This window comes from Pinus tabuliformis, chromosome 1_1, assembly GCF_031772625.1.
Source record: "Pinus tabuliformis cultivar Carrire ecotype Pingquan chromosome 1_1, CPIR1, whole genome shotgun sequence".
Taxonomy (NCBI): domain Eukaryota; kingdom Viridiplantae; phylum Streptophyta; class Pinopsida; order Pinales; family Pinaceae; genus Pinus; species Pinus tabuliformis.
In genome coordinates, this window is record NC_142297.1 from 935554139 (window position 1) to 935626227 (window position 72089).

Genomic DNA, 72089 nt, shown 5'->3' on the forward strand with positions numbered 1-72089 from the left:
CCCTGAACTGGGAATCTAGAGCTGTAGTATACCTAGAAGGGATAGTATGGGATAGAAGGGATAGTATGGGGTACAAAGGGAGGTACCCAAGGGAATAATGTAATAATGGGATGGGCCATAGTAATAAATAAAGCGGTTAACCCGTATCATGTAAGGGACCACAAGTAGTTAGCAATAATGTAATAAGCCCATGGTATTAGATAGATGGTATTGAGGGAACCATGGTAATGACCCATGGTATTGTATGTATGAGGCCTATATAGACGCTAGAGACTCCCCATTGAGGGATGTGAAGGATTATTGTATTGAAAAGCATATGGTTTGTGGAGTGTTCTCCTTCCTTAATGAGTGAATGTATGGTGTTGCCCTACTGTAAGGGTTTTGATCAATAAAGAAGCATTTCTATCTATATTCAGATCTTGTTATTTTTACTGATTATTTACAGTTATTGGGTATATTGGTATCATTTCATATATTTTCCGATCAGATATATAACAAGTGGTATCAGAGCACTTTCTTGGGCAAAGCGGAGATTTTTTTTTTTTTTTTTTTTGCAAGAATTTTTTGGGCGGCGAGTTTGCAGATCAAATATGTATGTTCTAGTGCAAAATTTGTAGAATCTAATTGCAGATATGGGTTTTTTTCAAAAAAATACCCAATTTGAAAAAAAAAACGGCCGAATCGGAGTCCGGATGAGGGAGATATCGCTGATTTAAAAATCAGCTATGTTGCTGACATTTTTCGGGGTGGCGAGTTTGCATATCAGATCTGCACGTTCTGGTGAAAAATTTGTAGAATCTAACTACAGATCTGGTTCTTTGCAAAAAAATATGCAAGTTTAAAAAAACCTGGTCGAATCGGAGTCCGGATGAGGGAGATATCGCTAATTTAAGATCAACTCTTTTTTCAGAAATTTTTGTGACAGCGGGACAGTTGCAATGCGAATATGAAATTCCAGTGCCTAGATCAGGATTTCTATCACATGGGAAGCTGCAGAATGTTCTTTCCATTTCCGAAAACAGGTCATAATAAAGATTCTAAGCAATATTGACCAAACTGTGGCCACTTTAAATTTTCACCAAGTAAGTGATTTTTTTCAAAACCCTCTTCATGGCTTCTAGCAAGCAATTTTTTACAGGGAAAGATAATGGTCCTACTATTAAAAAATTCATAATTTTTTTTATAAAAACCATCCGAAATATTGGAGAAGTTTCTTATGGCTTAATGCGAAAGAAGAGGTTGCCATATGGTGGAACTCACTTGACATCAAGTAGTTGTCCAAACTTTCAGATGAAGAATTTGAAAAACTCCTTGTGGACAAATGGTCTCATGCTAGAAAATAGGGGAATGAGACATGTAAGGGGTTATTTTCTACTGGTATCTCTTTATTACAGGTTCATGGATGTATTCAGAAGGAGAAGATCATTGTGTTTATAAATCTTAGTTGCAAGCAAAATTTTATAAATGTTAATTTGGCAAAAAGATTGCAAATTCCAGCTAAACAAATGGAGCACACACAGGTTAATAATGAGCAGGTGCAAGTTTTTAAAGATTTGAAGATTTCTATGGATAAGTATGTATTTCATTCTGAGTTTTATGCTTCAGATATGGCTAATGTGGACGTTGTTTTGGGATACCTTTGGATGGAATTGTTTGGTACTATCAATATTAATGTACAGAAGAAATTCTTGAAGCTATAGTATAAAAAGAATAAAATTACATTATAGGATATTTCCATCAATAAACATGTCGAGTCCAAGGAGGATGAAGTAGAAAATGTTACAGGTACTGATATATCAGATGATGAATCCGTGGTTGAAGTAATATTGGAAGATAAGAAACAACAGCAGGCACCACAACATGTACCAGATACCAATCAGGCTCAATTAGGTGGTGAATTAAAGCAAGATACACCATTGGTTACAACTCCAGCATATCACCACCCACATCACACAACAAGAAAACAACCTACAAGATGAAAATGAATCAGCAACAAGGACAACAACCCCCACATGACAAATAGAGGGGCGAAGATCCACCCACAACACACCAACACAGTAGAGGTGCCACGGTCAAATTCCATCTCAAGCGAGTGAGGCACCAGCTAGATCGAGGGCTCACCTTTCTCTTGGATGGCTAGATGCACGTGCATGGTACCAGTGGACTACTCTTTTGAGTAGATCTTATTATTTGTGTTCTTCTTATGTTTCGGGGATGAAACATGTTTAAGGGGGGTGGAATGTAGTATATCTAGGGGGGATAGTATGGGGTACAAAGGGAGGTACCCAAGGGAATAATGTAATAATGGGATGGGCCATAATAATAAATAAAGTGGTTAACCCGTATCATGTAAGGGACCACAAGTAGTTAGCAATAATGTAATAAGCCCATGGTATTAGATAGATGGTATTGAGGGAATCATGGTAATGACCCATGGTATTGTATGTTTGAGGCCTATATAGAGGCTAGAGACTCCCCATTGAGGGATGTGAAGGAATATTGTATGGACAATCATATGGCTTGTGGAGTGTTCTCCTTCCTTAAGGAGTGAATGTATGGTGTTGCCCTACCTCAAGGGTTTGATTAATAGAGAGAAGCATTTCTATATTCAGATCTTGTTATTTCTAAGTGTTATTTCTTGTGATTATTTACAGTTATTGGGTATAATTCTATTCTCATATATTTCTAGGTTAGATCTATAACAAGAGCTCACTAAGAAGAACCATGAACAATACCTTTAGTGGTTCCACCCTACAACAAGAATCTAGAGTTCACTAAATTATTCACTTAGCCCACAACCAATTAAAGAAGGTGTCATGACACTCCTTATCTAGGAATACAAAGAAACAAGGCCCCCACCTAAACCAGGGAATTCAAAGAACCTTTTTCCTTTACCTAAGAGATTCCCATGATGCTCTTCTCTGCTCAAAACTGAAAAGGAGTTCTCCTTTCATCCTGTCTACATCTTAATCTTATATTATGATGCGCTACCAACAATTCATGGCATTTCTCCAACTCTTGAAAATATTAGTGCTTAAGCTCCATGGATTCCTTCTTGCTCTATTATAAAGAAATCCCATATACTCATGTATTGTTACCCCCAGTTCCTCCCTTTTGATGGTTTCTTCCGTTTCTCTCATTTTATATGCATTCTTCCTTCTCTATGTGAGCTCTCCCCAAACTCTTCGTGTCCTTTTCCTTTTTTTTTCTTATATTTTGGCCATCTGAATCTTCGAATCCCTTGGTCCACTTCCTAACTACCATGTTATGGTCAATCTCCTCGTCTCCTCCTCCCGGTGATCCAAGACCATCCCTAAAGGATCAAATTTGAAAGTCCTCAAATCTCAGCAACATTGGAACTGAGTTGAAGTGTTCGTTGTTACGATTCTAGTGGTGTAAAAGATACTCAAATCTAAGTCTGTATGACCAACTTATCACAATTTTAAACTGATAGGAAGAGCAATAAATAGGGGCCTACGACATGCCACTTGGGACCCACGACTTACATGGAAACCAACTATTGTCCTACCAATCATTGACATATGGAAACCAGTCATTGGCTTCTTTGGTCCTATAAAAAACATATATATATATATATATATATATATATATATATATATATATATATATATATATATATATATATATATATATATATATATATATATATATATATATATATATATATATATATATAGATAGATAGATAGATATATATAGATATATATCTTAAAACCCCCAAAATATAATCCAAAAACCATATAAAGTTTAAAACAAAAATATTGTTCTAATATACCCGTATGAGGCATTAAATGACATAGAGTTGTACAAAACAAAATCTTATTAAAACATATATATAAATAGTTATTAATTCAACCATATTCACATGGTTGAAACAACCTTTAAAAATAATTTGTTTTGCGGAATGGTTAATGTTAATTGTTTTTTACCAACAGCGAACAATGTGATATATATGTTTGGTTGATATAATTCGTATGCTAAAATTGATAACAGAGGGGATTAAACCTGTGACCCCTATGGGGTCCAACTAACTTTGTATAGCCAATTACTAGTGTGTTAGCTAGCTAGGCTTTAGTTAGTGCACCAACCATATATTATTTAAAATCATACTTTTCATTCAAGGGCAAAGGGCTGAGAGGAATCGAGAGCGATGGAAGAGTGTGTAGTACCAAAACCAGGCATGTAGAACCTAGCATAGGTATATATTTCAAGGAGATATATTCCCAACATATTCTAGGAAATATTCCCAAAATATTCCATGCAAAAGATGTGAGGAATCTAAAAGATTCCTTGGGGGGCCAGATTTGCAGCTGGCAGAATGTGGTCAGCTTTATACTCATTTTAACCAGAATTTCACAAAGATCACAGTAGTGTAGTCATTTTGTTCATCTGGGTAATGGAATCCACAGTTCATGGTAGAAACCCACCTTCATCATTAACTTTTGGGCACAAAGTTCAAGACAAGAATGCACCTTTTAGAAGTAAGTCAACTTTATAGTTAAAAGTCTCAGGAGGATGAGACAAATGTGCTAGTTATGTGATTATTGTGATTTGAGTAGTCAAATTTCAAGTCACTCTCAGAATTGGAGTTATATTTATGTATTTCTCTACGTACTTACATTTCTTTTGGCAAGATGAATGAGGCGGCCCCCTCACTATTGAAGTAGGGCCCAGACACATAGTCCACACTAGACGAACTTTGTTATCAAACATTGTGTGCATTTTCTTTATGGTCTCGTTTATGTTGGTCTTCTTTAAGTTTATGAATACATGGTTTTTACATGATCTTTCATGCAATTCCGCTAACATCAGCTGAAGAAAAGATCTTGGATAATGCCTGTAAATCAGAGATTACAGATCAAGTTTGGTATCAGAGTAGTCTTTTTACTAATGTGAATTCCAAGTGTGCATGATAACCAGGGATAAACTCAAAATGGGTGCAGGGAAACTTAATTCCTTTGATAAAGAGATTGGATGTGCAACATGAAGAAGGAAAACGACAGATGATGATGTTCATACTAAGAATGAGAAAGCTTTTCATAAAGCTTTCTACACCATTGAAAATAAGGTAGACAAATTGTTTGCATATTATGAGAAGAAATTGGCAAAGAAGGAAGAGAAGAAGAAAGAGAAATCAGAGGACAATGCTTTAGTGAATCAAGAAAATAGAGGAAAACCTCCTGAACCTCCATCTACATCTTCTAGTGAAATTTATTCTTCTTCATCATCTCATTCTCATCATTCTAACAAAAAACATATAAATGCTTCCAAAATTCACTTTTTTAAATTGGATGTAAAGTTTGATTTGCCTATGTTTAATGAAAAATCTAATGTAGAAAATCTAAATAATTGGATTAGATAGATTGAAGTGTGTCGATGGATTCAACAAATTGAAGAAGATGAGGCCAAGATCCAATAAGCATCTCTTTGACTAGGAAGCACCACTCTCATATGGTGCGAGAAAAAACTTTAGAAAGGTAGCAACTATGTGGGTAAACTCCTTTCTTCTTGGTATGAATTTATTTCTACTTTCAAAGGACAATTTTATCCATTGTCATATAAGTAGAAAGCCATGATAGAATGGAAACATTTGGAACAAGTAAAAGGTAAAGATGTTCAAAGTTTCATAGAGGAATTTATGAAGCAAGCTTTGTCATTGGGAATTCCTTTAGATTCACTTGATACTTTAATGAAATAAATTAGTTATTTACATAATTATCTCCCACATTATCTATTATTGATTATACCCACTACTTTTGATTCGACTAGTGTGAAATCCATTCATCTTGAAAGAAGAGAAAGTATCAACAATACAACCATGTGAATAAGAAAGTGACAACACAGAAAAAGGAATAAAATCCCTCTTGCACTCATTGTGAGAAAGAAGGGCACGACGAGGAGCACTGCTGAAAACTGCATGTAGAATTGAGGCCAAAGAGGAATAGTGGAAAATGGAAGCAAAAGACAATTTCTATAATGCAACAAAAATTTGTATCTGACTCAGATGATGAGGTGAACATCATAGTTTCTTGGTTTGTAGGTGTTGGATCAATTGACCTCAATAGTGATTCAAGCGATGAGATGAAGATCACAACAATTGGAATTGTAGAAGATGGACCAATTGACTTGGTTTCCAATTCAAGAAATGTGATGAATATTGCAACAGGTGGTGTACCAAAGATGAGGAGAGCACCAAAGACCACATGGCTCCAAGAACTTGAAGATATTAACAAATAATTCAAGAAGATAATGCTTAGATGAGGAGACTTAATGAGAAATAGAAGAGGAGAAGAAGGGATTGCAGCCTCAGTTATGATCTATAAAAGAGGCCTTCAAAAATTTGAAGGACAGTGAAGTCTTAGCAAATCCATCATCAACCACTTAAGAATCGATAAATGAAGTAAAAAATGTTTGTGATTCTTCAGTTACAAGTTGTCATTATGATGATGATTTTGGTGCCTTTGAAAAGCACACTACAGGTATTGGTTCAAAGCTCATGAAAATTATGGGATATGAAGGAAAAGGATTAAGAGTTAATGGCCAAGGCATTGTGAATCCAATCTAAATTTTGGAATTACCTCGATATTAAGGATAAGGCTATGTCAGAAATGAAGAGAAAGGAGAGTCTTCAAGTGACAAGTGCAAGGGAGTGAAATATGCTAAGAGAATATCACCAACTATGATAGTGAGCATTCTAAAGGAAGAGCTAAGGAAATCTCTCCTAATCAGAGTCATACTAGAGACAACTATTCAAAGAAGTTCAATAAATTTTGGAGGAAGAAGAACCATTGTAGCCACTGCAACAAGTGTGGAGATCAAAGAGACACATGTTGGAAGCTCCATTCAGAAAAAAAAAAAAACCAAAGAAGGAAAAGGAGCATATGAAAGCACCTATAAAGGAACCAATCGGTGAAGTAATTCAACAAGGAAGGAAGCTATCAAAATAAATCCCATTAATCCGGTTAGGTATGAAAGGGTTATATTTTCTAAGTAGTTTTACATGGCCATCTATTGAGAGTGCTGGACCCGCCAACATTAAGGGGATCTTCTCGATATGAAGTCCCAATCAGACCTCACACCGTTTGGTGTAGGAGTCCCATCCGATATAAAGGCCTGGTTTTCGAATCCTTAAAGATTTGTCTTGGCTCTATCTGTCAGCATAAGAGAGTGATGCAATGGTATCTTCAAAAAGAAAGGGTAGTGTGCCTGGTGAGTGTGCAATGTAATTGTGTCTGGGTTCTTCTACTACAAAGAGAAGAGAAAAGTGAGCCTCTAAGTGAGACGTAATAGTACCACCTAGGAAGAGACACACACAAACCAGAAGGACATGTCTAACATCCAGTGGAATAGTCCATGGAAGATGCGACAGGTGTTACAACCAACAGACAAAGGAAGATCCATCTAACATCGAGCGAAATAGTCCACAAAAGATGTGACAATCATTATAACCGATAAACAAGGGAAGATATGTCTAGTGTCATTCGAAATAGTCCACAGGGGTGGGACAACAATAACAACCGTTACAACGCATTCTCAATAAGATAAGCACTAAAATAATCAAAATAGTTCAACTATCTTAGTACATGAGAAACAAATCATGAAATACAAACATCGACAGAATAGTCTTACAAAAATTCATAGTCCATGCATGAAGAATGTGTTGGCCTTAAAAGGATTCTGTTATTAAGAAAAATTTCCAAGGCACATATTTACACTATACATCACTAACCCCAATAGTGGGACATTGGAGCCACTCCTTGCTCCTCAAAGAACTAGTTGATCTCTCTAATGCCTTGCGGGAGGAGCCAAGGTGAAAAGTCAGTTGCTCATACAATGAGGCAGTATATATAACCAAGGGTGATGCTTTCCCCTTGTGACTCTTTGACTACCCTCTTGACTTTTCAACTTCGTATGACTTTCCAACTTACATGACTCTTCATATTCTTGTGTTTCCATTGGACTTTCACTTTACAATACATTTGATTTATAGTATACATGGCCCACAATAGTGATGTAGCATATGACAACTCATGACACGACTTGACACGACACTAAAGACATAGACTGACTTCATGATGTGTAAAAGTCAAGTCACTATTGCTGCTATGTGGTAGATGTGTTCTTGGAAATTCTTTCTCTTCTCCTCCGCATTACTTGATGATGTGGGATCTTCAATGATCTTTGGTCTAGGAAGGTAGTTTCAAACTTGTGTCCCTTTGCTTGGTCTTGGTAGGTTCACTTGCCTTTTTAGCTAGAGGTGAGTCTTTAGGCAAGATTCCCTCCTTATTCTCCTTCTTCATCACCTCGCCATGACTTGATAGTGTAACTATTCCTGCAATTCATTCATGATGGGATGACATCAATATGAGAATTCCCTAATTTAAGATGGTGCATTATTATCCATGAACTGAGCTCAAGAAAAGTCACATGCTCGGAGAAAGGGCTCAGTGACTATTCATTGCATAGTTCCAGTTGATAGGGAGAGATCTTGGTCAATGAGACTGTGCAGAGCGCAAGTCAGGCTTAACTGAGGAACGTTTCAGCATAGTCTTCACTAGGAAGAAAAATTGTGCAGTGACTATTTGGAGTCAAGATTACACAATTCAAGAAAGTAATGGCTAATGTGAGACAAGAACCTGAGAAGACAAATTTACGCAGTTTCTAGAAGCAAGGGGGATTGGGTAGTAGAGAGGCCTAGAGGACAAATATGCGAAGTTCTTGAGGGCAGTGAGCTCCGACTGAGGGAAGGTCTCTAGAGGACAAATATGCACAGTTCTGGAGGCCAAGGGAGGTAGGGCTCTCTATGCATTGCAGGGTTCTAATAGGCAAGGGAAAATCTTGAGGATTGAAAGTGATAAGTGCACAGTTCAAGGCAAGCTGGCAGGCACAACTGCGCAATTATGGGGGTCAAGGAAGGTTGTTGGACTCAATAATTGCACAGAGAAATAGTGTTGGAGGATAGTGACTACACACTGTGCAGCTCCAAGAAGCAAGGTCACATCAATGAGGATTGAGATTGTGCAATGTGCAGCTTAGATAGGGCCCAGTGAAGTTGAGTTGCCCGGTCGGGAATATTTTCCTAAAATGGATAAGTGCAAGAGGGAGATGGAATTATGATGAGCTTTGAGCTATGATCACACACTTAGCATACTTTGACACATGACAACATAGACCATCGGAATGAAAAACAAAATATTACCCTCTGTGTGACCGTCTTATGACAAGTAGTGACAAGTGTGACACTTAAGATAGACTTTAGGAAGATTGTGACGACACTTGTGAGATGGTGTTCAAGACTTTGTTTATGAGTGTGAATAATTTTTACATGGTTAGGACAACTCATATACATAGAGACCAACCTTCAAAACCACCAAAAAAGGCTTGCAAACATGACATAACAATAAAGCATGCCAAAAGACTAGAGTTAATCCAACAAGTGAAAGGTGCCAAAGAATTTGGCTAAAGCTCATGGAATGAGCTTAAGTGTTTGCAAAAATCAAGGGAAAGGCCAAGGAAGGCTCCAAATTTTGAGTGCAAGACAAAATTTTGGAGTGTGTTGCAAAAACTACAACACTTGGTGACACACTGGTTGAATTCCAGATTCTCTGTCTTGGTTAATTTCTTCTATGCAAGGCCTTGGTCCTTCAGAGAGTATTGACTCATCGTGCAGATTACTTTGGGTTCCCCACTTACTCCATGGGAAAGAATGGTCCCCTCTATACTCTCTCATTTGAATACAACATAAGAATCAACATAATCACAAATTTTCGAGTTAGGAAGGGTAGTTTAGCTTCGAGCTTAAGAATTTTATAGTATATTTTTTTTCCATCTCTGGTGTTGGTCCACTGCCAGCAGTCCTAGATAGTACGACGAAGGAGTCACATAGGAACACAAACATTTCTCCACTACCAACGAGCCTAGGTAGTACCCCAATGGAGTTTCTTACTTCACCTCTCTGCACAGGAAGCCTTTCTCTTATTTCGCCTTTATCTGTTTATTTAAAGAGAACCGTGCATTGGCACTTATTTATTTTTGGGTGAAAGAGGGATCCCGACGTATTGAGAGTATAAGAGGTTTTTCCTTTAGAGAAGCATATAAATACCTTTGATTTAGGATTCCTCATTTAGATTTCCCCCTTCCACTTATACTAGTTGGATGTAACAACCTGGTGAAAATTCCATGTAATAAAAGTTAAAAACAATAACCACGGTTGATGGGACACTTATTCCAAGTTGAATGTTGGGCAAGATATCCTAGGGGTTGTTCATTTGGTTGTTTATGGCAAGGAAATTGGCAAAGGAAATGGCTAAGGCTTTGGAAAGAAACGGTTGATGGGACACTTATTCCAAGTTGAATGTTGGGCAAGATATCCTAGGGGTTGTTCATTTGGTTGTTTATGGCAAGGAAATTGGCAAAGGAAATGGCTAAGGCTTTGGAAAGAAAAAATGGCATTTTTGGCATAGTTATTTATGAAAATAATGGAAATTAGGAGAAAAAGGAGGTGAAAGGTCACATGTTGAATGTGAGGAGGAAAATGAAGGAAAATAACGGAAAATGAAGAAAATAGAGACCTCATTCATAAGAAGGATTTTTAGCATCATTTGGTAACTTTTTGTCAGTTGAGTTTTGGAGCTCTCTCATTATTCTCTCTCTCTCTCATACTCCTTGACGCTTAGATTTTCTTGGAGTACTTTGGCATTGGAGCAAGAAAGAAAAGGAAAGCAAGAGGAAGCAAAGATCAAGCAGGGAAAGACAGGATCAAGTAGCTACAATAGGCTTCATTGCAGGTATCAACTTGCATGTGTATCCTAGATTTAGCATGCATGGGATTGCATGTGCTTCTTTTCTACCATGGCATGGGTTTTTCCAGGTGTGACAGTATTTTCAACTTAGCCTTGCCATTTCTTGATAGCTTTGATGAGATGGGTTCTCTCATTCGGTTTATGAGGGATGGATGGATTGGATTCAAAGTTGTGTGAGGTGGATCTCCAAATTGACAAACACATGGTGTAGTGGTCCTTGAACCAGACTGAGGATCATGAATCCACTGGCCTAGTAACCCCTGAACTAGACTCCGGGTTGTGGTAATGCCATATTATTTGCCTCAGTGGGTCTAGGAATCCTTGCCGGTGAATGGAAGGATATAGGGTAAAGCCAAGAGGTGGATTTTCTATCCGTTGGCCCTAGTGATTCCAGGATGGGATGCACGGTAAATCCTACAAGAGTATGTTTTGGTGTAGGGCCTAGTGATCCTTGGATCAGACTATGGATGCATGTAAAGCCTAAGATACTAGGAGGCACTCAAATTCCTCACGGTGTAGGTGGAGAACTCTAGTGGAATCCATATTGATTGGTGTTTTTTGATGTGTTCTATGAGTCCTACATTCATGTTTGGAATATGGCTGGGGGGTGATTGGATGAAGAGAGACTTGGCTCAACCAATCTATGGTCATGTGGGATGTGGTAGTCCCATCTCGAGTTGGTTCATTACATTCATTAATGATAACTTCATTATTTTGTTTTTCATGTGTAAGTGCACTAATGTATATATGGATTTTGATGGATCATATTTTTATGGTATTTTTGTTCCTATTATGTCGGTTATATGTATATTTTGTGACAATATCTATGTATGGATCTCACTATGTTTTTACTTGTATATTAATGGATAATGTATCTATGACCTGATAAATGATCAGGAAACAAATGACATGAGGAAACAATGGTTCATGGCTATTCTCAGATAAGCATGAGATCCATACACTTAATTATGTTGTTTACACATGTAAGTTACATGTTGATGATATGCTTGGGGAAATTCCTGTCATGGCTATTAGGGGTCTGGATATGGTCTTGTTCAGCTTATTACTTTTGCATCAATGTATCCCTGTACTTTTACTGGTTTTAAGTTATCATTCCATTCTGGGCAGTGTCCTAGGCTCTGGGCTTGAAAGAGTGGCTCAAATCCCAGGATACTTGTAAAACAGAGCATTAGCGTACAAAATAATGCATTTGGCTAAGGGATGGAGACCGTTATAACTCTCCTGTGTTGATTCTAGGGTGCACTACTCTAGCCCAAGTTGGTCAAGACTTTAGTAGGACCCAGGGGGAAAAATTTTGAAGTGCTTTTTTAGTTCCTGTGGGTCTCAATGCTGATTTTGGAGGTTTATGTGTTATGATTCCATTGATTCCACTTCCTTAAGGTCACATAGGAGGTTTAATCCCATCATAGTAGCCTCTCATCACATGTTTACCCTGGTTGGCTAGTTACTTGGGTAGATGTGGGAGGAGGGTGTTACAGAGTGGTATTAGAGCATGGTTCAACCCTCGAACTAGATGGGTGGTGTGTGTTGATCATGCATGCATGTCAGTTGCATGTGTGTCTCTTACAGTTACATACTATGTTCTTTTTGTATTTTCTTGATGATTTATTATGGTTGTAGTATGGTTATCATGGAGAATTTTATATTGATTTTGTTAAATGCATTTGTCATGAGTATGTGACTGACTGTATATGGATTGTATGTCGCTTATATGTTGTTTTTATGTTTCCTACTTACATCCTCGTATGTTAGGTTTCATTCTTGAATATTTTGACTACATGTATCAGTCTTGTAGGTTGATTAAAAGGATTGATCGCTTACGCTAGACTACATGCATTTATACATATGTGTAGTTGGTTACGCATTGCTTATGCATATTGTTGGTTGCATGTGGAAATGTGTACAATGGAGTAATGTGTGTTTTCATGCATGAGTTCATAGCATGAAATGTTGATATGGCCTTGCATTGATGAATGAACCCTAGCTAGAGTGATGTTTATGTGTTGATACATTTATTTGTGTATGTCTATATGCTATTGTGATTATGTTATACATGTATCATGCTAATTTTGCGATCTTGCATAAAATGTATCCTCCCCGAGTTATGCTAAGGTACGTCGGTTTATTGTGATTTGGTTTAGCTGACATGTTATGCATTGCAAGAATTAAAATGGCTAGCCAGATGGTTAACTACAAAGACTCTCCCTACGAATCTGAAGAGAAGTATGGTGTTGGGAATCCTTCTGATTTGGCAGTTACATTGAGGAGATTGAAGGAAGAGATAAGGAGTTGTAAGGAAGATAATGACCGGATTATATAGGCACAAGAGAAGTAGGAATAAGTTAATGCTATAATTCTTCAGATTTTGTCAGACTTGCAGCGAAAAGGGCCACTTTAGATCATCCATCGATATGAGGATGGAACTAATGGGGCATATGGTAGTAGATATCCTGGTAGACATAAGTCGAATAGATATGACACAATGAGAGATGACAGGTTATTGGACACTCTGGATAGGAAGGGAAATGAGTACAAGTACTATTCTAGTTCTGGTTTTGATAGACATTGCCATCGTCATCGCTATCATCCTTATAGAAGGAATGATAGGGGATACTTTCTGGATGAATTCAAGAAATAAAAACCACCTACTTTTGATGGAAATGTGAAGAAGCCAAAAGATGCATAGGCTTGGATACTTGGGATGAACAAATGCTTTGAGTTACATGAGTACACAGATAACATGAAGGTCAGAATAACTATCTTCAACTTGAAAGGTAAAGCAAACATCTAGTGGGAAGATGTTAAGTGGGCTAGAGACATTAGGATAGATGACTTGAGTTGGTAGGAGTTCAAGAGGCTTTTCAGGAAAAAGTACTTGTCATAAAGATACTATGACAATAAGGCTAAGGAATTCTATGAGCTAAAGATGGGATCAATGATAGATGAAGAGTACATGACTAAGTTTCTGGAGCTACTAAGGTATGTAATGTATCTTACTAATGAGAAGGATAAATTTCAAAGGTTTTTTAGTGGTTTTCGATTAGAATTTAGAGATTGGATTAAGTATGATAAGCCTCGGTCACTTGAGGAAGTTAGTGGGAAACTAAAGCATTGCTATGAAAAATCAAAGTGTAAGAATGAATATCAACATGGATGGAAGGGAAAGGATAAAGGTAGAGGTAAATGGCAGCCTAAGAGAACAAGGCCTCAAAATACAGATGGGAAGGAAAATATGGCACTGCAAAGGAAGTTTAATGCAACTAGATGGGGACATGGGTCATAGCAACAACAACATAGAGGTGAGGGCACTGGTCAGTTGGAGTGTTAGACATGTGGTGAGGAACACCTTAGGAGAGATTGTACGCAACATCAAGGTGGAAGGCCTAAGATATACAGTGCACAAGAGGCACAAAATATTGGGGATGTTGGTCAGATTATTCCACATATCTATGCAGCATTGGACAATAGGTAGGCAGAACATCGAGAATCTATCATTGAGATGGACGGTAATCTTTTTGATCAAGTTATTTATGTTTTGGTTGAACTTGGATCTAATTATAACTATGTTAGTCCAAACTTTGTCGATAAGTGTGGTTTGAGTAAGGAATTGCATGCAGAGTCTTGGTTAGTGCAGTTGGCTATAGGTACAAAGAAGCAAGTTCGTCATTGGGTAAGATCTTGCGCATTTGATTTGAATGGTATGCCTATCGCAACATATCTAAATTTGTTACCTTTGGGATCATACAATATGTCATTGGGTATGGATTGGTTGTATCTTCATAGAACCAAGGTAGACTACTATGCCAAAGCCATTGAGTGTGTTGATGGAGATGGAGAACCAAGAGTATTATAGGGTAAGAAGAAAGACACATTAGTTAGGATGGTGACAAATGTGCAAGAAAAGCGTTGCCGTAGGAAAGGGTGCAAGATATTTGCAGTACATATTTCTAGTGATAAGGATAAGGAGGTTGAGGATGTAGATGTATTGAGCAGATACCCAAATTTACAATAGTTCAAGGATGTGTTTCCTAAGGACATTAAAGAGTTTCCACCTCATAGGGAGGTAGAAGTTTCTATTGAGTTAGTGCTTGGGGTAGCTCCAACATCGAAAGTACCTTACAGGATGAGCACACATGAGTTGGTTGAGTTAAAGTTGAAGTTGAAAGAAATGTTGGACAAGGGATACATTAGGCCAAGTATATCACATGGGGCACACCAGACTTGTTTGTGATGAAGTTACATTGTGCCCTCAAATTATGCATTGATTACAGGCAATTGAATAAAGTGACTATCAATAACAAGTACCCTTTTCCGAGGATTGATGACTTGTTCGATCAGCTGAAGGGAGTAGCGGTGTTCTCAAAGATTGACTTGAGGTCAAGATACCATTAGGTATGCATCAAAGAGGAGGACATTTACAAGACTGCGTTTAGGACCAGGTATGGGCATTATGAGTTTGTTGTTGTTCCATTTGGCTTAACTAATGCTCCAGCTACATTCATGTGTTTGATGAATAATCTATTGCGTCCATATTTGGGTAAGTTTTTTATTGTGTTCATTGATGATATACTAGTATATTCTAAAAATTAGGAAGATCATGTCGAGCATTTAGAATCAATGTTGACGTGTTTTAGGGAGCGTTAGTTGTATGCTAAGCTCAGCAAGTGTAGTTTCTTTCAGACTAAGGTACACTAGTTGGGGCATGTTGTCTCCAAGGAAGGAATTACAATAGATCCATAAAAGATAAGAGCCATCATGGAATGGGTAGCTCCTAAGAATGTGGATGAGGTGATATCCTTCATGGGTTTGGCAGGGTACTATGGAGGTTCATCAGGAACTTCTCACAGATTGCTTATCCTATCACATCATTGTAGAGGAAAGTTAAGAAGTTTGAATGGACTGAGGAGTGTGAGGCTAGTTTTGAGCAGCTTAAGAAGTTATTGACACATGAACTAGTACTACAAATTGCAGATCTAGATAAAGAGTTTGTAGTATGCATAAATGTTTGCAAGAGAGGACTTGTGGTGTACTTATGCCGGATGGATAGGTGGTATGCTATGATTCCTAGAAACTAAATGAGCATGAGAAGAACTACTCGACACATGATCTTGAGTCAACAATGATCATACATGAATTGAATATGTGGAGGCACTATCTTCTTGGAAGGAGGTTATACTGATGAGTGATCATATTGGGTTGAGGTATTCGTTTGACCAGTCGAATCTGAATTCCAGGCAAGCTAGATGGTTGGCCATGATCAACGAATTTGATTTCAAGATAAGGTACATAAAAGGTAAAGAGAATAGGGTGGAAGATTCTCTCAGTAGATGGGTATAGGTACATCACTTAGAAGTTATGAGATCATATGGGATGGACTTATAGGATAGGATTTTGCAAGTAGGTCATCAGGATGTCAAGTATATGGAGATTGTGCACAGGTTACAGCAGGGTGTTGGTATATGTACATGTGATATTACAGGTATAGGTATAGGTGCAGGTACAAGTATATGTAGTGGTACGGGTACAAGTGGCAGTACAAGTACAAGCATAGGTACAGGTGCACAGGGTATGGGTTATTGTCTTACAACAGACGGGTTGGTCAGGTTTTGAGACAAGATATATGTACTGGATAACAATGAGCTCAAGAAGGTGATATTGAGAGAGTTTCATGTGAAACCATATTCAGGTCACCCTGGTTATCAAAAGACACTAACAAAAGTGAAGATTTATTACTATTGGTCAAATTTGAAGAGGGATGTAGCAGAGTTAGTGGCCATGTGTTTCGACTGTCAACGAGTGAAAGAAGAATTTAAACATCCAAGTGGACTACTATAGTCGATCACGATTCCAAAGTGGAAATTGGAGGTCATTTCCATGGATTTCATAACAGGGCTGCCTAAGATAGTGAAGCAACATGATTCCATTATGGCCATCGTGGACATGTTAAAAAATGTTTCACACTTCATTCCGATGAAGTCTACGTTCTCAACTAGGGATGTGGCACATGTATTCATCAAAGATGTGGTTATACCACATGGTTTTCTAAAGAAGATTGCATCAGACAGAGATGTGAAATTCACTTCCAAGTTTTGGAAGGAGTTATTTGCAGTTTTCGGCACATAGTTGGCCTTCAGTAAAAATTATCATCCACAAAAAAATTGACAGACAGAGAGGATCAACAGGATATGAGAGGACATGTTGAGGATGTATGTGATGCATCAACAAAGGAAGTGGGAAGAGTATATCCCTTTGGTAGAGTTCACATACAACAACGGTTATCAAGAGTCATTGAGGATGAGTCATTTTGAGGCATTGTATGGGCGGAGTTGTAACACTCCCATCAGTTGGAGTGATCTGGTTAGCAGGGTATTGATTGGACTAGATATGTTGGTAGACATGGAATAATAAATGTAGGTGATCAAGAAGAATCTGAAGGCAACACAGGATAGGAAGAAGAGTTGTGCAGATAGGAACAGGTTGTTCAAGGAGTTCCAGGTTGGGGAACATGTTTACTTGCATCAAACTGAAGAAGATCTCCTTGTGGATTGGATCATGTTCTAAGATGGCACCATAGTTTTGTGGACCTTTTAGTATCATTGAGAGGATTAGGTCAGTAGCCTAATCGACTTGCACTGCCTGCGACAATGTGTTTTCCATGTATCATTGCTTAAGAAGTATGTTAAATATGTTGATCATGTGATTGACTGGTTTGTATTACTGGTGGATCCAGATGGAGAATTCCAGCTGGAGCCTCAGCGTATATTGCAGAAAAAAGTGTTCATGCTCCGAAACCAAGCAATCGAGCAAGTCAAAGTGCAATGGGAGCACTTTGGGCCCGATGAAGCTACATGGGAGATGGTCGATCAGATGCGGGCTATGTATCCTTCCTTGTTTTTTAGTTGACGAAAAGAAACTTCAATATGATGGTTTGGTATATGCTTTATGGTGGTGGTGGGTTGGTATATGCTTTATGATGGTTTGGTATATGTTATATGATGTTTTGATATATTCTTAGATATGTTGTTTAGTATATGTTTGGATATATGCTTGGGTATATGTTTTTGCTATATATTTTGGTAATGTTGCTATATGTACACATGTATATGGATGTAAATACCACCATGAGCTAGTAATAAAGCTCCATTATGTGGTATTATGATGGTTTGGTATATGTTATATGATGTTTTGATATATTCTTAGATATGTTGTTTAGTATATGTTTGGATATATGCTTGGGTATATGATTGGGTATATGTTTTTGCTATATATTTTGGTAATGTTGTTATATGTACACATGTATATGGATGTAAATACCACCATGAGCTAGTTATAAAGTTCCATTATGCGGTATGGGTGTTATGTCATTATAATTATGTTGTCATGTTATTATGATATTATGTAGTTATGTTATCATGATGTTATGATGTCATGTGGGTTGGTACTCAATAGTATGATCATTGTAAATACTGTAATGAACTATGTTATAAAGCTCCACTATGTGGTATGCTATCATATTGTCATGATGTTTTTCGTTTGAGAAGTTCTTTCATTGTAAATACTGCATCGAACTATGTTATAAAGCATCATGAGCAGTATGTCTTCTTTCAATGGTTTTCTTAGGTATATTGTGATTTAACACTGAGGACGGTATCCCTTGAGGGGGAGGGTTCTATAATAACCCTAGTGAAAATTCCATGTAATAGAAGTTAAAAACAATAACCACGGTTGATGGGACACTTATTCCAAGCTAAATGTTGGGCAAGACATCCTAGGGGGGTGTTCATTTGGTTGTTTATGGCTAAAGAAATTGGCAAAGGAAATGGCTAAGTCTTTGGAAAGGAAAAACAACATTTTTGGCACAATTATTTATGAAAATAATGGAAATTAGGAGAAAAATGAGGTGAAAGGTCATAGGTTGCATGTGAGGAGGAAAATGAAGAAAATATAGGCCTCATTCATGAAAAGGATTTTGAGGATCAGTTGGTAAGTTTTTTTCAGTTGAGTTTTGGAGCTCTCTCATTATTCTCTCTCTCTCTCATACTCTTGGACACTTAGAGTTTCTTGGAGCACTTTGGAACTAGAGAAAGAAATGAAAAGATGACAAGAGGAAGCAAAGATTAAGTAGGGAAAGGTAGGATCAAGCAGCTACAACAAGCTTCATTGTAGGTATCGACTTGCGTGTGTATTTTCATTTCTATATTTGGCATGCATGGGATCACATGTGTTTCTTTTCTACCATGGCATGGGTTTGGCAAGGTGTGAAAGTATTTTCAGCCTAACCTTTCCATTTCCTGATAGCTTTGATGAGATGGGTTCTCTCATTTGATTTATGTGGGATGGTCAGATTGGCTTCAAAGCTGAGTGGGGTGGATCTCCGAATTGAGAAACATATGGTGTAGCAGTCTGTAAATTGGACTAAGCATCATGAAGCCAATAACATAGTAACCCTTGAACTGGACTGTGGGTTGCGGTAAAGCCAGATTGTGTGCCTCGGTGGGCCTAACGGGATACACAGTAAAGCGAAGAGGTGGATTTTATCTCCGTTGGGCCTATTGATTCCGGGATGGGATACACGGTAAAGCCTAGAGATTATGTTTCAGTGTAGGGCCTAGTGATCCCTGGATCAGACCGTAGATGCACGGTAAAGCTTGAGAGACTAGGATGCACCCAAATTCCTCACGTATTAGGTGGAGAACTCTAGTGGAGAACACATTGATTGGTTTTTTCTCATGTGTTCTATGAGTCCCACATTCATGCTTGAAATATGGCACGGGGTGATTGGCTAAAGAGAGACTTGGCTCAGCCAATCTATGGTCACGTGGAACGTGGTAATCCCATCTCCAGTCGGTTCATTGCATTCATTAATGAGAAATTCATTCTGTTGGTTTTCATGTGTAAGTGTACTAATGTATATATGCATTTTGATGGCTGATATGTTTATGGCATTTCCATTCCTATTATGCTGGTTATATGTATATTTTGTGACAGCAACTGTGTGTGGATCTCAACATGTTTTTACTTGTATATGAATGGATAATGTATCTATGACTTGATAAATGATAAGCCAACAAATGACATGAGGAAACAATCGTTCATGGTGATTCTCAGATAAGTATGAGATCCCTAGACTTAATTTTGTTATTTACACTTGTAAGTTACATGTTAATGAAATGTTTTATGAAATTCCTGTCATGGCTAGTAGGCATCAGGATATGGTCTTGTTCATCTTTTTTATTTTGCATCATCATTTCCTTGTACTTTTACTGGTTTAAGTTATCATTCCATTTTGGGTAGTGTTTTTGCCTTTGGGCTTGAAAGAGTGGCTCAAATCCCAGGATTCTGGAAAACAGAGCATTAGCCTAGAGACTAATGAATTTGGCTAAGGGGTGGAGAGCGTTATAGCTCTCCTGGTTAGTTTCTAGGGTGCGTTACTCTAGCCCAAGTTGGTCAATACTTCAGCATGACCCAAGGGCAAGCTCTCTTTAGTGCTTGTTTGCTTCCTGTCGGTCTTGAGGCTGATGTTGGAGGTCTATGTGTTATGATTATGTCGATTCCACTACCTTAACGTCACATAGGATGTCTAATCCCATCATAGTAGCCTCTCGTCGCATGTTTACCTCAGTTGGATAGTTACTTGGGTAGATGTGGGAGGAAGGTGTTACATTGGATAAGATTGACAACACCAAAGTGGAAATCTGAGTATAGGCATGAAGTTTCTAGACTAGACACGGGTTCATGGTTGGACCAAAATTCTCGTTTATGATAGATCATATTTTCCGTTCGAACTTCATTGACCAAAAGATGAAACCAACATGTTTACATATGCTCCAAGTTAAAACCATCAAAAAAAGGCAGCAAGGCAGTTCAGTTATGCTCCAATGAAAACATGACCTTGCAAACTACAAACCGTACATTTGATTACTTGCAAAATAAGAACAATCAAGTCAATCCACTTGCATATGTCAAAGTTTTCTCTAACAAAGTTTTTTGCTTGGTCAAACTGTCCTGTAGGATCCTCTGGAAAATCCTGCAGATCAAATAAAAACAACATGATAGTTTATACCAAAAGATATAAAGCATAAATATCATACAAATGATATGCCTTATTTTTACCAATTATGCGTGTTGTCAACAATATGATAAAAATGCATCTAACAGCTACACTTACTTCTTCCCACTTCTTATTGAAGAAAACATCTGCAGTGACTCCTGCCTCAGTTATCAAAAGTAGGCCAACAAACAACATCTACTGTTATATGTTAAAGAAAACAAGTAAATACCCTGACAGCAGGATCAGTCATTGTAAATGTATATCAATCCACTGACAGAGCATAGGGCCCAAGGCCACACCTCAAAAACATATAGAACAAGCATAGAGACTTCTATAATATATAAGGGAACATCATTTGAATGTGGTCACAAAATAGGAAATACATTCATCATCACCTATGCAACTGACATAGAACCATTTCAAACATCCCTGGACACTAGCATTCATGTTTTGAAATCAAATGCATTTACATAATATAAGATTTCGAGGAATACATATGCTCCAAATTAAAACCATCAAAAAAAGGCAGCAAGGCAGTTCAGTTATGCTCCAATGCAAACATGACCTTGCAGGCTACAAACCGTACATTTGACTACCTACAAAATAAGAACAATCAAGTCAATCCACTTGCATATGTCAAAGTTTTCTCTAACAAAGTTTTTTACTTGGTCAAACTGTCCTGTAGGATCCTATGGAAAATCCTGCAGATCAAATAAAAACAACATGATAGTTTATACCAAAACATATAAAGCATAAATATCATATGAATGATATGCCTTACTTTTACCAATTATGAGCCATATGAGCCACCTTGAAAATAGTGAAAATAAATAAAAAAGATTAGAATAATGATAATCAACCCCTGCTACTAGATAATCAAACATCACATCTTATAATAAATCAGTATATCATGAAACTCTCAAACTCATCATAAGATAATTATGAAACCAAATCCAATGTTTGAACTGCTCAATTCTGTCAAAACCACTAACGCATTACAACATGAATGGAGATAAATATAATAGCAAGGCATTGCCTTCGCCTTATTTTTCACGTTGGCTCCATAATTCTCAATGAAAGATTACCACCTGCATAGTGGACTGATGCATTACAGCATGAATGGAGATAAATATAATAGCAAGGCATCGCCTTCGCCTTATTTTCACCTTGGCTCCATAATGCTCAATGAAATATTACCACCTGCATAGTGGACATTAGATGGTGCTGCTACTTCCAACGACGGAGTGTTGCTTGACATGTTGTTAGGGTGTCGCACAGGAGTAGTTGTCGCACATTCACCTTGGTGGGGTGGGGCTAATACACTCTGCTCATCTACGAAAGTAGGGCTTGTGGGCAAAGGAATATGTTCTTCCCCACCTGTCAACATCGACACCACCTGTGACATTGAAGGCATCAATGTTGCACCTGGTTGGGTGCACAGAAGACCAATTTTAATCACTCTATTCCCTTCCTCCCATGAGTAACTACCCTCCAAAGTGGGATCCACAACTTTTAATGCTCTCTCTGCGTTATATAGTCTCCACGTCTGCTAGTTGACCAATATCCACAAAGCCATAAAACATTGGTTAGCAAGGAATCATAGTTGTTGGACATTTTAGAAAATTTTTACTTTAAAGATGACGTGACGTCTACATGTGCCATACAGCTTCAGTGAGAAACTCCGTGTCTTGAGGTACACTGTAGTACTTCTTTCTTCCACTGATAATCTCGAGTAGAAGCACTCCAAAGCTAAATACATCTGCTTTCTTTGTCAACTGTCCATGTAAGGTGTATTCAGGCGCAATGTAACCACTGCACAATCAAATCTCCATCTCTTAACCCTCTTAAAATTATATGATCCTTTCTCTATTGTAATTGATTAATATCCCGTAATTTATTAAATAGAGTTTGGGACATCAAGAGATTGAATTGTAGAGAGACTTCTTACAAAGTTCCTGCAACCCTGGTGCTAACGTGGCTTTCATCTTCTACAACTAGTCTGGCTAAGCCAAAGTCTGCTATTTTGGGTTGGTATTTATTGTCTAGTAAGATATTGCTTGCTTTGATAAATCTGTGGATGATTCGAATCTCAGACTCCTCGTGAAGATAGGCAAGCCCGCGCGCAGTTCCAACAATGATTTCATACCTCTCTCTCCAATTAAGTAAATGTCGTTTTGTTGTATCTACGATTATTGCATCACAGATAGTAAAGGAATTAGAAATGTAAGTACACAAACTCAAACAATTGCAGGATTGAAGCAAAGATTAATTAGCAGTGAAAGAGAAAGTGAGAACAAACCGAATATAATCTTGTCGAGACTACTGTTGTGGAGGTATTCGTAAACTAGCAGCCTTTCTGATCTTTGAATAGAGCAACCAAGCAATCTCACTAGATTCCTGTGCTGAACACGAGTTATCAGATTTGCCTCATTCAGAAATTCGTTGTCTCCTTGCCTTAAACCTATATTCATCCGTTTAATTGCAACCTCTCTCCCGTCAGGTAGAACCCCCTAAAGATAAATGAATTCAAAATTATATTTTGTTCTCCATTATAACTGACTTGGACCTGCTACCATCTAGTATGTAATTCAATGGAAGGCAATGATCCTAGGCCCTTACCTTGAAGACGGATCCAAACCCTCATTCACCAAGTTTTTTTTCTGCTTTAAAATCAAAGGTAGCCTGTCTTAGAGTATCGTATTTGAAAATGAGTTCCATATTTGCTAGAGGAGGCGATAAGCTAACTTCTCCTTCCTCACCTGCAGAAGCAATTACAGGTGTCTATTTAAGTTAAGTAATGAAATAGGTGAAGAGTTCACCATATAGAAGCTAATAAGATCCATACTGAATGATTGAGAAATTTAGGAACCTTTGGTTTGCAAAATTCGTTCACAAAGTTTTGGGCGAAAGTGAAAGAGATCTATGGCTGCAATTAACCCAACCTAAGCAGCCACTGCTCCCAGAGTTATCCCAAGCACATTATTTTTTTTGGCTTCTGCCAATTTTCAGACAAAGCATCATGAATAAATTGGCCATCTTAAATTTCACCAAAATGTACAAAACTAGTTTATAACTTTATTCTTATCATTGTAAATATTGGGCATGTTAAATTTCCCAAAAATGTATGAAACTAGTTTATAACTTATTGTTATCATTGTAAAATATGTGAAGGATGATACCGGATGATGCAGCCGGTGGCGAGGAGATAGGAGCTATAACACGAAATGTAACCATTAAATTGGGCCTCATGTTTAATTTCACCAAAATGTACAAAACATCATTGTAGAATGTAAACGCGATGTGAAGGAACATACCAGATGATGGAGTCGGAGTCGATAAAAGTGGATAAATCTCGTAACGCAGATCGTAGCCCATAGTATGGAATTGTGCTCCGACTGTTCCGTTTCGACATGGCCATGGATTTGACTGATCAAATTTTATACTTGAGAGAGCAGATAAGCAAGACTTACAGCTCACTCGCGACAGATCTCTCCAAAACTGAGCTAAGCTATAGATCAGCCGCGAAGGCGAAGACGCCGCTGGGAATGCATATGCAGCAAAATGGTTGGCACTCCCCACGGCTGTTTCGCTAATATTCAAGAGCACGTTTAAAGCAGCAGACTCGAACTTCTCTGGATGGTCAGTGCTATATTGCTGGTTGCATGCACCAGCATAAGGCTGGATACCCTCAGCACTATAATTGTAAAAATAATGATCGTCATAACGTATGAAGCAGCCATCTAGTAGAATGAATCCAGAAGTACCATTTTGACATTCATCAAGAAGCATTGCTTTTACCGTCGATGTGCAGTATTGGTAGTCAGAGGAAGTTAAATCTCCCCTGCACTGGAGAAGCCCATAAACATAATCATTGTTGTTTTGCCCAGGCTCAACACTAGAGGTAGCGAATAGAGTCGTGGAAACGTTGAGCACCAATGATTCCAAAACCTGGTTGAGATGATGCTGGAAGGTACTACCATTTGAATACTGGCTCTCGTTCCCACAACTGTAGGCATCCGGAACAAATTGACCGACCGAGAGGTGCAGACACGTACATAGAGTGAAGATGAGTAGCATGCTTTTGCTTAATTATTTAATCTTCATCGCCATCGCAGCACAGGGCATGAGCTCAACGCTCTTCGATGTTGCTCCTATATTCCTGGGCATTGCAAAGCTTTTTACAAATGGAGCTGCTCGTATCTTGTCAGGCCTGGCAAAGTTCAACCGAACTTGACCTTTTATCATGGTTTTATTTATTTTCCCGGGTCCGAATTTGACTTTCACAATTTATTATTATTATTATTATTTTATTTAAATTTTTAACCAAACTAATTCACTTTTAACAATTTCTTTCTATTATTTTATTTAAATTTTTATTTGTTAAAAATTTGAGAAAACTGGTTTAAATTGAAAAATATTAATATTAAATTCTAAAAATCCAACCAAATTGTAAAATTCAAATATAATATAATAAATTACAGAGAATTTCATATTTTGATATGAGGTAAGCCTACATTGAAGGGGATCGTTGTTTCCATTATATTTGATGTATGGTAGGTATTTTTTTCATTTTATTAATTATGGCATGAAGACTGCGTTAGGTTAAACATAATTTGAATATTGCAAGTGGCATGGAGAGATAGAGGAAGACTCAAAGTTATAAGGAAAAAAATGATTATTTTAGCCAAGAGACCAGTGAACATTTTTTTCTCTTGTGAAGAGGATAGTGGCCAACTACCACAAATGCCCAGAGTTTCTGCTCAACAAATGTTATGATATACCGGTCAAGAGTCCAGCTTATTTTTATATATTTAAATTAAGTTTTAGCAACCAAAACACTCTAAACTTTTGTGGTTGGTTTAATTTTCTTTCAACCATATGAATAGCATTTTTTTTTATTCATATAGTTTTCATTTGACTTAATGTTAAAGCAGTTGAATATATATATATCTATATATATATATATATATATATATATATATATATATATATATATATATATATATATATATATATATAATACAATTTTAATAATAAATTAATAATACTATATAAATTAAACCATTAATAAATATCAATGAACATTAAAATACGTATTCATAACTATTTCCAATAAAACTCAATATAATAATTCCATAAAAGTAATGTAATAATTTAAACATAATTTAATAAAAATAATATTATAATTACAATAAAATTCAATATAAATAATCCAAAAAAATAATGTAATAATTTAAATATAATTCAATAAAAATAATATTATAAGTTCATTCATTATGCGTGCTGTCAACAAATTGCTAAAAATGCATATAACAGCCACACTTACTTCTTCCCGGTTCTTATTGAAGAAAACATCGGTAGTGATTCCTGCCTCAGTTATCAAAAGGAGGCCAACAGATAACATGTATTGTTATATGTTAAAGAAAACAATTAAATAACTTGACAGCAGGATCAGTCATTGTAAATGTATATCAATCCACTGAGAGAGCATAGGGCCCAAGCCCACACCTCAAAAACATATAGAACAAGCATAGAGCCTTCTACAATATATAAGGGAACAACGTTTGAATGTGGTCATGAAATAGGAAATACATTCATCATCACCTATGCAACTGACATAGAACCATTTCAAACATCCCTAGCCACTAGCATTCATGTTTTGAAATCAAATGCATTTACATAATATAAGATTTCGAGGAATACATATGGTCCAAGTTAAAACCATAAAAAAAAGGCAGCAAGGCAGTTCAATTATGCTCTAATGCAAACATGACCTTGCAGAATACAAACCGTACATTTGATTACCTGCAAAATAAGAACAATCAAGTCAATCCACTTGCATATGTTAAAATTTTCTCTAACAAAGGTTTTTTCTTGGTCAAACTATCCTGTAGGATCCTCTGGAAAATCCTGTAGATCAAATAAAAACAACATGATAGTTTATACCAAAACATATAAAACATAAATATCATATGAATGATATGCCTTATTTTTACCAATTATGAGCCATATGAGCCACCTTGGAAATAGTGAAAATAAATAAAAAAGATTAGAATAACGATAATCAACCCCTACTCCTAGATAGTCAAACATCAAATCCTATAATGAATCAGTATATCATGAAACTCTCAAACTCGTCATAAGATAATTATGAAACCAAATCCAGTGTTTGACCTACTCAATTCCGTCAAAATCACTGACGCGTTACAGCATGAATGGAGATAAATATAATAGCAAGGCATCGCCTTCGCCTTATTTTTCACGTTGGCTCCATAATTCTCAATGAAAGATTACCACCTGCATAGTGGACTGACGCATTACAACATGAATGGAGATAAATATAATAGCAAGGCATCGCCTTCACCTTATTTTCACCTTGGCTCCATAATGCTCAATGAAAGATTACCACCTGCATAGTGGACATTAGATGGTGCTGCTACTTCCAACGACGGAGAGTTGCATGACATGTTGTTAGGGTGTTGCATAGGACTAGTTGTCGCACGTTCAGCTTGGTGGGGTGGGGCTAATACACTCTACTCATCCACGAAAGTAGGGCTTGTGGGCGAAGGAATATGTTCTTCCCCACCTGTCAACATCGACACCACCTGTGACATTGAAGGCCTCAATGTTGCACCTGCTTGGGTGCACAAAAGACCAATTTTAATCACTCTATTCCCTTCTTCCCATGAGTAAATACCCTCCAATGTGGGATCCACAACTTCTAATGCTCTCTCTGCATTATATAGTCTCCACGTCTGCTAGTTGACCAATATCCACAAAACCATAAAACATTGGTTAGCAAGGAATCATAGTTGTTGGACATTTTAGATAATTTTCACTTTAAAGATGAGGTGAGGTCTACATGTGCCATACAACTTCAGTGAGAAACTCCGTGTCTTGAGGTACATTGTAGTACTTCTTTCTTCCTCTGATAATCTTGAGTAGAAGCACTCCAAAGCTGAATACATCTACTTTCTCTGTCAACTATCCGCGTAAGGCGTACTCAGGCGCAATGTAACCACTGCACAATCAAATCTCCATCTCTTAACCCTCCTAAAATTATATGATGCTTTCTCTATTGTAATTGATTAATATCCTGTAATTTATTAAATAGAGTTTGGGACATCAAGAGATTGAACTGTAGAGAGACTTCTTACAAAGTTCCTACAACCCTGGTGCTAACGTGGCTCTCATCTTCTGTAAATAGTCTGGCTAAGCCAAAGTCTGCTATTTTGGGTCGATATTTATTATCAAGTAAGATATTGCTTGCTTTGATATCTCTGTGGATGATTCGAATCTCAGACTCCTCGTGAAGATAGGCAAGCCCGCGCGCAGTTTCAACAATGATTTCATACCTCTCTAGTAAATGACGTTTTGTTGTATCTACAATTATTGCATCACAGACAGTAAAGGAATTAGCAATGTACGTACACAAACTCAAAAAATTCCAGGATTGAAGCAGAGATTAATTAGCAGTGAAAGAGCAAGCGAGAACAAACCGAATATAATCTTGTACAGATTATTGTTGTGGAGGTATTTGTAAACTAGCAGCCTTTCCGACCTTTGAACAGAGCAACCAAGCAATCTCACTAGATTCCTGTGCTGAACACGAGTTATCAGATTTGCCTCATTCACAAATTCGTTGTCTCCTTGCCTTGAACCCATATTTAGCTGTTTAATTGCAACCTCTCTCCCGTCAGGTAGAACCCCCTAGAGATCAATGAATTCAAAATTATATTTTTTTCTCCATTATAACTGACTTGGACCTACTACCAACTAGTATGTAATTCAATGGAAGGCAATGATCCTAGCCCCTTACCTTGAAGACGCATCCAAACCCTCCTTCACCAAGTTTGCTTTCTGCTTTAAAATCAGAGGTAGCCTGTCTTAGAGTATCGTATTTGAAAATGAGTTCCAGATTCGCTAGAGGAGGCGATAAGCTAACTTCTCCTTCCTCACCTGCGGAAGCAATTACAGGTGTCTATTTAAGTTAAGTAATGAAATAGGTGAAGAGTTCACCATATAGAAGCTAATAAGATCCACACTGAATGATTGAGCAATTAAGGAACCTCTGGTTCGCGAAATCCGTTTCCAAAGTTTTGCGCGAAAGCGAAAGAGACCTATGGCTGCAATTAACCCAACCGAAGCAGCCACTGCGCCCAGAGTTATCCCAAGCACATTATGTTTTTTGCCTTCTGCGAATTTTCACACAAAGCATCATGAATAAATTGGCCATCTTAAATTTCACCAAAATGTGCAAAACTAGTTTATAACTTTATTCTTATCATTGTAAAATATTGGGCATGTTAAGTTTCACCAAAATGTACGAAACTAGTTTATAACTTATTGTTATCATTGTAAAATATGTGAAGGATGATACCGGATGATGCAGCCAGTGGCAAGGGGATAGGAGCTGTAACATGAAATGTAACCATTAAATTGGGCCTCATATTTAATTTCACCAAAATGTACAAAACATCATTGTAGAATGTAAACGCTATGTGAAGGAACATACTAGATGATGGAGTCGGAGTCGATAAAAATGGATAAATCTCGAAACACAGATCGCAACCCATAGTATGGAATTGTGCTCCAACTGTTCCGTTTCGGCATGGCCATGGATTTGATTGATCAAATTTTATACTTGAGAGAGTAGATAAGCAAGACTTGCAGCTCGCTCGCGACAGATCTCTCCAACACTGGGCTAAGCTATAGATCAGCCGCGAAGGCGAAGATGCCGCTGGGAATGCATATGCAGCAAAAAGGTTGGTACTCCCCACGGCTGTTTCGCTAATATTCAAGAGCACGTTTAAAGCAGCAGACTCGAAATTCTCTAGCTGGTCAGTGCTATATTGTTGGTTGCATGCACCAGCATAAGGCTGGATACCCTCAGCACTATAATTGTAAAAATAATGATCGTCATAACGTATGAAGCAGCCATCTAGTAGAATGAATCCAAAAGTACCATTTTGAAATTTATCAAGAATAATTGCTTTTACCGTCAATGCGCAGTATTGGCAGTCAAAGGAAGTTAAATCTCCCCTGCACTGGAGAAGCCCATAAACAAAATCATTGCTATTTTGCCCAGGCTCAACACTAGAGGTAGTGAATAGAGTCGTGGAAATGTTGAGCACCAATGATTCTAAAACTTGGTTAAGATGATGCTGGAAGGGGCTACCATTTGTATACTGGTTCTTGTTCCCACAACCGTAGGCATCCGAAATAAATTGACTGACTAAGAGGTGTAGACACGTACATAGAGTGAAGATGAGTAGCATGCTTCTGCTTAATTCTTTAATCTTCATTGCCATCGCAGCACAGGGCATGAGCTCAACGCTCTTCGATGCTGCTCCTATATTCCTGGGCATTGCAAAGCTTTTTACGAATGGTGCTGCTCGTATCTTGTAAGGCCTGGAAAAGTTCAGCCGAACTTGACCTTTTATCATGGTTTTATTTATTTTCCCGGGTTCGAATTTGACTTTTACGATTTTTTTATTATTATTTTATTTAAATTTTTAACCAAACTAATTCACTTTTAACGATTTCTTTCTATTATTTTATTTAATTTTTACTTGTTAAAACTTTGAGAAAACTGGTTTAAATTGAAAAATATTAATATTAAATTCTAAAAATCCAACCAAATTGTAAAATTCCAATATAATATAATAAAGTACAAAGATTTTCATATTTTGATATGAGGTAAGCCTACACTGAAGGGGATCGTTGTTTCCATTATATTTAATGTATGGTAGGTATTTTTCTCATTTTATCAATTATGGCATGAAGACTGCATTAGGTTAAACATAATTTGAATATTGCAAGTGGCATGGGGAGATAGAGGAAGACTCAAAGTTATAAGGAAAAAAATGATTATTTTAGCCAAGAGATCAATGAACATTTCTTTCTCCTGTGAAGAGGATAGTGGCCAGCTACCACAAATGCCCAGAGTTTCTGCTAAACAAATGCTATGATATACTGGTTTTTTACTTGCAACTTTAATAGTTTTTTTTTGTTTTCAAGTGTCCAGCTTATTTTAATATATTTAAATTAAGTTTTAGCAACCAAAACACTCTAAACTTTTGTGGCTGGTTTAATTTCCTTTCAACCATATCAATAGCATTTGTTTTTTTATTCATATAGTTTTCATTTGACTTAATGTTAAAGCAACTGACTTTATATATATATATATATATATATATATTAATACAATTTTAATAATAAATTAATAATACTATATAAATTAAACCATTAATAAATATCAATGAACATTAAAATACCTATTCAGAACTATTTACAATAAAACTCAATATAATAATTCCATAAAAGTAATGTAATAATGCAAACATAATTAATAAGAATAATATTATAATTACAATAAAATTCAATATAATAAATCCAAAAAAATAATGTAATAATTTAAATATAATTCAATAAAAATAATATTATAAGTTCATTCATTATGTGTGCTGTCAACAAAAAGCTAAAAATGCATATAACTACACTTACTTCTTCTGAGTTCTTATTGAAGAAAACATCAGCAGTGATTCCTGCCTCAGTTATCAAAAGGAGGCAAACAAATAGCATGTACTGTTATATGTTAAAGAAAACAAGTAAATACCCTGATAGCATGATCAGTCATTGCAAATGTATATCAATCCACTGATAGAGCATAGGGCCCAAGGCCACACCTTAAAAACATATAGAATAAGCATAGAGCCTTCTACAATATATAAGGGAACAACATTTGAATGTGGTCACGAAATAGGAAATACATTCATCATCACCTGTGCAACTAACATAGAACCATTTCAAACATCCTTGGACACTAGCATTCATGTTTTGAAAACAAATGCATTTACATAATATAATATTTCGAGGAATACATATGCTCCAAGTTAAAACCATCAAAAAAAGGCAGCAAGGCAGTGCAGTTATGCTCCAATGCAAACATGACCTTGCAGACTACAAACCGTAAATTTGATTGCCTGCAAAATAAGAACAATCAAGTCAATCCACTTGCATATGTCACAGCCTATAATGAATCAGTATATCATGAAACTCTCAAACTCATTATAAGATAATTATGAAACCAAATCCAGTGTTTTACCTGCTCAATTCTGTCAAAACCACTAACGCATTACAGCATGAATGGAGATAAATATAATAGCAAGGCATCACCTTCGCCTTATTTTCACGTTGGCTCCATAATGCTCAATGAATGATTACCACCTGCATAGTGGACTGACGCATTACAGCATGAATGGAGATAAATATAATTGCAAGGCATCGCCTTCGCCTTATTTTCACCTTGGCTTCATAATGATCAATGAAAGATTACCACCTGCATAGTGGACATTAGATGGTGCTGCTACTTCCAATGACAGAGTGTTGCTTGACATGTTGTTAGGGTATTTCACAGGAGTAGTTGTCGCATGTTTAGCTTGGTGGCGTTGGGCTAATAAACTCTGCTCATCTACGAAAGTAGGGCTTGTGGGCGAAGGAATATGTTCTTCGCCACCTGTCACATTGACACCACCTGTGACATTGAAGGCCTCAATGTTGCACCTGCTTGGGTGCACAGAAGAGCAATTTTAATCATTCTATTCCCTTCTTCCCATGAGTAACTACCCTCCAATGTGGGATCCACAACTTCTATTGCTCTCTCTGCGTTATACAGTCTCCATGTCTGCTAATTGACCAATATCCACAAAACCATAAAACATTGGTTAGCAAGGAATCATAGTTGTTGGACATTTTAGAAAAATTTTACTTTAAAGATGAGGTGAAGTCTACATGTGCCATACAGCTTCAGTGAGAAACTCCGTGTCTTGAGGTACACTGTAGTACTTCTTTCTTCCACTGATAATCTCGAGTAGAATCAATCCAAAGCTGAATACATCTGCTATTTCTGTCAACTGTCCGTGTAAGGCGTACTCAAGCGCAATGTAACCATTGCACAATCAAATCTCCATCTCTTAAGCCTCTTAAAATTATATGATCTTTTCTCTATTGTAATTGATTAATATCCCGTAATTTATTAAATAGAGTTTGGGACATCAAGAGATTGAACTGTAGAGAGACTTATTACAAAGTTCCTGCAACCCTGGTGTTAATGTGGCTCTCATCTTCTGCAAATAGTCTAGCTAAGCCAAAGTCTGCTATTTTGGGTCGGTATTTATTGCCTAGTAAGATATTGCTTGCGTTGATATCTCTATGGATGATTTGAATCTTAGACTCCTCGTGAAGATAGGCAAGACCGCGCGCAGTTCCAACAATGATTTCATACCTCTCTCTCCAATTAAGTAAATGTCGTTTTGTTGTATCTATAATTATTGCATCACAGACAGTAAAGGAATTAGCAATGTATGTACAAAAAATCGAACAATTCCAGGATTGAAGCAGAGATTAATTAACAGTGAAAGAGCAAGTGAGAACAAACCGAATATAATCTTGTCGAGACTACTGTTGTGGAGGTATTCGTAAACTAGCAACCTTTCTGATCTTTGAACAAAGCAACCAAGCAATCTCACTAGATTCTTGTGCTGAACACGAGTTATCAGATTTGCCTCATTCAGAAATTCGTTGTCTCCTTGCCTTGAACATATATTCAGCCGTTTAATTGCAACCTCTCTCCTGTCGGGTAGAACCCCCTGGAGATCAATGAATTCAAAATTATATTTTGTTCTACATTATAACTAACTTGGACCTACTACCAGCTAGTATGTAATTCAATGGAAGGCAATGATCCTAGGCCCTTACCTTGAAGATGGATCCAAACCCTCCTTCACCAAGTTTGTTTTCTGCTTTAAAATCAAAGGTAGCCTGTCTTAGAGTATCGTATTTGAAAATGAGTTCCAGATTCACTAGAGGAGGCGATAAGCTAACTTCTACTTCCTCACCTGCGGAAGCAATTACAGGTTTCTATTTAAGTTAAGTAATGAAATAGGCGAAGAGTTCACCATATAGAAGCTAATAAGATCCACACTGAATGATTGAGCAATTTAGGAACCTCTAGTTCACGAAATCCGTTCCCAAAGTTTTGGGCGAAAGCAAAAGAGACCTATGGCTGCAATTAACCCAACCGAAGCAGCCACTGCGCCCAGAGTTATCCCAAGCACATTATGTTTTTTGCCTTCTGCCAATTTTCACACAAAGCATCACGAATAAATTGGCCATCTTAAATTTCACCAAAATGTACAAAACTGGTTTATAACTTTATTCTTATCATTGTAAAATATTAGGCATGTTAAATTTCACCAAAATGTAGGAAACTAGTTTATAACTTATTGTTATCATTGTAAAATATGTGAAGGATGATACCGGATGAAGCAGCCGGTGGCGAGGGGATAGGAGCTGTAACACGAAATGTAACCATTAAATTGGGCATCATGTTTAATTTCACCAAAATGTACAAAACATCATTGTAGAATGTAAACACTATGTGAAGGAACATACCAGATCATGGAGTTGGAGTCGATAAAAATGGATAAATCTCATAACGCAGATCGCAGCCCATAGTATGGAATTGTGCTCCAACCGTTTCATTTCGGCATGGCCATGGATTTGACTGATCAAATTTTATACTTGAGAGAGCAGATAAGCAATACTTGCAACTCGCTCGCGATAGATCTCTCCAACACTGGGCTAAGCTATAGATCAGCTGCGAAGGCGAAGACGCTGCTAGAAATGCATATGCAGCAAAAAGGTTGGCACTCCCCACGACTGTTTCGCTAATATTCAAGAGCACGTTTAAAGCAGCAGACTCGAACTTCTCTGGCTAGTCAGTGCTATATTGCTGGTTGCATGCACCAGCATAAGGTTGAATACCCTCAGCACTATAATTGTAAAAATAATGATCGTCATAACGTATGAAGCAGCCATCTAGTAGAATGAATCTAGAAGTACCGTTTTGACATTTATCAAGAAGCATTGCTTTTTCCGTCGATGCGCAGTGTTGGCAGTCAGAGGAAGTTAAGTCTCCCCTACACTGGAGAAGCCCATAAACAGAATCATTGTTGTTTTGCCCAGGCTAAACACTAGAGGTAGCGAATAGAGTCGTGGAAATGTTGAGCACCAATGATTCGAAAACCTGGTTAAGATGATGTTGGAAGGGGCTACCATTTGTACACTGGCTCTTGTTCCCACAACCGTAGGCATCCAGAACAACTTGACCAACCGAGAGGTGCAGACACGTACATAGAGTGAAGATGAGTAGCATGCTTTTACTTAATTGTTTAATCTTCATCGTCATCGCAGCACAGGGCATGAGCTCAACGCTCTTCGATGATGCTCCTATATTCCTGGGCATTGCAAAGCTTTTTACGAATGGAGCTGCTCGTATCTTGTCAGGCCTGGCAAAGTTCAGCCAAATTTGACCTTTTATCATGGTTTTATTTATTTTCCTGGGTTCGAATTTGACTTTTACGATTTTTTTTATTATTATTTTATTTAAATTTTTAACCAACTAATTCACTTTTAACGATTTCTTTCTATTATTTTATTTAAATTTTTATGTGTTAAAACTTTGAGAAAATTGGTTTAAATTGAAAAATATTAATATTAAATTCTAAAAATCCAACCAAATTGTAAAATTCCAATATAATATAATAAAGTACAGAGATTTTCATATTTTGATATGAGGTAAGCCTATGCTGAAGGGGATCGTTGTTTCCATTATATTTGATGTATGGTAGGTATATTTTTTATTTGATTAATTATGGCATGAAGACTGCCTTAGGTTAAACATAATTTGAATATTGCAAGTGGCATGGGGAGATAGAGGAAGACTCAAAGTTACAAGGAAAAAAATGATTATTTTAGCCAAGAGATCAGTGAACATTTTTTTCTCCTGTGAAGAGGATAGTTGTCAGCTACCACAAATGCCCAGAGTTTCTGCTCAACAAATGTTATGATATACTGGTTTTTTACTTGAAACTTTAATAGTTTTTTTTTTTTTTCCAATGTCCAGGTTATTTTAATATATTTAAATTAAGTTTTAGCAACCAAAACACTCTAAACTTTCATGGCTGGTTTAATTTCCTTTCAACCATATGAATAGCATTTTTTTTTATTCATATAGTTTTCATTTGACTTAATGTTAAAGCGGCCGACTTTATATGTATATGTATATGTATATGTATATGTATATGTATATATATATATATATATATATATATATATATATATATATATATATATATATATATATATATATATATATATATATATATATATATATATATATATATATATATATAGAGAGAGAGAGAGAGAGAGAGATAATACAATTTTAATAATAAATTAATAATACTATATAGATTAAACCATTAACAAATATCAATGAACATTAAAATACCTATTCAGAACTATTTACAATAAAACTCAATATAATAATTCCATAAATGTAATGTAATAATTTAAACATAATTTAATAAAAATAATATTATAATTACAATAAAATTCAATATAATAAATCCAAAAAAATAATGTAATAATTTAAATATAATTCAATAAAAATAATATTATAAGTTCATTCATTATGCGTGCTATCAACAAAATGCTAAAAATGCATATAACAGCTACACTTACTTCTTCCCAGTTCTTATTGAAGAAAACATCGGCAGTGATTCCTGCCTCAGTTATCAAAAGGAGGCCAACAGAAAGCATGTATTGTTATATGTTAAAGAAAACAAGTAAATACCCTGACAGCAGGATCAGTCATTGTAAATGTATATCAATCCACTGACAGAGCATAGGGCCCAAGGCCACACCTCAAAAACATATAGAACAAGCATAGAGCCTTCTACAATATATAAGGGAACAACATTTGAATGTGGTCACGAAATAGGAAATACATTCATCATCACCTATGCAACTAACATAGAACCATTTCAAACATCCCTGCACACTAGCATTCATGTTTTGAAATCAAATGCATTTACATAATATAAGATTTCGAGGAATACATATGGTCCAAGTTAAAACATCAAAAAAAGGCAGCAAGGTAGTTAAGTTATGCTCCAATGCAAACATGACCTTGCAGACTACAAACCGTACATTTGATTACCTGCAAAATAAGAACAATCAAGTCAATCCACTTGCATATGTAGAAGTTTTCTCTAACAAAGTTTTTTGCTTGGTCAAACTGTCCTATAGGATCCTCTGGAAAACCCTGCAGATCAAATAAAAACAACATGATAGTTTATATCAAAACATATAAAGCATAAATATCATACGAATGATATGCCTTATTTTTACAAATTATGCGTGTTGTCAACAAAATGCTAAAAATTCATATAACAGCTACACTTACTTCTTCCCAGTTCTTATTGAAGAAAACATCTGCAGTGACTTTTGCCTCAGTTATCAAAAGCAGGCGAACAGACAACATCTACTGTTATATGTCAAAGAAAACAAGTAAATACCCTAACAACAGGATCAGTCATTGTAAATGTATATCAATCCACTGACAGAGCATAGGGCTCAAGGCCACACCTCAAAAACATATAAAACAAGCATAGAGCCTTCTACAATATATAAGGGAACAACATTTGAATGTGGTCATGAAATAGGAAATACATTCACCCTCACCTATGCAACTAACATAGAACCATTTCAAACATCCCTGGACACTAGCATTCATGTTTTGAAATCAAATGCATTTACATAATATAAGGTTTCGAGAAATACATATGCTCCAAGTTAAAACCATCAAAAAAATGCAGCAAGGCAGTTCAGTTATGCTCCAATGCAAACATGACCTTGCAGACTACAAACCGTACATTTGATTACCTGCAAAATAAGAACAATCAAGTCAATCCACTTGCATATGTCAAAGTTTTCTCTAACAAAGTTTTTTGCTTGGTCAAACTATCATGTAGGATCCTCTGGAAAATCCTGCAGATCAAATAAAAACAACATGATAGTTTATACCAAAACATATAAAGCATTAATATCATATGAATGATATGCCTTATTTTTACCAATTATGAGCCATATGAGCCACCTTGAAAATAGTGAAAATAAATAAAAAAAGATTAGAATAACGATAATCAATCCCTGCTCCTAGATAGTCAAACATCACATTCTATAATGAATCAGTATATCATGAAATTCTCAAACTCATCATAAGATAATTATGAAACCAAATCCAGTGTTTGACCTGCTCAATTCTGTCAAAACCACTGACGCATTACAGCATGAATGGAGATAAATATAATAGCAAGGCATTGCCTTCGCCTTATTTTTCATGTTGGCTCCATAATGCTCAATGAAAGATTACCGTTTACATACTGGACTGATGCATTACAGCATGAATGGAGATAAACCTAATAGCAAGGCATCGCCTTTGCCTTCTTTTCACCTTGGCTCCATAATGCTCAATGAAAGATTACCACCTGCATAGTGGACATTAGATGGTGCTGCTACTTCCAACGACGGAGTGTTACTTGACATGTTGTTAGGGTGTTGCACAGGAGTAGTTGTCGCACGTTCAGCTTGGTGGGGTGGGGCTAATACACTTTGCTCATCTACGAAAGCAGAGCTTGTAGGCAAAGGAATATGTTCTTCCCCACCTGTCAACATCAACACCACCTGTGACATTGAAGGCCTCAATGTTGCACCTGCTTGGGTGCACAGAAGACCAATTTTAATCACTCTATTCCCTTCTTCCCATGAGTAACTACCCTCCAATGTGGGATCCACAACTTCTAATGCTCTCTCTGCGTTATACAGTCTCCACACCTGCTAGTTAACCAATATCCACAAAACCATAAAACATTGGTTAGCAAGGAATCATAGTTGTTGGACATTTTAGAAAAATTTTACTTTAAAGATGAGGTGAGGTCTACATGTGCCATACAGCGTCAGTGAGAAACTCCGTGTCTTGAGGTACACTGTAGTACTTCTTTCTTCCGCTGATAATCTCGAGTAGAAGCACTCCAAAGCTAAATACATCTGCTTTCTCTGTCAACTATCCGCGTAAGGCATACTCAGGCGCAATGTAACCACTACACAATCAAATATCCATCTCTTAACCCTCTTAAAATTATATGATCCTTTCTCTATTGTAATTGATTAATATCTTGTAATTTATTAAATAGAGTTTGGGACATCAAGAGATTGAACTGTAGAGAGACTTCTTACAAAGTTCCTACAACCCTAGTGCTATCGTGGCCCTCATCTTCTGCAAATAGTCTAGCTAAGCCAAAGTCTGCTATTTTGGGTCGGTATTTATTGTCTTGTAAGATATTGCTTGCTTTGATATCTCTGTGGATGATTCGAATCTCAGACTCCTCGTGAAGATAGGCAAGCCTGCACGCAGTTCCAACAATGATTTCATACCTCTCTCTCCAATTAAGTAAATGTCGTTTTTGTAGAAATTTTGAATAATATGACACTTATTCACAGAGATTATCCTGATTATACACTATTGTGGAATGCATGCATAATACATAACCTCCTCTACATTCCTCTACGTTGATCATCAATTTTGCAGTATTCAGAAACATTCGCATGCACACATTGAAGCATCAATCACACATATCAACACAGTATATCACGGGGAAAGCATACAGTTGAAAACCCCCAACTATCTGTATATTATAATGATTGAGAACATGTAACAATACATAGTACAATACTCCTCACAAGTACTCAGTACTATCTCCACCTGTTACACACAAACTAGCTCAGATCTGATGCCTCAAATCTCATCCACTGTTTGCCTGCCTCCATTGCGCAATCCTGCAAGAGAATGATGATGAATGGCTGAGCCTAACTCGTATTTCCTTGGCTGAACCACGCAATCCTCATTGGCAATACTCAATCCATTGATTGTGCAAATCTCATGCACAACTATTGTCACAACTGACAGCTGTCTTGCCCTTTCACTCACCTCTAACACTTGTCTCCACTGAACTGTCCATGCACTGAGTTAACTGATTTATTATTTAGTTGATTTATGAGTTAATAATTAGTGAATTAATTAATAATTAATTAACATCACTCATCACTACTGTATTATGCAGTTAGACTAAATACAACTAGTTCAACTAAGTCAAACTGAACACAACTCCATCAACTCCTCAATCAACTCCACCAAACTCAACCACTTGAGTTCTAACTGAAGTCCATCATGCAATAGCTCAACTGACCCATAAGAAAAGCATATTTCCTTCTGGCAGTTGCATGTGCCACATTCGTAGCTCGAACTGAAGTGCTCCAAAAGGATAAGATAATGTTTATAGTCCAAATATTATTAAGAGCTAATAATATTCGACTGTTCTATTTTTATCCTGGCAGTCTAAAAATAGACTCTGCCCATATTTCTAAAAATAGAAGTCCATCTATTTTTACCAACATGACCAATCATCCAAAAATAGCATCCTGCAACTCATAGACCATGATCCATATGTCTAAAAATAGACTTTGCGCCAAAAATAGCCTGCGGGCCCACTTAGTGAAGGCGACTTCTTTCCACTAAGCTCGATCATCTTGTTGCATTCTCAACAGTTTTGTTGTATCTACAATTATTGCATCACAGACAGTAAAGGAATTAGCAATGTACGTACACAAACTCAAACAATTCCAGGATTGAAGCAGAGATAAATTAGTAATGAAAGAGCAAGCGAGAACAAACCGAATATAATCTTGTCGAGACTACTGTTCTTGAGGTATTTGTAAACTAGCAGCCTTTCTAATCTTTGAACAGAGCAACCAAGAAATCTCACTAGATTCCTATGCTGAACATGAGTTATCAGATTTGCCTCATTCAAAAATTCGTTGTCTCCTTGCCTTGAACCTATATTCAACCGTTTAATTGCAACCTCTCTCCCGTCAGGTAGAACCCCCTGAAGATCAATGAATTCAAAATTATATTTTGTTCTCCGTTATAACTGACTTGGACCTGCTACCAACTAGTATGTAATTCAATGGAAGGCAATGATCCTAGGCCCTTACCTTGAAGACACATCCAAACCCTCCTTCACCAAGTTTGTTTTCTACTTTAAAATCAGAGGTAGCCTGTCTTAGAGTATCGTATTTGAAAATGAGTTCCAGATTCGCTAGAGGAGGTGATAAGCTAACTTCTCCTTCCTCACCTGTGGAAGCAATTACAGGTGTCTATTTAAGTTAAGTAATGAAATAGGCGAAGAGTTCACCATATAGAAGCTAATAAGATCCACACTGAATGATTGAGCAATTTAGGAACCTCTGGTTCGCAAAATCCATTCCCAAAGTTTTGGGCGGAAGTGAAAGAGACCTATGGCTGCAATTAACCCAACCGAAGCAGCCACTGCACCAAGAGTTATAACAAGCACATTATGTTTTTTGCCTTCTGCCAATTTTCACACAAAGCATCACGAATAAATTGGCCATCTTAAATTTCACCAAAATGTACAAAACTAGTTTATAACTTTATTCTTATCATTGTAAAATATTGGGCATGTTAAATTTCACCAAAATGTACAATACTAGTTTATAACTTTTTGTTATCATTGTAAAATATGTGAAGGATGATACCGGATGATGTAGCCAATGGCGAGGGGATAGGAGCTGTAACACGAAATGTAACCATTAAATTGGGCCTCATGTTTAATTTCACCAAAATGTACAAAACATCATTGTAGAATGTAAATGCTATGTGAAGGAACATACCGGATGATGGAGTCGGAGTCGATAAAAATGGATAAATCTTGTAATGCAGATCGCAGCCCATAGTATGGAATTGTGCTCCAATTGTTTCGTTTTGGTATGGCCATGGATTTGACTGATCAAATTTTATACTTGAGAGAGCAGATAAGCAAGACTTGCAGCTTGCTCGCGACAGATCCCTCCAACACTGGGCTAAGCTATAGATCAGCCGCGAAGGCGAAGACGCCGTTGGGAATGCATATGCAGCAAAAAGGTTGGCACTCCCCACAGCTGTTTCGCTAATATTCAAGAGCACGTTTAAAGTAGAAGACTCGAACTTCTATGGCTGGTCAGTGCTATATTGCTGGTTGCATGCATCAGCACAAGGCTAGATACCGTTGCACTATAATTGTAAAAATAATGATCGTCATAACGTATGAAGCAGCCATCTAGTAGAATGAATCCAGAAGTACCGTTTTGACATTTATCAAGAAGCATTGCTTTTACCATCGATGCGCAGTATTGGCAGTCAAAGGAAGTTAAATCTCCCCTGCACTGGAGAAACCCATAAACATAATCATTGTTGTTTTGCCCAGGCTCAACACTAGAGGTAGCGAATAGGGTCATGGAAACGTTGAGCACCAATGATTCCAAAACCTGGTTAAGATGATGCTGGAAGGGGCTACCATTTGTATACTGGCTCTTGTTCCCACAACCGTAGGCATCCAGAACAAATTGACCGACCGAGAGGTGCAGACACGTACATAGAGTGAAGATGAGTAGCATGCTTCTGCTTAATTGTTTAATCTTCATCGCCATCGCAGCACAGCGCATGAGCTCAACACTCTTCGATGTTGCTCCTATATTCTTGGGAATTGCAAAGCTTTTTACAAATGGAGCTGCTTGTATCTTGTCCGGCCTGGCAAAGTTCAGCCGAACGTGACCTTTTATCATGGTTTTATTTATTTTCCCGGGTTCGAATTTGACTTTTACGATTTTTTTTATTATTATTTTATTTAAATTTTTAACCAAACTAATTCACTTTTAACGATTTCTTTCTATTATTTTATTTAAATTTTTATTTGTTAAAACTTTGAGAAAACTGGTTTAAATTGAAAAATATTAATATTAAATTCTAAAAATCCAACCAAATTGTAAAATTCCAATATAATATAATAAAGTAGAGAGATTTTCATATTTTGATATGAGGTAAGCCTACACTAAAGGCCATCACTATTTCCATTATATTTGATGTATGGTAGGTATTTTTTTCATTTTATTAATTATGGCATGAAGACTGCCTTAGGTTAAACATAATTTGAATATTGCAAGTGGCATGGGGAGATAGAGGAAGACTCAAAGTTATAAGGAAAAAAATGTTTATTTTAGCCAAGAGATCAGTGAACATTTCTTTCTCCTGTGAAGAGGATAGTGGCTAGCTACCACAAATGCCCAGAGTTTCTGCTAAACAAATGTTATGATATACTGGTTTTTTACTTGCAACTTTAATAGTTTTTTTTGTTTTCAAGTGTCCAGCTTATTTGAATATATTTAAATTAAGTTTTAGAAACCAAAACACTCTAAACTTTTGTGGCTGGTTTAATTTCCTTTCAACCATATGAATAACATTTGTTTTTTTATTCATATAGTTTTCATTTGACTTATATTATATATATATATAATAATAATAATAATATATAGATTAAACCATTAATAAATATCAATGAACATTAAAGTACCTATTTAGAACTATTTACAATCAAACTCAATATAATAATTCCATAAAAGTAATGTAATAATTTAAACATAATTTAATAAAAATAATATTATAATTACAATAAAATTCAATATAATAAATCCAAAAAAATAATGTAATAATTTAAATATAATTCAATAAAAATAATATTATAAGTTCATTCATTATGCGTGCTATCAACAAAATGCTAAAAATGCATATAACAGCTACACTTACTTCTTCCCAGTTCTTACTGAAAAAAAACATCAACAGTGATTCCTGCCTCAGTTATCAAAAGGAGGCCAACAGATAGCATGTACTGTTATATGTTAAAGAAAACAAGTAAATACCCTAACAGCACGATCAGTCATTGTAAATGTATATCAATCCACTGACACAGCATAGGGCCTAAGGCCACACCTCAAAAACACATAGAACAAGCATAGAGCCTTCTACAATATATAAGGGAATAGCATTTGAATGTGGTCACGAAATAGGAAATACATTCATCATCACCTATGAAACTAACATAGAACCATTTCAAACATCCCTGGACACTAGCATTCATGTTTTGAAATCAAATTCATTTACATAATATAAGATTTCGAGGAATACATATGCTCCAAGTTAAAACCATCAAAAAAAGGCAGCAAGGCAGTTCAGTTATGCTCCAATGCAAACATGACCTTGCAGACTACAAACCGTACATTTGATTGCCTTCAAAATAAGAACAATCAAGTCAATCCACTTGCATATGTAAAAGTTTTCTCTAACAAAGTTTTTTGCTTGGTCAAACTGTCCTATAGGATCCTCTGGAAAATCTTGCAGATCAAATAAAAACAACATGATAGTTTATACCAAAACATATAAAGCACAAATATCATACGAGTGATATGCCTTATTTTTACCAATTATGCATGTTGTCAACAAAATGCTAAAAATTCATATAACAGCTACACTTACTTCTTCCTAGTTCGTATTGAAGAAAACATCGGCAGTGACTCCTGCCTCAGTTATCAAAAGCAGGCCAACAGACAACATCTACTATTATATGTTAAAGAAAACAAGTAAATACCCTGACAACAGGATCAGTCATTGTAAATGTATATCAATCCACTGACAGAGCATAGGGCCCAATGCCACACCTCAAAAACATATAGAACAAGCATAGAGCCTTCTACAATATATAAGGGAACAACATTTGAATGTGGTCACGAAATAGGAAATACATTCATCATCACCTATGCAACTAACATAGAACCATTTCAAACATCCCTGCACACTAGCATTCATGTTTTGGAATCAAATGCATTTACATAATATAAGATTTCGAGGAATACATATGCTCCGAGTTAAAACCATCAAAAAAAGGCAGCAAGGTAGTTTAGTTATGCTCCAATGCAAACATGACCTTGCAGACTACAAACCGTACATTTGATTACCTACAAAATATGAACAATCAAGTCGATACATTTGCATATGTCAAAGTTTTCTCTAACAAAGTTTTTTGCTTGGTCAAACTATCCTATAGGATCCTCTGGAAAATCTTGCAGACCAAATGAAAGCAACATGATAGTTTATACCAAAGCATATAAAGCATAAATATCATATGAATGATATGCCTTATTTTTACCAATTATGAGCCATATGAGCCACCTTGAAAATAGTGAAAATAAATAAAAAAGATTAGAATAACGATAATCAACCCCTGCTCCTAGATAGTCAAACATCACATCCTGTAATGAATTAGTATATCATGAAACTCTCAAACTCATCATAAGATAATTATGAAACCAAATCCAGTGTTTGACCTGCTCAATTTTGTCAAAACCACTGACGCATTACAACATGAATGGAGATAAATATAATAGCAAGGTATCGCCTTCGCCTTATTTTCACGTTGGCTCCATAATGCTCAATGAAAGATTACCGCCTGCATAGTGGACTGACGCATTACAACACGAATGGAGATAAATATAATAGCAAGGCATCACTTTCGCCTTATTTTCACCTTGGCTCCATAATGCTCAATGAAAGATTACCACCTGCATAGTGGACATTAGATGGTACTGCTACTTCCAACGACAGAGTGTTGCTTGACATGTTGTTAGGGTGTCGCAGAGGAGTAGTTGTCACATGTTCAGCTTGGTGGGGTGGGGCTAATACACTCTGCTCATCTATGAAAGTACGGCTTGTGGGCAAAGGAATATGTTCTTCCCCACCTGTCACATCGACACCACCTGTGACATTGAAGGCCTCAATGTTGCACCTACTTGGGTGCACAGAAGACCAATTTTAATCACTCTATTCCCTTCTTCCCATGAGTAACTACCCTCCAATGTGGGATCCACAACTTCTAATGCTCTCTCTACGTTATACAATCTCCACGTCTACTAGTTGACCAATATCCACAAAACCATAAAACATTGGTTAGCAAGGAATCATAGTTGCTGGACATTTTAGAAAATTTTTACTTTAAAGATGAGGTGAGGTCTACATGTGCCATACAGCTTCAGTGAGAAACTCCGTGTCTTGAGGTACACTGTAGTAGTTCTTTCTTCCGTTGATAATTTCGAGTAGAAGCACTCCAAAATTGAATACATCTACTTTCTATGTCAACTGTTTGCGTAAGGCGTACTCAGGCTCAATGTAACCACTGCACAATCAAATCTCCATCTCTTAACCCTCTTAAAATTGTATGATCCTTTCTCTATTGTAATTGATTAATATCCCGTAATTTATTAAATAGAGTTTGGGACATCAAGATATTGAACTGTAGAGAGACTTCTTACAAAGTTCCTGCAACCCTGGTGCTAACGTGGCTCTCATCTTCTGCAAATAGTCTGGCTAAGCCAAAGTTTGCTATTTTGGGTCGGTATTTATTATCTAGTAAGATATTGCTTGCTTTGATATCTCTGTGGATGATTCGAATCTCAGACTCCTCGTGAAGATAGGCAAGCCCACGCGCAGTTCCAACAATGATTTCATACCTCTCTCTCCAATTAAGTAAATGCCATTTTGTTGTATCTACAATTATTGCATCACAGACAGTAAAGGAATTATCAATGTACGTACACAAACTTGAACAGTTCCAGTATTGAAGCAGAGATTAATTAGCAGTGAAAGAGAAAACGAGAAAAAACCGAATATAATCTTGTCAAGACTACTGCTGTGGAGTTATTCGTAAACTAGCAGCCTTTCTGATCTTTGAACAGAGCAACCAAGCAATCTCACTAGATTCCTGTGCTGAACACGAGTTATCAGATTTGCCTCATTCAGAAATTCGTTGTCTCCTTGCCTTGAACCTATATTTAGCTGTTTAATTGCAACCTCTCTCCCATCAGGTAGAACCCCCTGGAGATTAATGAATTCAAAATTATATTTTGTTCTCCGTTATAACTGACTTGGACCTACTACCAGCTAGTATGTAATTCAATGGAAGGCAATGATCCTAGGCCCTTACCTTGAAGACGCATCCAAACCCTCCTTCACCAAGTTTGTTTTATGCTTTAAAATTAGAGGTAGCCTGTCTTAGAGTATCGTATTTGAAAATGAGTTCCAGATTCGCTAGAGGAGGCGATAAGCTAACTTCTCCTTCCTCACCTGCGGAAGCAATTACAGGTGTCTATTTTAGTTAAGTAATGAAATAGGTGAAGAGTTCACCATATAGAAGCTAATAAGATCCACACTGAATGATTGAGCAATTTAGGAACCTCTGGTTCGCGAAATCCATTCCCAAAGTTTTGGGCGAAAGCGAAAGAGACCTATGGCTGCAATTGGCCCAGAGTTATCCCAAGTACATTATGTTTTTTGCCTTCTGCCAATTTTCACACAAAGCGTCACGAATAAATTGGCCATCTTAAATTTCACCAAAATGTACAAAACTGGTTTATAACTTTATTCTTATCATTGTAAAATATTAGGCATGTTAAATTTCACCAAAATGTACGAAACTAGTTTATAACTATTGTTATCATTGTAAAATATGTGAAGGATGTTACCAGATGATGCAGCCAGTGGCGAGGGGATAGGAGCTGTAACACGAAATGTAACCATTAAATTGGGCCTCATGTTTAATTTCACCAAAATGTACAAAACATCATTGTAGAATGTAAACACTATGTGAAGGACCATACCGGATGATGGAGTCGGAGTCGATAAAAATGGATAAATCTCGTAACGCAAATCCCAGCCCATAGTATGGAATTGTGCTCCGACTGTTCCGTTTCGGCATGGCCATGGATTTGACTGATCAAATTTTATACTTGAGAGAGCAGATAAGCAAGACTTGCAGCTCGCTCGCGACAGATCTCTCCAACACTGGGCTAAGCTATAGATCAGCTGCGAAGGCGAAGACGCCGTTGGGAATGCATATGCAGCAAAAAGGTTGGCACTCCCCACGGCTATTTCGCTAATATTCAAGAGCACGTTTAAAGCAGCAGACTCGAACTTCTCTGGCTGGTCAGTGCTGTATTGCTGGTTTCATGCACCAGCACAAGGCTGGATACCCTTGCACTATAATTGTAAAAATAATGATCGTCATAACGTATGAAGCATCCATATAGTAGAATGAATCCAGAAGTACCATTTTGACATTTATCAAGAAGCATTGCTTTTACCATCGATGCGCAGTATTGGTAGTCAGAGGAACTTAAATCTCCTTTGCAATGGAGAAGCCCATAAACAGAATCATTGCTGTTTTGCCCAGGCTCAACACTAGAGGTAGCGAATAGAGTCGTGGAAACGTTGAGCACCAATGATTCCAAAACCTGGTTAAGATGATGCTGGAAGGGGCTACCATTTGTATACTGGCTCTTTTTCCCACAACCGTAGGCATCCGGAACAAATTTACCGACCGAGAGGTGCAGACACGTACATAGAGTGAAGATGAGTAGCATGCTTCTGCTTAATTGTTTAATCTTCATCGCCATCGCAGCACAGCGCATGAGCTCAACGCTCTTCGATGCTGCTCCTATATTCCTAGGCATTGCAAAGCTTTTTACGAATGGAGCTGCTCGTATCTTGTCAGGCCTGGCAAAGTTCAGCCGAACTTGACCTTTTATCATGGTTTTATTTATTTTCCCGGGTTCGAATTTGACTTTTACGATTTTTTTTTATTATTATTTTATTTAAATTTTTAACCAAACTAATTCACTTTCAACGATTTCTTTCTATTATTTTATTTAAATTTTTATTTGTTAAAACTTTGAGAAAACTGGTTTAAATTGAAAAATATTAATATTAAATCCTAAAAATCCAACCAAATTGTAAAATTCCAATATAATATAATAAAGTACAGAGATTTTCATATTTTGATATGAGGTAAGCCTACACTGAAGGGGATCGCTGTTTCCATTATATTTGGTGTATGGTAGGTATTTTTTTCATTTTATTAATTATGGCATGAAGACTGCATTAGGTTAAACATAATTTGAATATTGCAAGTGGCATGGGGAGATAGAGGAAGACTCAAAGTTATAAGGGAAAAAATGATTATTTTAGCCAAGAGATCAGTGAACATATTTTTCTCCTGTGAAGAGGATAGTGGCCAGCTACCACAAATGCCCAGAGTTTCTGCTCAAAAAATGTTATGATATACTGGTTTTTTACTTGCAACTTTAATAGTTTTTTTTTGTTTTCAAGTATCCAACTTATTTTTATATATTTAAATAATTTTTAGCAACCAAAACACTCTAAACTTTTGTGGCTGGTTTAATTTCCTTTCAACCATATGAATAGCATATTTTTTTTATTCATATAGTTTTCATTTGACTTAATGTTAAAGCAGCCGACTTTTTATATCTATATATATATATATATATATATATATATATATATATATATATATATATATATATATATATATATATATATATATATATATATATATATATAAATACAATTTTAATAATAAATTAATAATACTATATAAATTAAACCATTAATAAATATCAATGAACATTAAAATACCTATTCTGAACTATTTACAATAAAAATCAATATAATAATTCCATAAAAGTAATGTAATAATTTAAACATGATTTAATAAAAATAATATTATAATTACAATAAAATTCAATATAATAAATCCAAAAAAATAATGTAATAATTTAAATATAATTCAATAAAAATAATATTATAAGTTCATTCATTATTGTCAACAAAATGCTAAAAATGCATATAAAAGCTACACTTACTTCTTCCCAGTTCTTATTGAAGAAAACATTGGCAGTGATTCCTGCCTCAGTTATCAAAAGCATGCCAACAGACAGCATCTATTGTTATATGTTAAAGAAAACAAGTAAATACCTTGACAGTAGGATCAGTCATTGTAAATGTATATCAATCCACTGATAGAGCATAGGGCCCAAGTCCACACCTCAAAAACATATAGAACAAACATAGAGCCTTCTACAATATATAAGGGAACAACATTTGAATGTGGTCACGAAATAGGAAATACATTCATCATCACCTATGTAACTAACATAGAACCATTTCAAACATCCCTAAACATTAGCATTCATGTTTTGAAATCAAATGCATTTACATAATATAATATTTCGAGGAATACATATGCTCCAAGTTAAAACCATCAAAAAAAGGCAGCAAGGCAGTTCAGTTATGCTCCAATGCAAACATGACCTTGCAGACTACAAACCGTACATTTGATTACCTGCAAAATAAAAACAATCAAGTCAATCCACTTGCATATGTCAAAGTTTTCTCTAACAAAGTTTTTTTCTTGGTCAAACTGTCCTGTAGGATCCTCTGGAAAATCCTACAGATCAAATAAAAATAACATGATAGTTTATACCAAAACATATAAAGTATAAATATCATATGAATGATATGCCTTATTTTTACCAATTATGCGTGTTGTCAACAAAATGCTAAAAATGCATATAACAGCTACACTTACTTCTTCCCAATTCTTATTGAAGAAAACATCGGCAGTGACTCCTGCCTCAGTTATCAAAAGAAGTCCAACAGACAGCATCTACTGTTATATGTTAAAGAAAACAAGTAAATACCCTGACAGCAGGATCAATGATTGTAAATGTATATCAATCCACTAACAAAGCATAGGGCCCAAGGCCACACCTCAAAAACATATAGAACAAGCATAGAGCCTTCTACAATATATAAGGGAACAACATTTGAATGTGGTCACGAAATAGGAAATACATTCATCATCACCTATGCAACTAACATAGAACCGTTTCAAACATCCCTGGACACTAGCATTCATGTTTTGAAATCAAATGCATTTACATAATATAATATTTCGAGGAATACATATGCTCCAAGTTAAAACCATCAAAAAAAGGCAGCAATGCAATTCAGTTATGCTCCAATGCAAACATGACCTTGCAGACTACAAACTGTACATTTGATTACTTGCAAAATAAGAACAATCAAGCCAATCCACTTGCATATGTCAAAGTTTTCTCTAACAAAGTTTTTTTTTTGGGTCAAACTGTCCTGTGGGATCCTCTGGAAAATCCTGCAGATCAAATAAAAACAACATGATAGTTTATACCAAAACATATAAATCATAAATACCATACGAATGATATGCATTATTTTTACCAATTATGCATGTTGTCAACAAAATGCTAAAAATGCATATAACAGCTACACTTACTTCTTCCCAGTTCTTAATTAAGAAAACATCGGCAGTGACTCCTGCCTCAGTGATCAAAAGCAGGCCAACAGAGAGTCAGATGAATCTAATATGCATCCCACATTAGAAGGAAATCTTACATTCACAGTTTCAAATTGTAGGTGCAGAGTTCAATAAAATATTCATGTTCGTATGTGCCTATATATGTAACAGTGCGTGAAATGGATCTTCCAGGGGGGGCTTCTCTTCTACAGTTTCTGGACTAAAGCTTCGAGTTTTCCATGAGCTAAAGCTAGTGTCCAAGCCAGATAATGGATTGGTGCTCCGAATTGGGTTCTGTTCTAACATCTCCAAAGTTCAGAGGAAAGATTGGCTTGGGCACTTGTTCAGCTGAAAATGGAACCTTTCATTTAATATAGCCATATCAAAAAGGTACGTTAGAGAGGAGAGTTACATTAAAAATAAAATTATGTTTAGATATAGCCATGTCAAAAAGGTATGTTAGAGAGGAGAGTTACATTATTGAGGGACACCCTTGCAGAGAAGCGAGTTAATTACCTCCAAACAACAAAACAGTCGAAAACTTTAAACAGCCGAAGATGCCAAAGCTACAACATGTAGCATTATGCTTGAAATCATTTACATTACATGCAAAGTCTTTGCTCCATGGCATTTTTCCTAAACTAGTTCCAGTAAGAAATTACAATCTTGCCAATATGCCTTCCATACCACACCCTCTCAAAACAAAATATCAAAACCTCTGCTAACAATTTAGTATAAAGAGAAATGATCCTGGTAAGATGGCACCACTATTGATGGTAGATATACGAACAGATAAATCATAATTGTAAGGCACAAGGTAGCACAAATGACTCTGATAGATGGCACCACTATTGATGGTAGATATACGAACAGATAAATCATAATTGTAAGGCACAAGGTAGCACAAATGACTCTGATTTTTCTTCCTCTCTTTTTTTCTTTCAACTCTGCTCTTCAAGCGTTACCTTGAATGTAATTCTGACCCTTGATTGCTTGCAGCTGGATTTGAATTGACAGTTCCATTATCCAGAGGTATTATACCCCATTTGCATTCTGATTCTAGAGGCTCAATCACTTGAATACCTCCATCAGTCAACCCAACGGCAAACTGATTAGGTTCTGATGGATGTGCAGCAATCACAAGCGGATAGACATTGCCACTGCACATATAAATCAACACAAATCCATGGTATAATTTTGCTCTAAAATGGAAATGCCATTGAACTTTTGAAGTTTTTGATTGTGCTATGAGATAGCTAAAGCTACTAACCTACTCAAGCCCGGCTGTATATATATGGAAGGTGCAATATGGCAATGTGGCCTCAAGGCACAAGGTAGCACAAATGACTCTGATTTTTCTTCCTCTCTTTTTTTCTTTCAACTCTGCTCTTCAAGAGTTACCTTGAATGTAATTCTAACCCTTGATTGCTTGCAGCTGGATTTGAATTGACAGTTCCATTATCCAGAGGTATTATACCCCATTTGCATTCTGATTCATGGTTGCAACTGGATTTGAATTGACAGTTCCATTCTTGCTAAGGTACAGAGTTATCAGGGTTTCTTTCTCCGCTTAGAGCTCTCAGCGCTAGGTCTTGATAGCGTCAGGGGTACGGGTTGATACATTCCATATCGATCGAGCAGTATTATACCCCATTTTCATTCTAATTCTAGAGGCTCAATCACTTGAATACCTCCATCAGTCAACCCAATGGCAAACTGATTAGGTTCTGATGGATGTGCAGCAATCACAAGCGGATAGACATTGCCACTGCACATATAAATCAACACAAATCCATGGTATAATTTTGCTCTAAAATGGAAATGCCATTGAACTTTTGAAGTTTTCGATTGTGCTATGAGATAGCTAAAGCTGCTAACCTGCTCAAGCCCGGATTTATATATATGGAAGGTGCAATAGGGAAACGTGGCCTCAAAGCACAAGGTAGCACAAATGACTTTGATTTTTCTTCCTCTCTTTTTTTCTTTCAACTCTGCTCTTCAAGCGTTACCTTGAATGTAATTCTAACCCTTGATTGCTTGCAATAGGATTTGAATTGATAGTTCCATTATCCAGGGGTATTATACCCCATTTGCATTCTGATTCATGGTTGTAGCTAGTTTTGAATTGACAGTTCCATTCTTGCTAAGGTACAGAGTTATCATGGTTGCTTTCTCTGCTTAGAGCTCCCGTAGGTCTTGACAGCGACGGGGGTACGAGTTGATACGTTCCATATCGATCGAGCATTCCTAGAATATGCATCAAATGCTAGTTACCGTAGATAAGACTATGAATTCAGGCTGGTGACTCATAGTCCATTCCATCGCAAAGTGGTGTTCCTTCTTCGGCTTTTGTCTCTCAAGCGTCCTAGTATACTAAGAACTAGTTCACCTGTGTCGGTTTGAGTCTAGGGTTACTACGCCCTCCCAATGCTTCATTTTTTCTGGAAGTTGAATCTTGAATGGTTACTACGCCCTCCCAATGCTTCGTTTTTTCTGGAAGTTGAACCTTGAATGCCAGATTCACTTTTTTGTCGATTCATTCAATCACGAGATGGGCCTATTGGGTGGGAGATCCTAAGGGTCAAAGGTGTCCCTGCCAAGGCTTTTAGTGCTCTTCTGCATCCTGATCCCATCTCCACATTTCCATTGGGCCCTCCTGCTTTCTGTAGATTGTATATTTTTTGCAGGCCGTGCAGGGATTCTTGGGATTCTTTTGCCTCCAGCGGTCTGGTGTCTAGGGTTGCTGAATTGCTGAAGAAGACATCATAGTTCCAGGTATTCAACTAGCAATCTTTTCTCTCTGTTTTTATTCCTCATATTCAACCAGCAATCTCATGTATCTGTTTTTATTCCTGGTATTCAACCAGCTATCTCATGTCTCCTCCCTACCCTTCGGTTACCACAGCAGCATGCAGAGCATCTGTTCCGTAGACACCATAGCAGCATGCAGAGTGACACATTGCAACAGGTGGAAATTTCAGGTGGCAAACAATATCAGTCCTGCATAAACCATATCCGGGAGCTAGCATTTCATGCTGCTAGATTAATGTTAGCATTAATCAATAGCTCCGAAAAATGAACGAGAAAGGCCAGAACCAAATGCAAGATAATATATGATGTCAGGGCCTCTACCTCAGGAAGAGGTCAAATAAGACCGTAAATCACTATGGACTCAAAAACTTTGTTTATACTTGATAAACTAGCATGAGAAAATAGCTAAACTAATACTAACTACATCGTTTTCGATTACTATAGTCCCTGGCCATTGCTAGATGGCAGGGACTAATAATATCATACAAAACCTTCACATTCAAATTCAAAACTGATAATATCATACAAAAGCTTTGCATTCAAATTCAAAACCCCAGGCAATGTTTTTAAATATAAAAGAATGTAATAGGCTTTATATAGGTAATAGACTCTATATAGGTAATAGGCTTTATATACGAACAAGGACCTTCGCAGTGAAATTCGAAACCCTAGGCATCGTGATTAAATATGAATTTTTTCAAAGCTTCGCCTACCTATTGGATTTTTTTAAATAGGTCATAGGCTCTATATAGGTAATAGGCTTTATATACGAACAAGGACCTTCGCAGTCAAATTCAAAACCATAGGCATCGTGATTAAATAAGAATATTTTTAAAGTGTCGCCTACCTATTGGATTTTTTTAAATAGGTAATAGGCTCTATATATGAACAAGGACCTTATTTTATTTATTGATTACTTTTATTTGAATATATATACATACATATATATTTCTTTTGACTAGTTTATATTTTTGTTTTATTTTATTTATTTTTCCATTAATTATTTTTAATTTAGTTTATTTTATTTCAATTAATTATTTTATTTATTAAATGATCTTGTCTCAATTAGGGTTTTGACTCTTTTTTATAATTTTTGACTTCCCTCCTAGTTTAGAGTTTGACTTTGATTTTTTTTAATAAATTAATTTAAATATTATTTTTCAAAAACTAGTAATATTTGGTTTTATTAAATTAATTTAAATATCACTTTTCAAAAACTAGTAATATTTTATTTATTAAATTATCTTGTCTCAATTAGGGTTTTGACTCTTTTTTATAATTTTTGACTTCCCTCCTAGTTTAGAGTTTGACTTTGATTTTTTTTAATAAATTAATTTAAATATTATTTTTCAAAAACTAGTAATATTTGGTTTTATTAAATTAATTTAAATATTACTTTTCAAAAACTAGTAATATTTTATTTTAATAATCTAATTTCAATATTATTTTTCAAAAATTAGTTGTTTAACTAGTTTCTCATTTTGAAGCCAAAACCAAATGAAACACACTCATCTAACATGTAGAGGAAAAGAGATAATTCTATCTATTTGTTTAGAACTCATATGAATATAGAAATGTGTGTGTGTTATTGTTACATAAAATAAAACCATGTAAACTCTCTCCACTGGCCATATTTTGAAATGAAATCCTTAGCCCTAAAACCTCCTTTTAGGAGTAGAGGACTTTTTTTTTCTTTTCTTTTGAGCATAGTCAACACCCCTATACCCATCCCCTTAGTGAAAAACTATCTAATATCACTTGCAACACTACTCAAAGGTGTAAGACCCCACAAAGAGGGAAGATGTCATGGTTGTAGGGCTTTTTCATGGTGCTTGAGGCCCAAAATGTTAATTTTCCTTTGTAAGTCCTTTGTTTCCCATTTTTACCATGGAATGCTAATTTTTCTATGTAAGGCCTTCGTTTTCCATTTTTACCATGGTTTAGGCCCATAGACCCATCACTATTTCCCAAATCAATTAATTGGTAGGGATATTTCACTTAAAGGCTAAAGATCCCATATAAAGGTCTCATGTGGTATTTCAATGCATATTTCATGATTCTTGAGTTTAAGAACATTTTTTCTATATCAAAGGTTCTTGTTATCCTTCCGTCACTGTTGTCAAGACTCAAAGACCCATTTATCTTACTAAAAACATCATAATTTCCTCTAGTAAAGAAATCATAGACAAAAGATCCCCATAACGGAATATTTTATTGATTGTCTTAGTCTTTCAAGGTGATTAAGACAAAGAAGACTCATTTAGGGCTCAAGGATCTTGTTGTTATCCCTTGACCTTGATTAGACCTCGAGACCAATTCTTAATTCGCAACTAACCTAATCATAGTACCTATAACACCCAACTTGGAGGAAAATGATAACCGAGAGATTAGATTTGGTGTTTAGAGGACTCCTCCATGGTGCCTAAAACTAAGAAGCAAGATCTAGAAATAGTAACCCTTGCTCCCTCAATTGACTATGGCCAAGAAAACGAAATGCATCCGTGATGTTCAAGAATTTTTAGTGGCACCCATATTAAATTTAGATGCCTAAGAATCCTTGGAGAGCATTGTTGTCATGGTTTCTAAGTTATATGTATAAATTGAGCTCTAGAGGTTTAACTAGGGATTAAGGTTATTGTTTCCCAACTAACATATTTACCGATCACACGAGAAAATGACCTAGTATGCGTTCTATTGAGGTCGCAAAAAATCACTCGATTTTGAAAAGTGGTGATTCAAAAAAAAAAAAAAAAAAAAAAAAAACAAAAACAAACAAAAAAAACTTTTTTTTTGTTAGGAACATATTTTTGGCACTTTAAATTTTCTTATGTATCAAGTATGAACATTTTTTTTCCAATGTTAATGATTTTCACGCTGATTTTGAAAAGTGTAGATGGAGCATCAACACAAAATTTTTTAGAGGGCTTATTTTTGACACTTTAATTTTTTTATGTATCTACTATGAACATTTTATTTTTGTTAGTGATTTTCATGCCGATTTTGAAAAGTGTTGATGCCACATCGATATAATTTTTTTTAGAGGGCTTATTTTTGACCCTTTAACTTTTTTTATGTGTTTAGTATGAACATTTTTTTTTGTTAGTGATTTACATCTTGATTTTGAAAAGTGTTAATGCAATATTAGCCCTTTCTGTTTAGAGGGCTTATTTTTTACACTTTAGATTTTCTAATGTGTTTAGTGAAAAAATAATACAAGTAATAAAACATAAAATAAAAAACAAAAAACATGACAAAAAAATAAAATATAAAAAAATATAAAAGATATATAAAAAAGACAAACAAAAAACTATAAAATGTAAAAATAAATAAAAATTTAGTGGTAAAATTAAAAAATTTAAACCAAAAATAAAAAATAAAAATAAAAATAAAAATGGAAAATGGAAAATATTTAAAAAATACAACACAATAATAATAATAATAATAATAATAATAACCAAAAAAAAAATTAACCAAAAAAAAAATTAACAAAAATATAAAAAACAATTTTTTTTGAAGTTAAAAAAAAATAAAATGAAAAAATAATAATAAAATTAAAAAGAAAAAGAAAAAAATTAAACATTAACATAAAAAAATATTTAAAAAACAAAAATTAAATATTAAATAGAAAAATTAGAATATAAATCATTTAAAAAAAATGAAAAAAATAAATAAATTGAAAAACAAAAAACAAAAAACGGCCCTCTGGTGGCAGAGGTTGATTTTGGGAATCGACCCCTCCCCTCCAAGGGCCTGTTGGGTCGCGGGGGTAGATGGTGAGGGAGCTACGTGCAGCTCCTTCCTCGCCCACCCCCCATGGCCCAGCCGTCTCGGGGGTGGGAGGGACTGATTCCCCCAGGCTAGCTCAGCCGTTAGGGAAAAGAAAAAAAAATTGAAAAAAAAAACAAAAAAAAAAGGCCCTAGGGTGGTAGGGGTGGATTCCGGGAATCGGCCCCTACCACCCCGGTGCCTTTTTTTGGTTTATTTTTCATATATATATATATATATATATATATATATATATATATATATATATATATATATATCAGGCCTCGGGTGGCAAGGGCCAATTCCCTTAGTGTTTTTTTCTTTTTAAATTTTTATTTTTTTTTTCTAATAATTTGTATGGAATTTTTTTTTTTGAATTTTTTAATGTTTATTTTTTTAATTTTTTTTTTCATTTTTTAAAACTATTTTGTTTATATATCTATATATATATATATATATATATATATATATATATATATATATATATATATAACTTAAAAAAGATGTTTTTTTATTTGTTTTTTTTATTTTTTTTTTCTTAAATTTTGTTAAAGTTTTGAAATATTTTCCTTTTTTTAATTTTTTATTTATTTTTGTTTAAATTTTTAAATTTTACAAGTAAATTTTGATTTTTTTTTTTACATTTTAAAGTTTTTTTTTTTTTTTTTTGATATTTTTTTGTTATGTTTTTTATTTTTTATTTTATGTTTTATCACATATTATTGTTACTTTTTACATTTTGTGCTTTTATTTTTTATTGATTTTTTTTTTTTTTGCAATATTTGAAAATTTGTTTTCTTGTATTATTTTCTTTTTTGAATATTTGAATTATTTTTATTTTATTTTTATTTTTGTTTTTATTTATTTATTTATTTATTTTTTTTAGAAGTTAATTTTGTTTTTTTTACTATTTTATTGTTTTTTTTTTCTTTTTTTTTTTTAAGGTTTTTTAGTGATATTTTTTTTCCATAATGTCATGTTTGAAATATTTTGAAAAGTTAATTTTTTTTTTTGTAGTCATAATCTTTGGTTTTAATTCCATGGTTTGTCAATATTTTAATGTTTTTCTAAGTCATGAATATTTTATCTTTAATACTATGGTTGAAAATAGTTATAAGTATTTTTTTCTCAAGTTCATGCTTGAAAATTGTTGGAAATTTAAATATTTTTATAGTCATGATATTTTATTTTTAATGTCATTATTAAAAAATGATGAAAATTAACCTAAAAAAAAAAAAAAAACAACCCGTCATTCCAACATCAACATTTTTTTGTAGGGTGTTTTTTGCACAAAAAATTTGGGTTTTACTGCCATTTTTTAAAAAATGTTGAAAATGTACCCCAAAAAAATATGTTATTACAGCATCAACACTTTTCGTTTTCAGCCCGTTTTTTCATTTTTTTTGGGGTTTTTGGGCTAGAATACTCGTTTTGAGGTAATAGTTCTCATTTGATCGATAACTATGTTAACTAAGTGTGTTTGTATGCATCTAAGTACACTTCTCATTCAAAAAAATATATTCATTGCTAGGGAGAATTTTAAGATCCATAGTTACCTTAAATGTAAAATCATTGTTAAATTTTATTAATTCTTGAATTGCCAAAAATAAAATATATTCTTATCAAAATATTCATATTTCTAACGATTTTTAATAGTGTTTAAGAAAATTTTACCATTTCTAAAATAAAATACATTTATCATTTAAAACTAGTGTAAATCAATTAAGAAAATGCAAAATATATATATATATAACCCATATAAAAAAAATATTCCATAAAATTTCTCTGTTCAGTCATGGTCTTTGTATCCCACCTTTAGTGGAAAGGCCCACTACTAAGATCCTATGTTGGCAGTTACCGATTCACCATGTGGTTAAAAAAAAAAAAGATCCTATGTTGGTTCAAAGACTCATTTAAATCTTTTTATCTAAATAATTGTTAATAAAATTGCAAGGCATCTATTTCCGTTCTTTAATTATTGCGAAGTTCTTAAAACCTGTTTATGGTCTTGTGTGGTTGATTGAAGATATACTTATGGTGCTTAAGTTTAAAAAGTTAGGTTTAGAGAGTAAGGTTATTATTTATCTACCTCAAAGATGGTTAAAGGCTTGATATTGTTGTTTCTTGGGAATAACCATGGTGAACTAATTGCAACGTATAAAACGTCTTAATGTAAATTATATCGTAATTCCAGGCCAAAACACCCCTAGCAAGGGGTTTATGTCACATTTATAGGATGATGTAATAATAAAACTGGTTTATTTTCCCTCTCAATATTCAAAATTGTTTATTTTATTTTGATTAATTATTTTATTTATTAAATGATCTTGTCTTCATCAGGGTCTTGACTCCTTTTTATAATTTTTTACATCCCTCTTAGTTTAGAGTTTGACTTTGATTTTTTATTTTATTTTTTTAATTAATTTAAATATTATTTTTCAAAAACTAGTTGTTTAACTAGTTTCTCAATTTGAAACTAAAGCCAAAGAAACTGACTCATCTAACATGTAGAGGAAAATAGATAATTCTATCTATTTGTTTAGAACTCATATGAATCGAGCAATGTGTGTGCTTATTGTTACATAAAATAAAAACCATCTAAAACACTCTCAACAGGTCATATTTTGAAATGAAATTTTTAGCCCTAAGACCTACTTTTAGGAGTAGAGGACTTTTATTTTCTTTTCTTTTGAGCATAGTCAATGACTCTATACCCATCCCCTTAGTGAAAAACTATCTAATAGCATTTGCAACACTACTCAAAGTTGTAAGACCCCACAAAGACGGAAGATGTCATGGTTGTAGGCCTCTTTCATGGTGCTTGAGGCCCAAAATGTTAATTTTCCTATGTAAGTCCTTTGTTTCCCCGTTTTACCATGGAATGCTAATTGTCCTATGTAAGGCCTTTTCTTCCACTTTTACCATGGTTTAGGCCCCTAGACCCATCACTATTGCCCAAATTAGTTAATTGGTAGGCATATTTCACTTAAAGGCTAAAGATCCCATAGAGAGATCTCATGTGGTATTTCAATGCATATTTCATGATTCTTGAGTTTAAGAACATTTTTTCAATACCTAAGGTTATTGTTATCCTTCCATCACCATTGTCAAGACTCAAAGACCCATTTATCTTACTAAAAACATCATAATTTCCTCTAGTAAATAAATCATAGACAAAAGGTCCCCATAACGAAATATTTTATCGATTGTCTTAGTTTTTCATGGTGATTAAGACAAAGAAGAATCATTTAGGGCTCAAGGATCTTGTTGTTATCCCTTGACCCTGATTAGACCTCGAGACCCATTCTTAGTTCACAACTAACCTAATCATAGTACCTATAACACCCAACTTGGAGGAAAATGACAACCTACAGAGATTAGATTTGGTGTTTGGAGGTCTCCTCCATGGTGCATGAGACTAAGAAGCAAGATCTAGAATTAGAGGCCCTTTCTCCCTCGATTGACTATGGCCAAGGAAATGAAATGTGTCCGTGAGTTCAAGAATTTGTAATGGCAACCATATTAAACTTAGATGGCCAAGAATCCATGGACAACATTGTTGTCATGGTTTCTAAGTTATATGTATACATTGAGCTCTAGAGGTTTAAGTAGCGATTAAGGTTATTGTTTCCCAACTAAGTGTGTTTATATGCATCTAAGTACATTTCTCATACAACAAATATATTCATTGCTAGGGAAAATTTTAAGATCCATTCTTACCTTAAGTGTAAAAGCATTGTTAAATTTTATTAATTCTTACATTGCCAGCAATAAAATATATTCTTATAAAAATATTCATATTTCTAACGATTTCTTAGAGTTTCTAAGAAAATTTAAATATTATTTTTAAAAAACTAGCTCTTTAATATAGTGGTTACTTATTAATATTTGTTTTTAATAAATTAATAAACTAATATCATAATTTAAATATTGTTTTTCAAAAACTAGTAATATTTGGTTTTAATAAATTAATTTAAATATTATTTTTCAAAAACTAGTAATGTTTGATTTTAATAATCTAATTTAAATATATTTTTCAAAAACTAGTTGTTTAACTAGTTTCTCAATTTGAAGCTAAAACAAAATAAACCGACTCATCTAACATGTAGAGGAAAAGAGATAATTCTGTCTATCTGTTTAGAACTCATATGAATAGAGAAATGTGTGTTTGTTATTGTTACATAAAATAAAAACCATGTAAAACTCTCTCAACACGCCATATTTCGAAATGAATCTTTAGCCCTAAAACCTCCTTTTAGGAATAGAGGACTTTTTTTTTTTTAATTTTCTTTTTGAGCATAGTCAATGCTTCTATAACCATCCCCTTAGTGAAAAAACTATCTAATAGCACTTGCATCACTACTCAAAGGTGTAAGGCCCCACAGAGAGGGAAGATGTCATGGTTGTAGGCCTTTTTCATGGTGCTTGAGGCCCAAAAAGTTGATTTTCCTATGTAAGTCCTTTGTTTCCCCTTTTTACCATGGAATGCTAATTTTCCTATATAAGGCCTTTGTTTTCCATTTTTACCATGGTTTAAGCCCCTAGACCCATCACTATTGTCCAAATCAATTAATTGGTAGGCATATTTCACTTAAAGGCTAAAGATCCCATAGAAAGGTCTCATGTGGTATTTCAATGCATATTTCATGATTCTTGAGTTCAAGAACATTTTTTCAATACCTAAGGTTCTTGTTATCCCTCCGTCACCATTGTCAAGACTCAAAGACCCATTTATCTTACTAAAAACATCATAATTTCCTCTAGTAAAGAAATCATAGACAAAAGATCCCCATAACAAAATATTTATCGATTCTCTTAGTTTTTCATGGGGATTGAGACAAAGACGAATCATTTAGGGCTCAAGGATCTTGTTGTTATCCCTTGACCTTGATTAGACCCTGATACCCATTCTTAGTTCAAAACTAACCTAATCATAGTACCTATAACACCCAAATTGGAGGAAAATGATAACCTGGAGAGATTAGATTTGGTGGTTGGAGGACTCCTCCATGGTGTGTGAGACTAAGAAGCAAGATCTAGAATTAGAGGCCCTTGCTCCCTCAATTGACTATGGCCAAGAAAATGAAATGCATCCATAATGTTCAAGAATTTGTAATGGCACCCATATTAAACTTATATGCCTAAGAATCCTTGGACAACTTTGTTGTCATAGTTTCTAAGTTATATGTATAAATTGAGCTCTAGAGGTTTAAGTAGGGATTAAGGTTATTGTTTCCCAACTAAGTGTGTTTATATGCATCTAATTACATTTCTCATACAAAAAATATATTCATTGCTAGGGAAAATTTTAAGATCCATACTTAACCCGTATAAAAAAAATTCCCATAAATTTCCCTGTTCGTTCATGGTATTTGTATCCCACCTTTAGTGGAAAGGCCCACTACTAAGATCCTATGTTGTTTGAAAGACTCATTTAAATCTTTTTTATCTAAATAATTTTTAATAAAATTGTAAGGCATTTGTTTCCATTCTTTAATTATTGCGAAGTCCTTAAAACCCATTTATGGTCTTGTGTGGTTGACTGAAGATATACTTATGGTGCTTAAGTTTAAAAAGTTATTTTTATTTAGAGCTTAAGGCTATTATTTATCTACCCCAAAGATGGTTAAAAGCTTGGTATTTTTGTTTCCTTAGAATAGTCATGGTGAACTAATTGCAATGTACAAAATGTATTAATGTCAACTATATCGTAATTCTAGGCCAAAGACCCCCCTAGCAAGGTCTTATGTCACATTTATAGTGTGAAGTAATAATAAAATTGGTTTATCCCCCCTCTCAATATTCAAAAATTGGTATCAGATCCATTTTCCCTGAGTAATAGCCTAACCAAGGAAGATCTCACAAGAAATGTGGAAAATCTAGATGATTCGTTCTCAATATGATCTCCTCTACCTAACAAGAAAAAGTTTACTTTTGGAAAATAATAATGAAGACTTAATTGATGTCACTTGGCATGGATATTTGGAAAATTGTGTTGAATGGGTATCAAAACCCAAAAACCCTCCAATTGATGAAGCTAGTAAGAAATGCTACTACTGTAATGCTAGGGCTATAATACAATCTTGGGTGGACTTGCAGAATCAGAATTTTTCATATAGATGCAGTTAGAGTCAATTATAAAAGTGTTCGACATAATGATAAACAATTTTTGAAGGGGATACCAAGGTTAAAAATGTAACACTTCAAGTTTACAGGATGCAATATGAAAATTTGAAAATGGATGAGGATGTAAACATGGTACTTTCCTTCTCAAGGTGGATGAGGTTGTAAACACAATAAAACATCTCGTTGATCAAATTAATGATGTTGTCATAATATAAAAGGTGGTGAGATCACTTTCTTCTAGATTTGATGCCAATCTCTCTGCCATATAAGAAATGTGAGTGGAAAAATTGTCCATGGAAAGGATTCATAGAATACTTATTCCTCATGAAATGAAAACAAAGAAAAACTAACCAAAACTCAAAGAAGATTCCTTCAAAGTATCAAATAAGTCAAAAGAATCCCAAGCACAGAGTGTTCCAACCACATTTCGAATGAAGAGAAAGCAAACTTTGTGAGGAAGCTAAAAAAGGAAAGTCAAGTTACCATTCAAAACACATTATAGGGAATTTTGATGTTCATGCTCAATTGATTGAATTTTATGAAAAACCCATGCGTGAAGATTTTCCTATACATTAAAAAGATAAACAATAACAAGTATTCACTGAATTCCGCCAGCATTGGATAATATTATATATATAGTTGTTTTTTATATATTTATAAATCCATAATGAGAGGGCAATGTTGGGTGGCTTGGATTGTTCTATCACCCGTCCTCTATACTCCTTGTTATTTAAGATTCAATGATTATCTATCTGTTTTGAATGAATTATTGTTCCTATTTCCCAATAGGAATTGTATCAGTAAGCATTTGTTATCTTAAAATTAGAATATATATCAAAACTGTGAAATGTTAGCAAACCATATCTACCCTTTCAACAACATAATAATTAACGAACCAACGCTGCATAAGAAACATACATCTTCCATGCATATGGTATCTACCCCAAAAGGTGACCGAGGTGAGTTGCCTTTAACATATTTAGGAGAAGAGGAACCTCAATATTGAATCCATTCAACTTTGAATTGAATTTGAATCACTGTCATATGTACATGAATCTGACACAGGTCTCAATCCTTGGGTAGCAGAGAAGAGAAGAGACTGTGTGTATTTTCATTTCAATGTCATTCAATTCAAATCATTTACATTTACATTCAAGATATGTCTTTCTTCAATTCTTGACATGGTGAGTTATTCTAGTGTCACTTCCTTTTTTTTGCATGGTGGGAAAATCTATCATAACTTAGTTGTTAAACTAGTAGTGAGGAAAACTATCTCTGGCTGCTAATCGCGAATGCAGGGTCAATCATCACCATTATTCAAAGAAAACCACACCACCTAGAATAATCCTACCAGATGCATCTGGGCCTTCGGTTGTTACTTGTTTCCTTAAGTCCGAAGAATTTGAGATCTTAGCCAAGAAGAAATAGTTTTGGGTCATACTCGAAGCCCTCTAGTGTGATTTCCTATTACATGTATTTGATTCAATTATCATTAATTTATGGTATTATATTTCCTCGATCATATGTAATGAATTCTTTAAAAAGATAGAGATTCTACATGAAGTAGTAATTCATTCTTAGGTTGAACTCCCAGCTATGTCTCATTATCAAATTAAGACATATTTCATTCTCCTAGTGTGATGTTTCCACATTCCCATTAGCGTGCATGATTGAGAGTTATTTTCTATATCAATACGATGGGCATTAATTAATTACAGTGGGACATTCATTCATGTTATAGATCATGATGAGATGGAAGTTTATGTTTTTGCGGCGATGTAGAAGAAACCTCAGTACGAGGGCAAGTATATATATAACTTAATCTATAGCATTTAGCATTTACAAGAGAGGGCGAAGGCTCTTATTTTTGGGTAATAATTTAAGAATCTTTTAATATCTTTATTTTGTTTTGATTAACTTTTAAAAATGTTTCAAAATAAAGTTGACAAAAGTAAGAGCAAAGGAAAGTGATTTTTAAATTACTCCAAAGTTTGCAATTGCATTAAGTTGAGGTCTCTCTCCTCAACCTCTATGACATTGAAGAATTAAAAAACTTTGAAGGGCTATCTATGGCACAATATTTAGAGGTTATCTAAAATAAAATATTAACAAATTTTGATGGCATTGATAAAAATTCTGGAGTGTATTTTAGTTTTGATATTAAACTTTATTTCTCATTCATATATATATATAAAATTAATGTATGTGAAATATTTGAAAATTATTTTAGTAACCAATACAAATGATCTAAATTACAGATCTACCAAGTGTCAAGAAGATCAATTTTTTTTTTTCCCTTTCTGGTTCACGGATACCCGGGTCAGTGGGTAGCCGCTACATCCAGAGTTGTTCAACACTGAGTGGACGCACCCGAAGGCATCAACACCCTTCGGCCTATTTACTGACCTAACCCCAAGAGCTTTCGGGATTCGACCCTGTGACCTCCCATTGGTGAGGCACTTGATTTGACCGATTGAGCTAACCCTTGGGGCTAGTCAAGAAGATCAAAATATTTTAATATGCAATATTTTTTAGCCAATAAAATTTGGAAAAATATTTGTACTTGAAGAGACAAGTTTCAACAATTTTTTTCTACATTTTAAGCAAAATTGATAAAAGCACTTACATGAAAATGAGCCAAAACATAAAATAGAAACAATATTTGAATTTTTTTTTTAATATTTAAATATTTGTCCTTGAAGAGACAAGTTTCAACAATTTTTTTCTATATTTTAAACAAAATTGACAAAGAACTTACATGAAAATGAGCCAAAGCATAAAATAGTAACACTATTTGAAATGATATTTGTACCTGAAGAGACAAGTTTCAACAAATTTTTGCTATATTTTAAACAAAAGTGATAAAAGCACTTACATGAAAATGAGCCAAAACATAAAATAGTATCATTATTTGAAATGTTTTTAAAATACTTAAATATTTGTCCCTGAAAAGACAAGTTTCAACAAATTTTTGCTATATTTTAAACCAAATTGACAAAAGCACTTACATGTAAATGAGCCAAAACATAAAATAGTAGCCCTATTTGAAATGTTTTAAAATATTTTAAGGATAGTGATTTAGTTTTTTTTAATTGTTTTATATAATATATACATATATGTATAGTTGTTCTTGAAATATTTTATTTATGGACCCCATTGTCTATATTAGAATATTTCTCTTATTAATATATTTTTAATATGTACATATATAGTTGATATTGAAATATTTTATTTATAACCCACATTAAATATTTTTATTATTATTAATATTTTTTGAATGCCACATATTAATTTTATATTGAAATTTGAATGACTTACACTTTTGACTAGTCAAAACATAACATAGTAAGACTACCTGAAATGTTTTTAAAATGTTTAAAGGATATTGATTTAGTTTTCTTAATTGTGTTATATAATATGAACATATATGTAGAGTTGAATATTTTATTTATGTACCACATGTGTAGGAGTTAGGTGTAATGTAAGAAAAATTGTATGTCAACATATTTTAAATATTTTATTTTTATTTGATTTTATATTTAAATATAAAAGAAAAAAAGTGTGGGGAGATGCATGATGTCATCTAATAATTTTGTAACCATATTTAAAATTAGTTAATAAACACATAAAAACTTAATACTTATAATAAACTTACAATATAATAACATTCTTAACCATTGATAATCATCCTGAATTTATAAAACACAATTTAAAAAATAAAAATTCATAAAATGAATAAATATAAAATACAAAACCATGACCTCTAACAAAACTATGAAAAAAACTAATAAATTAAATAATATAAAATACAAAACCTTGAGTTATAATAATTTTCCTAAAAACTACTTTAACACAATTAAATCTAATCACTAAAAATAGTAATTTAATGAAATAGATAACCACCTGAAATTCTTGCACGCCACTCAATAAATTGTCTCAAGTCACAATTATTTATGCATAAAGTAAGGTTGTCATCTAACTAAATTTCTTAATAAACCAGGTGACTACACCCACTTTCAAATAAAACACCACAGGGATGCCAAATGGACATTCTAAACACTGATCCTAGCCACGTGGATTCATGGGTGGTCAATGAAAGTTTGTTGATATGCCATCACTAAATTTCTTAATAAACCAGCGTACTACAACCACTTTCAAACAAAACACCAAAGGGATGCCACTTGGACATTTTGAACACGTATCCTAGCCAAGTGGATTCCTCGATGGTCAATGAAAGTTTGTTGATATGCCATCTGGACTTGGTCATATGCAAGCTCTATTCATATCCTTATTAGTCCCTGCCATCTGGCAATGGCCAACAACTATAGTAATCGAAAGGTGATGCTATAGCATTAGTTTAAGGTGCTATGTTATTAATTTTTAGTCCTTTATTGCGGGGTGACCAAAGTTTTTAAATGCGACGGTGTTTGCCATTGCCGGGGTAACCAAAGTCTTTAAGTTTGCCATCTTATTTGGCCTCTTCCTGAGGTGGAAGACGCTGGACCATAGGTTTATTCTGCTTTACCCAGTTTATTATTAGTGGCGGTCAAACAGTTTCATATTAATGTTAACATTAGTTTGAGCGTTTGTTCGCAGGTTATTTGAGCGTTTGTTTGCAGGTTGGCATTTTAGTTTGAGCATATTAGCAGGTTGGCAGGTGTTGTGCATGCAGGTGGTGTAGGTGTCCATGCATGGTGCAGGTGTTCTTTTGCTGTTCTTTCACTGGCCTCCCTTCCTGGTTTCCTCTTTCTGCTGCCCTCCCTTGATTAGGCTCAGTTCCGATTCAGGTCAAGTCCAGGCTATTAACAAGCAAGTAGGTCCAGCGCAGGGAAGGGCAGGGAAGCGCTGACAATCAGGGAAGGGCTGACAGTCAGGGAGGTACCATACTTTGATTACTTTGATGTGCCAGTTCCAGCTTTCCTGCCATACTTCGACCAACATTTCCGCTCGCAGCATATCCTGTTCCAGATTTGTCAGTTGTGGATTCATAGCGAGTAGATTCACCAGCATCTAAGGCGTATAAGGCAGCAGGAGGAAAGGCATAGGCCATTAGAAAGGGCAACAAACAGGGGCAGGCACTAAGGAACTGTTTAACCATTTCAAGTGGCTTCAATGGCGGGATCTTTTTCCACCTGCATAGGCATAGCCCTACGCTTCCAGGACACTTCTATTTCGGGTAAAGCCTAGAATGGTCACATAAGAAACTATTGTTCTGGGTATGTACTCAAAATGAGTCTGCACCTATAGCCTATTCAAGTTGATATAATAGCATTTCTATATTCTGATCTTACCTTAGTTATATTCAAGTAGCAGCTTCTGTTTGTGTTTGTGTGGATTGACTGGAAGTATCCTACCCAGACTGACCAAGCCTGTTCTGGTGAAACAACTAGTCGCTGCATCTCCCATTCACATGGTAAGAATTTCAGTGGGAAGTCTCTCAGCCATTTTATTGCTTGAGGCATTTGTGCAAAGTCTCCCTCAATGAGAGCTCCATCCCTTTTCTGTTCCCTGCACAGAGAAGAATTCATACAATTTCATTAGCATGAATCAGCAAGTACAACTTTTCCATTATCTTCATTGTTCTCGCTGACTTTTGAATGCTCTGGTGCTCCACACATGCTTTCTGTAAATTGATATATTAAGAAATACAGTCTGAAGACCTACATAAAGCAGAAAATGTTGTCAGGATGCCAATTTTAAGATTTCACAATTATGTTTTCAAAGTAATCTTATACTAGAGTCTAGACAATAGTATAACAGATTCACAGAATTGAATGTGAGAATTAATAAAACATAACCTAGCTATGGGGAGGGAGTTCATTGGCTGGAATGCTAGATAACATAACCGAGGAATTCTGTGTTAATCCAGCTACAGAGGGTGTGGTCCCCAAAGGGGGGTAAGTGCATTAAACCAAGATACTTTAACATTTGAAGTCAATATATCCAGCATTAGAAACATCAATCGAAAGAAAAAAAAACTCAACCGTCAGAAGTGCCTAATATTCGTTCACAGTAATCACAAGAGGGTTCAGATTCACGAAACCATCAAAAAGATTTAAAATTCCTTGGCTGGGAGAGAGTGGCAATCTCATACCAAATAATCAAAGCTTAACAGAAATCCAGGCAATCTATTTTCCAGGCATTCTATTAACAAATTCAATTAAACTTTAACAGCTCACAAGCGTAAACATTAAACTGCATTCCCTGCTACATTACACGTAAAACTTATATTTATAGTTTCCAGTCACTGGACCTACCCTCTTCAATTCTACACAAAAGACTAAAACGTTTTAACTGGACATAGAAAGGCCATCAAGATCACCTGCCTCACTTTTATGATCCAGAGCAGCATCCAATGCATGCAAGGAGAAAAGAAACAGAGAGTGCAAGCAACAGTCAGACCTCATGGCTACATAACTGCAACTATGCTCTAGCCTATAGAAAAAACGTTTTCCCAATCTCAGAAGGTATAACTCCAGTTAACTTGTTACCGCTAACATCAATTTTTATCAACTGCGAAGCTTGCCCAATTTCTGCTGGCAAGTTTCCAGAGAACCCATTTCTCTACAGATATAGCTCAGAGAAATTCTTCGCATTCCCAATTGCTGGAGCGATCTCCCCTTCAAAAGAGTTGAAGCTGAGATCTAGGATCGAAACATGTGGGAACTCTGAAATTCCCCTGGGAATTCTCCCTTTCAGTTTATTATTATTCACATGAAAATGCAACATACTCTTACCGTTCTCATACAATTTAGGTGGCTCCGTTGTTCGACAAATTCATGGTGGCTTGTTGTTTTGCCCCGCATTTGCCCGCCCCTTCCTCAACTTACCCGACTTCCTGATTCTGATTGTTACATCAACGCATGTAATACATGCAGGTGGGTCCATAGTAGCTAGGTGCACGTGGGTCCTCCGAATGGTCGCCATGGGTGCCAAGTGATATTTATTTTTCCCTTGGGCATGGTTTAAGCCCTGCATGCTACGTTATGGAGGAGGTGAGGCATGTGGTGCTCATGGGAGGGCCCACATGGTCCATGGACGTCTTTTTATTTTTATTTTTTTAAAGCACTTTACAGACCTTCCTCACGACACTGTAATAGTGTTGCTGGTTTGCGTTTTCGTATCATCCTTTGCCTGGTCATGGGGACCACTGGGATGGCTGATTCCCAGCGAAACCTTTCCTCTGGAAACAAGGTCTGCTGGACAGAGTGTGACCGTCTGCGTGAATCTCCTGTTCACTTTTGTGATTGCACAGGCCTTCTTGTCAATGTTTTGCCATTTCAAATACGGGATCTTTTTGTTCTTTGCCAGCTGGGTGTTGGTTATGTCCGTATTTGTGTTGTTTCTCCTTCCGGAGACAATATCCCAATTGATGGACAGAGTCTGGAAGAAACATTGGCTGTGGAAGAGATTTGTCACAGATGCCGACCTCATTGATGACGATGACGAAGATGTTTATTCCAAGAAAGAAAATGGTAGAGGCGATGCCAAAGCCTACGATAATTCCCAGTTGTGATCTTTCTCCATCCCATTTCATCAGTTGTGATCTTTCTCCATTCCAATACATCACAGCGAGAATCACAGATCCATCCACCCACACCGAACAGTTAACCGTCAGGTCACCTCTAGCGCAGCATCATAGGCGCGTAACAAAATTTTAATTACCGCTTATTACTCGCAAGGTTAATGTAAAGCAAGTAGTTACAGTCTCACACTCCACGTATCACATGTATTTTATCTTTTTGATGATTTCATCCGTCATCGTCTTTAAATTTTTCTTAAAATGTTAGGCCGAATCGACACTTAAAGAGCAGTCGATACTTAGACTACTCCTGGACTTAAATTCCTACCAGTGAAGTTATAAAATCTGGACATAGTTTTTTCCTCTTTCCTGTTCCAATGGAAACTGTATGAAATGTTTTCTCTATTTGGTAATTAATGTATTGAAATGAACTCATTAGCGTTTTACAGAAGGGAATTTCACTAAACTCCCTAATTCATATACATTAATAAAAACTTAATGTATATGAATTAAAACGACGCAGAATCTTATTTTTCACAGTTGTCATATCTTGAAATGGAAATAACAGTCACACAACAAGTTGTTCGAATCTCCAACTGCACGTGAGGGCCTTACTTGATCTGACTCCTTATTACATTTATTACACATCTTAATGACTTTATTACATGAGCCTTATTGCCCAGTTATGTGATCAATAAGTTAACAATGGTCATTACTATCTATCAGGACCAAATCCCATTGGAGCTTCTTGGACACTCTAGGAAGGTCCCTCTCTGTCTCCATTGATGAGCAACAACAACGGTTGGAACATTATAATCAACTGGTGGCAGGAAGAAGCCTGCAACCATCTGCTGTCACTGTTTTCTGCTGGTTTTCCAAGTATTGGCTTACCCAATTCAAATGATTGTGCAGTGCCGTCACTGTTTCTGCTGGTT

General features: G+C 35.4%; 3 protein-coding genes across 3 annotated transcripts; all 3 read right to left on the bottom strand.

Moving 5' to 3' along the window:
* Window positions 1-22057: 22057 nt before the first annotated feature.
* LOC149217535 (cysteine-rich receptor-like protein kinase 2) lies at window positions 22058-24972 on the bottom strand. Its single transcript, XM_089390260.1, has 6 exons — window positions 24075-24972; window positions 23578-23654; window positions 23195-23405; window positions 22844-23078; window positions 22560-22707; window positions 22058-22441 (listed from the first exon to the last, which is right to left on the bottom strand). The coding sequence occupies exons 1-6, from the start codon at window positions 24970-24972 to the stop codon at window positions 22058-22060; spliced, it is 1953 nt and encodes a 650-aa protein (XP_089246386.1).
* Window positions 24973-24984: 12 nt separating this feature from the next.
* LOC149217536 (cysteine-rich receptor-like protein kinase 2) lies at window positions 24985-30341 on the bottom strand. The gene is made up of 6 exons (XM_089390261.1): window positions 29276-30341; window positions 28965-29090; window positions 28715-28854; window positions 28395-28605; window positions 28053-28278; window positions 24985-25105 (listed from the first exon to the last, which is right to left on the bottom strand). Exons 1-6 carry the CDS (start codon window positions 30339-30341, stop codon window positions 24985-24987), a joined length of 1890 nt encoding a protein of 629 aa, XP_089246387.1.
* A 7912-nt stretch (window positions 30342-38253) lies between these two features.
* On the bottom strand, window positions 38254-42480 carry LOC149217537 (cysteine-rich receptor-like protein kinase 2). The gene is made up of 7 exons (XM_089390262.1): window positions 42000-42480; window positions 41551-41817; window positions 41105-41188; window positions 40855-40994; window positions 40662-40745; window positions 38756-38866; window positions 38254-38637 (listed from the first exon to the last, which is right to left on the bottom strand). The coding sequence occupies exons 1-7, from the start codon at window positions 42478-42480 to the stop codon at window positions 38254-38256; spliced, it is 1551 nt and encodes a 516-aa protein (XP_089246388.1).
* Between the last annotated feature and the right edge of the window lie 29609 nt (window positions 42481-72089).

Bases quoted from the DNA above. Each gene is read 5' to 3' on its own strand.
- LOC149217536 (XM_089390261.1), bottom strand. From the start codon at position 30,341: ATGATAAAAGGTCAAGTTCGGCTGAACTTTTCCAGGCCTTACAAGATA. The intron at 28,855-28,964 runs GTTCCTTAATTG...TTGCTTCCGCAG, and splicing joins ACGGATTTCGCGAACCAGAG to GTGAGGAAGGAGAAGTTAGC. The intron at 25,106-28,052 runs GTAAGAAGTCTC...GAACTTTGCCAG, and splicing joins ACCAGGGTTGTAGGAACTTT to GCCTGACAAGATACGAGCAG.
- LOC149217535 (XM_089390260.1), bottom strand. From the start codon at position 24,972: ATGCTACTCATCTTCACTCTATGTACGTGTCTGCACCTCTCGGTCGGT. The intron at 22,708-22,843 runs GTAAGAAGTCTC...TTGATTGTGCAG, and splicing joins ACCAGGGTTGCAGGAACTTT to TGGTTACATTGCGCCTGAAT. The intron at 22,442-22,559 runs GTATGGCACATG...GTCAACTAGCAG, and splicing joins CGGAGTTTCTCACTGAAGCT to ACGTGGAGACTATATAACGC.
- LOC149217537 (XM_089390262.1), bottom strand. From the start codon at position 42,480: ATGATAAAAGGTCACGTTCGGCTGAACTTTGCCAGGCCGGACAAGATA. The intron at 41,189-41,550 runs GTATGTTCCTTC...CTCTTGGTGCAG, and splicing joins GACTCCGACTCCATCATCCG to TGGCTGCTTCGGTTGGGTTA. The intron at 40,746-40,854 runs GTAAGGGCCTAG...ATTGATCTTCAG, and splicing joins GGTTTGGATGTGTCTTCAAG to GGGGTTCTACCTGACGGGAG.